The 72089-nt window shown below is 43.3% G+C and overlaps 1 protein-coding gene and 1 pseudogene across 1 annotated transcript; one reads left to right on the top strand and one right to left on the bottom strand.

Moving 5' to 3' along the window:
- LOC110260030 lies at nt 21677-22923 on the top strand (annotated as a pseudogene).
- ALDH8A1 (aldehyde dehydrogenase 8 family member A1) lies at nt 46831-69964 on the bottom strand. Its single transcript, XM_021087621.1, has 7 exons — nt 69758-69964; nt 65722-65869; nt 64100-64255; nt 62361-62510; nt 60722-60978; nt 58196-58357; nt 46831-51774 (listed from the first exon to the last, which is right to left on the bottom strand). The coding sequence occupies exons 1-7, from the start codon at nt 69893-69895 to the stop codon at nt 51322-51324; spliced, it is 1464 nt and encodes a 487-aa protein (XP_020943280.1). The 5' UTR covers nt 69896-69964; the 3' UTR covers nt 46831-51321.

Raw genomic sequence — 72089 nt, 5'->3', positions numbered from 1 at the left:
GGCCTGTTGTTCCAGCCCCCTTCTTCCCTGGTTTGTCTACAAAGATGAGCAGAGTACCCCCTTGATGACAGGTCTCACTACCAACCAATTATCTCCCCTGGCAAGAGACCAACTCCTCCAGACCCCACCTACAGGAAAAGAGGGACAATTAAGCTTCATAAAATGACAAACTCTTCCTTAAGCTCACAGAAGCCCCAGGCTAAGAAACTCCTTGGGTTGAAATCACAGCAGTGTCTCCTGCTTTAAAATATGCTGAGGTCATCCTTGGCCTGAGGGATGTTACTTAATTGTTGATGAGGAAGAAAGCCAACATTGCTCTGGAGAGAAACAAATAATGCAGAATAAAACCTGTCTCATACTCACTCCCAGTGTGAGAAGAAAGTATAAAGTTACATTGATTAGTTTCTCAAATCCCTGAGATCCCATGTCATACACTGCAGGCAAAGAACCACAGGACAGAGGGGAGGAAGTGGATCTTTATGCCCAGCTCCGAGTTTAAGGAAGGCAGCATCCGCTTCTGGATTTTCTTGGTAGCCAGTGAACCATGAAGAGCCACGAGGAGCAGCAACCAATCCAGGCCTACAATGAGGGGTCTAGTTTGAGGAAGGCCCACCAAAGATACATCCTCATGGAAACCATGCTAAACTAAATTTACATTTTGTAGCTGAGACTTTTGGACACCTGGGTATAACTTACTGGTTTTTTGATTTGTTTTGTTTTGATTTTGTCTTTGTAGGGCTGCACCCACAGCATTTATAAGTTCCCACGTTCGGGGTTGCATCAGAGCTATAGCTACTGGCCTGTGCCACAGCCACAGCAACACAGGATCTATCGAGCCTCGTCTGCAACCTACACCCCAGCTCCCGGACATGCCGGATCCTTAACCCACCGAGCAAGTCCAAGGATTAAACCCACATCCTCATGGATACTTGTTGGGTTGGTTTCCACTGAACCACAATGGGAACTCCTCAGGCTTTCTTTTTAATTGTGGTTCTTTAAATTATTCTAACATCTCTTTAGGAAAACCAACATCCTTCTGAAAACATTAAGCTCCAAGCTAACAGTCAAGCTGCCGGAAAGAGCTTGGATCATCTGCTGGGGAACTAGCCCTTGGGTAACTGAGAGCTAATTATTTAATGAGCCCAGTGTGGGGCCTCATTGCTATGGGTCACTCATTGCCTTTCCCTATTGGATGACCTGGGAAAGGCTGCTTTGTTACCCAAACGGACTCTGCCTTCTGTGCCAGTGTCTTAGAGTTCCAGTGCCCATGTGGTTTCTCTGATTACGTGATTTCTCCGGCTGGCTGGCATTTCTTTCTCCTAGATCAGCTCTTTTTATCAAAGCACCCAGTGATGATCTCTGGACATTCATTCCTTTAAGGTACCAAGGCTATCAATGATGGTGAGGTCACATTACATTCTGCCCAGTCTGAAAAGCGATAAGAGGTCTACTGTACACACTGTACCTACTGCTACGGCTGGGAGTTGCCTTGTTTTATAACTTCCCTAGAGCTGAGACTCAAAAGCGCACTGTAAGGGAGCAGATCTGTAAGTCACACACCTGCTAAAACCACCTTTTGGAATTAAATGCAGCTTGCATTTCTAGTGTTTACGTAGTGACCCATATCAAGAGAATTCACAGATTAAAAGCAAATCTTAATCCATTTAGGTTTCTTTTCTCACCCCAAGATTTTCGCATCGTTGTGTTTCCTAATCCATTTGAGTCAAACAGGATAGATCAGCTTTCACTGTAGTCAAAACATTTTGTAGGGGGCCGACAACAAAAAAATTCTCATCATGAGGCAGATAAAGCGAGCCCACATGATGTCAAAATAAGGTCGAGCAACTTTGAGTTAAGCACATATTCCTCCAGTTTTGAACATCCCTTCTCGCTAAGTTTAAGAAACACTGTTTTTAATTTTCTAAGCAGTCTCTCACTGCCAAAGCTCAAAACTGAACGTCTCGTTTTCTTTGCTTATGTTCTTAAGTTTCTCACTATTGGAGCAGCCCAGATGGACTAGGAGAAAACGTTGATCACGGTCAGAATGAGAAATAGAAAGTCAGGGAAGAAATTCATCCCAGACCTGAAGGTGGTCCCACAACAATATTTGTAGAGCCCCTACTAAGTGACACCCTATTTGCCACCTGCAGAGAGGCTGCTGGAAAAATACAACACAAAAGTTCTCCTTGAACCCCCGAAGGACGTGGCTTGTGTGTGGGTATTATCATTTACACTGGAGCAGGTGGTGGAATTTTATGTAAACTGGTCTCTGCTTTTCAAAGAATCAAGGTGATCATTTTTTATTGAGTATCAGATGAGAACCATCAACAATCCCATAGTAAAGGTCAAGAGAGGAAAGTAAGACGCTCCAAGTTGCCTTGTATTACGGTATTCATGACTCTGCTATTCTCGGGACTTAGAAATTCCTTAATCAGGTTTTTTTTTCCCCCCTCTTGGGAAATGTTACTTACAAGTACTGGAATGATTTGATTTCATGGTGTTAAGGGTGCATTTGCATTTATAATTCGAAACTAGGCTAAATATTTGCATGCATGTTTCTCTGTTGAGATCATGACACTGCTTTTCCTTTTTTGTAGAGAATGAATTGAAAGATCATCAGCCCAACAAACACTAAATACAAAATGAGACTGGAGAGATCTATTTAGACCAGGGTTTCTCAATCTCAAACTATTGCCATTTGGGGCCAGACCCCAGCGTACTGTGGGTTATTTAGCACCATTCCTGCCTCTCCACTAGATGCCAGTAGCTCTCCCCCAGTTGTAACAAACAGAACCATCTCCAGACATTGCTCAATATCCTCCGGGGGGCAAAATCATTCCGGGTGGACAACCACTGACTAATTTTGACAAAAAAGATTTGGGGTTTTCTTGGCTATTTTTTTTAAGGGGTGGGAGAAGGATGGTATGGTGATTAACTCTGCTAAAGGATCTAAAATGGATTTCTAGCAATCAAAATAACGTTTTAAATTAAGCAAACAAAAAGGGTTCCCTGGTGGCATAGCCGCTTAAGGATCTGGCATTTTGTCACTGCTATGGCTCAGTGGTAGCCAAGGTGCTGGTCCCCTGGCCCAGGAACTTCTGCATGCTGCGGATGGTAGGAAGAAAAAGAGAGAGAGAGAAGAGGGGGGAGGACGGAAGGAAGGGAGGAAGAAAGGAGGAAGGAAGGAAAGGAGGATGCAAGGGAGGGAGGAAGGAAGAGAGAAAGAAAGAAAGAAAAAGAAAAACAAAAAAATTATACAAACAAAAGGATAGTGAGCTTTGTATAGAAAGCTAGGAGTTTCCAACCTAGAGTCTCCATTAACACATCATAGTCTTGTTTTGCAGGCTCCTGAGGAAGCAACTGACTTATCTGAAAGAGTAAAATATATTATACTTACTCTTTGTAGGATACAGTATTTTCTAGACAAAATAATCAACTAAATAATAATTAAAACTAACTTCTAGATAAAATAATCAATCTGGTCCAATTCTTTTTTTTTTTTTTTGGCCATGCCCATGGCACGTAGAAGTTCCCAGGCCCAGGATCAACCTGCACACAACAGTGAACCAAGCCACTGCAGAACAACACTGGATCCTTAACTTGCTGTGCCACAAGGGAACTCCCAGTTTTTGCTTTTGATATTCTAGAACACATTGCTGATAGAAATGAGAAAAACTGAACATGAATTTCTTAGGTTTCTGCTGTAAGCCCACAAAGCTGATGGCTAGTTTGTGACTTTCTGGGGCTCAATACAGCACATACAACTGTGTTTCATTTTGTGTGTTATATATACAGTGGATAAGATTATTTCAGCAATCAAATGATCTTTTTATATCACCTCTCTCTCACCCCTGAAATACATGCATGAACACAAACACATTCTGATCTTTATTAATCTAGTTTTGATTTTCTCTGTAACTATTCATTTTAACCTATGGCAGTGACTTTCTTTACTTAAAAAAAAATCAGGGAACCTCCTTTTGCCAACAAATTTTAGACCAAAAAAAACCACTTGTGAAACAAGACACCTCCCTTCCTCTCTCCCTGGAGCTATTCTTGAAGCAGAGTTTAAACCACTGACCTCGGGAAGGAAATTAAACTTGTAAATTCTTAGTTATTATAGATAACATGAGACATAATGATATAGGTAAGATTCATAATAAGCATTTTAAGGTCAAAATGGCTACCTTTATATGTGGCAAATTCTCAATTAGCCTCAGAAAAAAATTCACAGTATCCAAAGACAGACATAGGCTCACATTATAAAGGAAGAACAATTTAAGTTCTTTAAAGAGCAAAATACACTGCAATGAAAACTCTGTTTATTGTACAAAGTTCTTATTCCACGCATTTGGTTAGAAGTCTCATTAAATATCGGCTCTCTGCTATAAGTCACCCTCAGTTCAAAACCTCAGAGGAACTGCAAATTCATGACCCACCGACCTGGTTTTCAGTAGCTTCTCAGGCCTCAACACAGCCCTACCTTTCCAAACCAACAAACCATCATACCGTGTTTTGGTCATCCTTACAGATGCTTCTGTCTAACAGGAATTCTCACTTCCTGGTCCCCATCAAGTCAACAGTTTCGTTGTTTTATTTTGGTTTTTGATTAGCTTCAAAATCACCTGCAGTCTTTCCTTGGTATTTCTTTCCGGAAAGAGCTCTGCCTCCCCCGTAAGACCTGCTTGGAATCTCTGGCATTGAGGCCTTTGCATTTTCCTGGTGTTGTTTCAACAGTACATTAAACACAGGGTTTTACCTAAAGGACAAACTCTTCAAGACAAGACCCTATTTTTTCCTTTTATTCTCTACCTTTGTCCATAGGACATGCCATAATTTTTGAAAACATGTGCCAAAATGAAACTGCCTATGTAGTTTAAAAAAAAATGAATTAATAAGAACCAGGTATAAAGAGGCCACTCATGGGAGTTCCCTGTGTGGCACAGTAGGTTAAGGATCCAAAAAAAAAAAAAGGTCACTCATGGAAATAATAGCTCATTCAATCAACAAAATGAGATTAATTTTATGGGTCATTTTGACTAAGCCACTGGGTGCCCAGATATTTGACCATACATTATTCTGGGTATTTCTGGGAGGATGTTTCGGGCTGAGACTAACATTTAAATCAATAGACTGGGTAAACTGATGGCCCTTCAGAGTGTAGGTGGACCTCATCCAATCAGTTGAAGGCCTGAATGGAACCAAAGTCGGACCCTCCTCCAAGGAAGAAAGAATTCTCCAGCCTGCAGGTCTTTAAACAGGGCATCAGCTCTGCAGATTTTGGACTTGCTGGCCTCCACAATGAACTGAGCCAATTCCTTATAATCAATCAATCAATTGATTGATTTCCTATTGGGCTGTTACTCTGGAGAACCCTGAGTGATACACAGAGGAAACTAAAGACTGTTCATAACGATTAGAAGACCCTACCTGAACGTGAAAGGTCGGTTAACCTAATCCAGCTCCTGAGGAAGGGGCAACAGAAACAGAACGTAAGACCAGGCTCGGCCTTCTTGGTCAGGAGAGGCTGCCAGTGTTACAAGATGAAAAATGACACACTGGTCTAGGGTCACCCACACAGCCACAGTGGCAGAAACAGCACGGCTTTTGTGGGGCTTGAAACTTAGACCACTGGGTATGATGGGGAGAAGAGTGGGAAGGATGCTCTTAAAGAAAAGAAATTTTGGAGTTCCCACTGTGGCTCAGCCAGTTAAGGAGCTGACATTGGCTCTGTGAGGATGCCAGTTCAATCCCTGGTCTCACTCAGTGGGTTAAGGATCTGGCATTGCTGCAAGCAGTAGTGTAGGGTGCAGATGCAGCTTGGATCCAGTGTTGCTGTGGCTGAGGTGTAGGCCAGCAGCTGCAGCTCTGATTTGACTTCTAGCACGGGAACTTCCATATGCTGCAAGTGCAACTGTAAAAAGAAAAACAAGGAGTTTCCATCACGGCTCAGAGGAAAAGAATCTGACTAGCATCCATGAGGACGTAAGTTCGATCCCTGGCCTGACTCAGTGTGTTAAGGATCTCACATTGCCATGAGCTGTGATGTAGTTCGCAGACATGGCTCAGATCTGGCATTGCTATCTATGGCTGTGGCATAGGACAGTGGCTATAGCTCTGATTCAGCCCCTAGCCTGGGAACCTCCATATGCTGTAGGTGTAGCCCCAAAAAGACAAAAGAAAAGAAAGAATATGAAATGAGAACATTTTCAGAAATATATAAATTCAGGTGAACATGAGTGTCTAAAAACGGACTCTGAAGTTAAGCTTCATTCACTTCATCATAAAGCACATGTGCACAAGAAAATTTAGCCGAATGACCCAGAATCATATTCCATCCAGAAGATTCTGGTTCAATGCTTACCCAGCTTCAAAAGTGTTGAGAAGGAAAGAAAAACAGAAGGGAGAATGATGGCTGCTGACAAATTTGACAGCTAACTTTTGAAATTATTGCCAGACTTAAACAAAGTAGCAGATGCCCTCCTAAAATAAAAACGAGTCACAGGTACAAAAGATAAACACATTTTTACAAAGGAAAAAAAATCTCTCAGTAAATAAAATATGGTTAGTAATACAAATGAGACAGTAGCTGCTTACAATCCTGGCACAGGGTAAACTTCCAGTCAAATGAATGTTGAGGGTACACAGAGCGAGTGCATCTCAAATCTGAGACAAGGGCATTAAAATTGGCTCACTTCAAAGTTGTTCAAGCAAGCAAAACCATCCGTGCTCGCTGAATGGTGATAAATGCAAACTGCAGGGGTAAAGGATGCTAGCTTTTTGTTTTTAATGCTTGCAATTAAGAGAATGAGTTGGTGGAGTTCCCATTGTGGCTCAGCAGTAATGAACCCGACTAGTATCCATGAGGACTCAGGTTCGATCCCTGGCCTCACTCAGTGGGTTAGGGATCCTCATTGCTGTGGCTGTGGCATAGGCTGGCAGCTGTAGCTCCAATTCGACCCCTAGCCTAGGAACTTCCATATGCTGCAGGTGCAGCCCTAAAAAGCCAAAAAAAAAAAAAGAGAGAGAGAATTGGTTGGGTTTCTAGAAGGTCTTCAGGGCTAATAAAGTTCATGTGCTGCCATGAGTGCAGCTCTAAAAAGCAAGCAAGCAAGTGACAGAGAGAGAGAGAGAGGTGAGGAAGGAAGGAGGGAGGGAGGAAGGGAGGAAGGAAGGAAGGAAAGAAGGAAAGAAAAGAAGGAAGGAAGGAAGGAAGAGGAAGAAAGAAGGAAAAAGAAAATTCATGTTTATAAAAATGAAAGAGTTTCAAAATTTGGTTTATCTGAGACTGGGAGTTAATTTCATTGAAAATTGACCAAACCTTTTCAATAAGCAGCAAGCTTCCATCCAGATTTCTTTTTTTTTTTTTTTTTTTTTTCGTTTTGCCTTTTCTAGGGCTGCTTCCATGGCATATAGAGGTTCCCAGGCTAGGGGTTGGATCGGAGCCATAGCCACCGGCCTACGCCAGAGCCACAGCAACGCGGGATCCGAGCTGCATCTACAACCTACACCACAGCTCGGGGCAATGCTAGATCTCCAACCCACCGAGCGAGGCCAGGGGTAGAACCCTCACCCTCATGGTTCCTGGTCGGATTTGTTAACCACTGTGCCACGACGGGAACTCCCGGATTTCTTTTTAACTTAACACAGGTAACTTAGTGTGATGGGAAAACAGCTATTTTGTTCTCTGCTATAGTCATATAGATTATATGGTTATAGATCCATTTCTTCATTTTAATCTTCAGAGTCTTAATTCATGAATGAATGATTCACAACTGCCAAGGCCACTCGCTGCTCTTGATTTTATTTTTTTCAAAGACAAGGAGCGGAAATTCCCACTGTGGTGCAGTGGGTTAAGGATCCAGCATTGCCTCAGCTGTGACATAGGTTGCAGCTGCAGCTCAGATTCACTCCCTGGCCCAGGAACTTTCAACCTGGCTTATTTCAAGTGACCTGGTTCCCCTGTTCTGGCTGCTGAGCTAGCACAGAACTGAAGACTGCCAGCTCCTCGGCTCATCTGCTCTCAACCAACGCATCCAAAATTACTGAAAGAAGAACAGGCACGTCCTACCTGCTTCCCAAGCCATGTAAAAATGGCAGCACTCACTCCACTGGGAAAGAAGATCTCATTGAGGAGTGATGTACTGAGCTTCCTTAGAAATCTCACTGGGATCAACCTACACTATGGAAGGCTGACCATACTCCTTCGTTTAGTAAGGGCTATCAAGTGTACTGTCAACTTGTTCGGTATCAGAGAGCCTAAGGGAAAAGCACTGTTGTACAGAGTTAGAGCCCCAGGAACAGGAAGAAAAGAAGGAAGATAAACATGAAATTTAAAGCGGTGATCACAAGGCCAGTAGAAAAGGGGACATATTTCCATGAGAATCCCCCCTCAATTCAGCATCATTATGAATCATCTACTAAAATGAGTCCTCCCCCTGCTTTAGAAGAGTGTGCCTGGTGGACTTGCAAAGTGAACTTGCTTCGTACACCTCACAGATGTTGTATAAACACATACACAGATTTTATGTACACACACATATGTGCAGGCATATGCCATCGATTCTTATTATTCTTGGTAGTTATATTCTATAAAGTCTTAGTGAACACTGAATTACCAACTAGGGAAGCATTGCGCCTAAGGAGAAATCGGGGTATTCAGGGTCAGGTTCCTGCAAGCTTCAAGTCACATTTTCATTAACTAACCATTATATAACCTTGTTTTATGCATGTGTCTGTTTAAAAGTGGCTTATTTAATATATACTGTTGACTCATTAGCATTGAACTCACAGCCAACAGCATTGTAACTCATGACTGAATGAAATGTATCTAATGTGATTTTTTCTGTAAGGCACATCAGCATTCTTGCCCTTTAAAACACTAAGCTCTTGAGCACTAAGCTTGGCAGCTGTTTTACACAGTGAAATCACCAGTGAAAACCACCAAAATTGGAAAACGGGTACTAAATAGACCAGAGGACACTTGAATATAATGTGAGAGCTGAGTTTAGCCTTTTCTCTCAATGTGCATTACAGGCAACTCAAATTTATCTCCATTCTTTGCATGTCTATAAATGACAGTGAAACTACTGTGAGGGTTATAAATTTTAGCAAGTGGGTAAATTAGCCAATACAGAATCTGGGAATAATGAGGATTAAATATGTGTGAGCATGTGCGGCCATGTGTTTATTTTAAAATTTATGTCATTACTTTATGGTTAGATTACGATTCAATCAATATTTATTGATTCCCAGCTTTGGCCACACGTACAAGTACACATACTGTGGTAGATGCTTAAGAGTGCAAAAAATATAATTCACAATAGCTCCCCTCAAGGAATGCATAGATTATTGGGGAGTCAGAGCATTTGTACCTAAAATGATAACCAAGAGTTCCCTAATGGCTCAGTGGGTTAGATCTGACATTGTCACTGCTGTGGCTCTGGTTACAGCTGTGTCTTAGGTTCAGTCCCTGGACTGGGAACTTGCATATGCCATGGGTACAGCCAAAAAACATTTAAAAATAAAATAAGTGTAACCAGTAAAGCCAAGAGAAAGCCAAGGTTGACTGAGTGATGGAGATAGTACATGTTACATAAAAGTTATGCAGATTTATTCCAGTTATGGGTATTTCATGAATTATTTTCTACATAGACTATGGAAGGAAAATAAATTAAGAGCTTAGATCTGCACTGTCCAACTATGGTAGATGCTATTAAAATTAGATTAAATTAAATTAAAAATCCAGTTCTTCAGACCCACTAGCCAGCCACATTTCAAGTGCTTAACAGTGACATGTGGCTAAAGGTTACTAAATCAAACAGTGTTGATACAGACAATTCCATCAAAGCAGAAAGCTCTATTGGACAGAAAGCTCTATTGGACAGTGCTGATTTAGATTCTCTTATGTATGGAAAGCAATGAGGAAAAAAAACACAAAAGGCAAAAACATTTACCATTTGGAATTATAAGTGCTATAAATTACATAGAATATTTTAGGTTTTATTCTTACACAACCTGAAAAGGCGAGTTTTAAGCCTCTCATTTGTTATACCCTCCCCAGCATTGTATGGTAACAGCCAGAAACACCATGAACTTTCCACAAGGTCTTGGATAACAATGACATATCTATGATAAATAGACAGCAATCTCCTAATACTGCGTGCTCAATGAGAATTTATTACACCAAAAATAATCATATGCTATTCTTCTATTTCTCCACCATTTGTGCTAGTTAATTCTCTCAGAGAGCCCCTAAAGGTTCACCTGTACTAATGAGTCCTAGAGAATAAAGCGGAAGACAGAAGTGTGGCCTCAAAGGATGTTTGCAAATGCTTCTTTTTCTCTTAGCTTCCTCCTGTGTGGCATTGCGTTTACAGTCTTCCAGGGACATTCAGCCTCTGAGCCTGTGGTGGTCCCTATATGAGGGAGCAATGTGCTCCAGGATCCTCTTCCACAGACTCCTGGGGGCAGACATCCTCTCTGGGTGTCACTGGAGTCAGAGATGCCTGGCACCCTTTCGAGTAGGTCGCAATGCATACTGCAGATGGTGTTCATCAAAAGACTGTATAAAACATTACGGTAAGAAGGTAAGCATAACAAAGGGCGGTTATATAAATTACACAACGCTCATATTTGCCTACTGTACATACCTACTGTCTTTAACACCCAGAACAGAGCGTTTTTCACGCTCCCCCTCTAAAGGACAAAAATACGTTTGGTACAAATATGAAATGAAATAAATAATAATAATGGACAGAAAGCAAATGCAGAAGGTTAAAATTTTCCCTTATTGAAGTTTGTACATCATGCCAAGAAAAATTAATAAGGAGTGATTTTAATAAAGCTGAAATATCCACAAAAGTTAAAATTTAGTTGACTTCTAAATCATACCATTAATACAGTGTTTTATTTTTAGTTGTTTTTTTCTCTAGTTTAAAGGAAATAATTAACAATTCCAACAAATGAAATTCTATTTTAAAGATGCTAGCCAAATTCAGAAAACATATCCTGCAAGAATTAAATTTGCACTAACTCGATGAAAATATTACACCCTGTAGCTGGCACTGTTCCACTATTTCTAATTTGTTTATTTATTTTTAATTAAAAAATTTTAGTCGTTAATTTTTTTGGCCACACCTAAGGCCTGTGGAAGTTCCCAGCAAGGCGTCAAACCCAAGCCACAGCAGTGACAACGCCAATCCTTAACCACTGGGCCACCAGGGAACTCTGTCACTGTTTCCAATTTAAACACAAATTTAAAAAAAAAATGAGAAAGAGTAAAGAATTGAAATAACTCAAGTACTGAGTCTTCCTCTTTATAATCTCTGTACTACCATTGTTATAGCAAATCTAGGATTTGGGGACATGGACTTTGCCAGAAGCAAGCCAGAATAACGCCAAACCATTATGAACCTACTCTGAAAACAAGTATTTGTAGCTAAATCCACATGTGCTGGAGCCAACAAGATAGCACAGGAATTCTCCACATTGACTTGTATGCAGACCACAATGTGTAGTAAAGGATGAATAATACCACATAAAATTTGGAGCTAATAGGAATATATTATTAAAACAGTAACTATAAAAATTGGAATTTAAACCAACAACAATTTTTTTTTGAGTCATCACACGTTTAGAATTACTAGAACGTGGTAATGATTAAAAGCAGACAAACTTGTAACCACTTTAATTATTGGTTCTAAATTCTCTACGGACAATACACTTCCATCCTGCTGCACAGAGGGCTGACTGTTCTAGTGCCCCATCCTCAGAACACCATCAACTTCTAATAAAAGATGTAATACAGCATGTAATTGCAGAAACTCAATCTGCACACAAGTTTTAAAATATCGGAATAAATGCCCAGTGTTCTCTCCAGTCCATCATTGGATTTTTAATAGTTTCATTTGATGAAATGCAGGGGATCATGGCCAGTACTTCTCTCACTTCAAGTGATTGGGTCATAACTTGAAATGTAACTCGTTTTCCATAATAACTTTTGTTACTCCTTTCACCACAGAATTTTTCTGAATATTTTTGGAATGTATTTATATTCTTATCATAGTACCGTAATCATCTTAATACCTGCTATTTATTACTTCTTTTTATTCTTCTTTCTAAAATTTGTTCTTTTTTTTTTTTTTTTGTCTTTTTGCCTTTTCTGGGGCCACTTCCCGCAGCATTTGGAGGTTCCCAGACTAGGGGTCTAATCAGAGCTGTAGTCACCAGCCTATGCCAGAGCCACAGTAACATGGGATCCGAGCCGCGTCTGTGACCTACACCACAGCTCATGGCAACACCGGATCCTTAACCCACTGAGCAAGGCCAGGAATCAAACCTGCAACCTCATGGTTCCTAGGCGGATTCATTAACCACTGCGCCATGACAGGAACTTCTAAAATTTGTTCTTTTAAGCTTTAAGGGCTGTCTCCTGGGTTCTGGGCTCCAAGATTTGATTACATAATTTTCATATTTCCAGCATATATTCAGAGAACTTCAAATGAAACCGTGCTGGTTGTTCTATCATTTTCAGATAATTTTTCACCCACCCACCTCATGTAGTTAACTAAACATAAAAGTGATTTGAGGAGTTCCTGTCACGGCTCAGAAGATGCCACAGGGGCATCTCCAAAAAAGGCAAAAAGACCAAAAAAAAAAAAAAATTTATCTGAGAAGGAGAAAAGTAAACCCTCCAACAATAACTGAAGCTGGACTCTCAATGATAAGCAGCAGCACTCTCAGTAGTTTAGCAACCATGACAATGTACCAGGATCCTGGAATCTGAAGGCTGCCTTCAATTTGCATTTGAAACCAGGAATGACTGAACCACAGTCAAACCCTCCACTGATAACACAAACACATCTGTGCTTCCTATTTATGTTCAACAGCTAACTGATCAGTAAGCCCCCTTTCGACTCACAGTGACTTTCCCAACAAACTACTTTACTGTAATGTTTTAACCTATTAAATTCCCGCTGTAATATAAATGCATTCATCCTAATCTGCCTACAGCTAAATATAAACAGTGGAATGCTGGAGCCAGCTTGTACCAGCCTGCAAGTGCTCATACAGGTTAGGCAGCATCTCCTGCCAATTTATGTTCTATGATATACTGGTAGTTTGAATCGGCTATGGTGGAAAGAGATACACCACAGAAAATGGCAAATTCCACAAATTAGGGCTCCCTCCACCAAAGAGAGCTGGTTTTTAAGCATTTTCCAGCATACCACTGGGTATATATACATTTGTTATTTTTTCGAATAAGGAACTTCATCCCATTCCTTCCCAGCCTGGTATGTGTGCACCTGGAGAAAACCACAAGAATGCATATTCATGAATGATTAAAAAGGGCAAGCAATCACTTAGAGATCAGGAAGGGGGGACCTATATTATATTCCTTCTCAGTAAAGTCTGAGAAAGGAAAAGGATATCAAATTTTGCCAAAATACGTAATAGTGCTTTAAATATCTAATATAAGAAAGCAAATGTCTTCTGATCCATGGTCTATCAGAGTCCTAGCACGGGCATACCAAAAAGTTTAACTGAGACCAATATAATGAAAAGACTATTTGCCCACGAGTGGGTAGAATCAAAGAAAATAATAAGGAATGGTGAAATAATCAGAGATTATCAATTGAAGAGATGGGAGACATTACTACTCTTAGGTTGGAAGGGGAAATGGAGGAAATGCTCTTTCTGGGGCTAACTACAGGAGGAGCTGTAGTTATAGACAGGAAAAAATTCAGAACTATAAGAAGGCATGCAGAGGTGTTGGGAGGGTTGGGAGGCAAATATCCAGACCTCTCCCTCCATTCCCTCCCTCTCTCCTAGTGCCTCCCATCGGCCAGACCAACCAGAAAGTAGAGGGCAAGAGCTTAGGTAATGAAGTCAGCTCTCAGAGAACAAGGCACAACAGGACAAGCAGGGTCAGAGGATGAAGCTGGGGAACAGAGGCAAAGGCAAACCACCCACCCAGGCTCCTAGATTCTGCTTTCCCTCATTCTGCATTCCTTCTACCTCTTTGCACCCCCAAGCACAAGAAGGGAACTGAATCACTTAGCTATGCAGTCACATGTTTTGAAAAAATTAAAAGACTTTTTTTTAAGCCTATGAAAAGGAGGATTTTGATAGAGAAAGAAGGGCTTGAGGTTAGCCTGCTGCAGCTATAATTTCCAACAGAACTCAAATTGCAATGCAGTTTTCATATTTTACTTAGAAAAACCATAGAGACTTAAAAGTGCAGAATAGAAGAATGGCATAAATGTACTCTGGAATCAACTTTAACCGTGCAATGAAGCTAAGACATCCCCTTCTTTTGACACAGAACAGCAGGGTCATTCCAGCAATTTTGCAGAGCCTGACAAATGGACAAATAAGCTGGGCGACTCTGGATCACTCAGCATGAACGTGCAGGATACTTTCCTGAGTCCAGCACTCCATAGCACTTACCGAACAGACCCTCCAGCTTGCCTGCTCCTCCTATAGGCATGGAGATAAAGAAAATGCATTTTAAAGTAAGAAAGGTTGTTACAGTGTCCTAGCCCTAATAACACTCAATAAAATTCTAGCAGCATCCAACAGCTAGACCAAAGAATCTCCACATGGCAAGCCACACCTGCCCTCACACCTTCAGTTAGCGTATGTGTTTGTCAGGACCACCGTAACAAAATGCAACACACTGGATGGCTTAAACCATAGATATTTTTGTCTTCACAGTTCTGGAGGCTAGAAGTCCAAGATCAAAGGGCCAGCAGACTTGGTCTCCCCTGGGGCCTCTCTCCTTGGCTTGTAGAAAGTTATTCCTGTGTCTTCACAAGGTCTTCCTGGTATTATGTTCTAATCTTCTCTTCCTAGAAAGACACCAGTCACACAGGATTAGGACCCACCCTAACGGACTAAGTTTAACTTAATGACCTCTTCAAAGACCCTGTCTCTGGAGTTCCCTGGTGGTTCAGTGGGTTGAGGATTCAGCATTGTCATTGCTGTGGCTTGGGTTGGATCCCTGACCTGGGAACTTCTGTACACTGTGAGCACAGCCTAATACATAAATAGATAAGGACCCTATTCCCAAGTACAGTCTCATCCCGAGGGGGTCAAGACGTCAGCATGGGAATCCGGGAGAGGCGGGGCCACAATTAGAGTTAATTTTTTTTTTTTTTTTTTTGCCTGGGTACCACCCACGTCATAGTTTCCTCCAGGAAGGACATTTTGCTCTAGTCTTCCTTACTTCACTCACTCAAAATGCATCAAGCTGCAGGTGGTTTCTCCCAGTCCATATTTCCCACCTCCAAAGAGTGGAGGCAAATTAGCAGACAAATTAAAAATTACGAGCAATTTGATTCTTTCACTCTTCGGGTATATCAATATTCCAGGTAATAGGCACTTTCTAGGGACAATGTCCTTAACTAACCAGAGGACTGGAATGGCAAGAATTTCAGGGATCTTTAGAGCTGGCAACAGGAATGTTTCGGGGAAGGTGGAGATTTGCACTTGGCTTCAAATAAAGACAAGATTGTTGAAGGCCCCAGCTCAGGGCCTGGTACACAGTGGCATCTGAAGTCTCTTTAGTTCAGTTATGCATCAATGCAGATGTCTGGAGAGCTCACAGCCACCCTCGTCCAGCTCAACATCCTCCTGCTGGACCCCTGCCCCAGCCTCCTAGCACGCCACTCCTTGTGTATTCATGGCCCCCTACGCTCATCTCCATGCAGTCTCCAGAGTAATTCTGTAAAAGTATGAATGAAATGGGAGTTCCCTGGTGGTCTAGTGGTTAGGATTTGGTGGTTTCACCACTGAAGCCCAGGTTCAATCCCTCATCTGAGAACTGAGATCCACATCAAGCGGCTGCCTGCTATGGACAAAAAATACAAAATAAAATATGAAAGAAATGATATCACAGAGTTTCTCCACACCCTCTAAAAATTCTTCAAGAAATTTTTATTACTTAGAAAACAATTTTTGGAGATCCCATTGTGGCTCAGTGGGTTAAGGATCCGGCATTACTGCAAGATGTGGTATAGGTCACCGATGCAGCTCGAATCCAGTGTAGCTGCGGCTATGGCATAGGCCTGCAGCTGCAGGTCCATTTTAACCCCTGGCCCGGGAACTTCCACATACCAGAGGTGAGACCGTAAAAAGAAGAAAAAAAAAAAAAAAAAGAGTGGGTCTGAAGCAAAAGATAATCACTGTAATTGTTACACATAATTTCAACCATTACTTTTAAATATTAGTGACCTCAACTGGACTTGTGACAGTGTTAGGAAGTCAATGTACTATATGAGGCACCAGGAGGAGGCATTCCACAGTATACAAAACACTAATTTTCATTTTTTTGCCTTGAAAAAGTTTACAGAGATGTACATTGTTATCTCATTAGTAATAATTTTCATTTAGAAAAAAAAATTTGCAGAGTTCCCTGGAGGCTCAGTGGATTAAGTATCCAGCATTGGCATTGCTGTGATGCAGTTTCCCAGGATTTCCACATGCCATGGATAGAGGCCAAAAAAAAAAAAAAAAAATGTGTCCATATTTTCCAAGATAATTTGGTGGTTCTATAATCTTTTTTTAATTTAATTTATTTTTTTTATTTTTATTTCTTTATGTATATTTTTTCTACTGCACAGCATGGTGACCCAGTTACACATACATGTATACATTCTTTTTCTCACATCACGTGTTCCATCATAATTGACTAGACAGAGTTCCCAGTACTACGCAGCAGGATTCCATTGCTAATCCATCCCCAAGGCAACATTCTGCATCTATTTACCCCAAGCTCCCATTCTATAATCTTGAACTAGGAATCAGAAAGTAATACAGATGGAGTTGTAGAACTTAGCTGTAACATACTGTGGAAAGATTTGAAAGTGCATATGGACTTCCTTAGGGTGCAGGTGCAACCACAAAAAGAAAAGAAAAAAATAAAGAAAAGAAAAAAATTTTCCCTTTCATTATGGTCTTAGAGCAGGAATCAACAGACTACAGCCCATGGGCCAGAGCTGGCCCACTGTGTTTTTGGCGGGGGGGGATTGGGGGGCTTCCCTTCTGCATATGGAGATCTCAGGCCAGGCCAGGAATCAGATCTGAGCTGCAGTTTTGACCTAAGCTGCAGCTGCAGCTATGCTGCATCCTAAATCCACTGTGCTGGGCTGGGATCCAGCCTACGTCCCAGTGGTCCCAGCAGGGCATGGCCCATCCCAGGAACTCCCCACTGGAGGTTTTGCACAGCCCATTGCACAAGAACAATTTTTGCATTTTTAAGTAGTTGAAGAGAATCATAAAAGGTTTCACAATACATAAAAACTACATGAAATTCAAATTACAGGGCCAAGAAATAAAGTTTATTGAAACATAAGTAGGCTCATTTATGTATTTATTGCCTGTGGCTGCTTCTCACTACAAAGGCAGAGTTGAATAGTGACCATGGGATTGCATGGCCCACAAAACCTAAAGTACTGACTATATATGACCCTTCACAGAAGAGGATCTCGATCGTTTGGTACCTTCTACATTCCATCCTTATCTCAGATGCTCTCTTATACGTCACCATGCTTTTCACCACAGGAACTGTTCCTCTCACGAGCTGGGCACATTTCCCCAATCTACTGAGCAAGGCCAGGGATCGAACCCGCAACCTCATGGCTCCTAGTCGGATTCATTAACCACTGCGCCACGACAGGAACTCCTTAAGATACTTTTTGTATTATATGTAACCCCAGAGCCTTTGAACATGTTGTTTCCTCTGTCTGGAGTGCTCTGGCTCAGCTCTTCATTGATGGGCTTTTTCTTCTTTAGGACTCAGCAAAAACTTCATTTCTTCCAAGAGGCTTTCACTGAAGATGCTATAAAGTAACTTCCCAGATGCCTTTCATGTTCTATTTTAAATTAAATAATTTACCTCTATTTACACCAAGGCTTTAAAGAAAGTTTTAACAAGTTGTTGAAAAGTAATATATTGTCTCTATTTTTTAAGCAAAAATGTAAGCAAAATTAGAGTCATTACATTTTAATAATTCATTATCTTCTGAGAGTGATATGTGTCTATCAAGGTGATTTTGCAAACTATTGAAAAGTGCAAAGTAAATAAAAAAGCATTCCAAAATGCCCCCACCCTTAGATTATAATTCTTAATATTTGATGTATATCCTTCCTTGATTTTCTATATAGCTTTGTTATTTAAACTAAAGCAACAAAGCTGACCTGTGATTAGATTGGTGTAACTCTAAAATATGCATGTTTGCTATTAATACATATTGAAGGATATCAATGTACTAATTCATGAATTAAGATCTTTTTTTTTTTTTTTTTGGTCTTTTTGCCATTTCTTGGGCTGCTCCTGTGGTATATGGAGGTTCCCAAGTTAGGGGTCGAATCGGAGCTGTAGCCACCTGCCTACGCCAGAGCCATAGCAACGTGGGATCCGAGCCGCATCTGCAACCTACACAACAGCTCACGGCAACGCCAGATCCCCAATCCACTGAGCAAGGCCAGGGATCGAACCCGCAACGTCATGGTTCCTAGTCAGATTCATTAACCACTGCGCCATGATGGGAACTCCTTAAGATACTTTTTGTATTATATGTAAGGGATCACGGCTGCATACACAGTAGTACCGAAACTTGATTCTGTATTATGAAAAGTAGATGTTACTGCTACATGCTTGGGGAAGTAAAAGAAAGTAAAAGAAAAGTGGGAAGGAGGGAATGAAAGAATAAAAAGAAAAGAGGGACGAGAGAGGGAGGAAGGAATTATTTTTCCTGAGTTTAATAACATCTTTATATAAAATTGCATGCCCATCTCTCTTTCTGTGTATTCTCTTTAAAGTTTCACACTAATTAGCCTTTGAACAAACATACTGGAAACCACTGCACACAAATTGCAAAGTGCCCCTGATCTGGCCTTTTCATAGACCTTCAGTTTTATTTCTCACCAGCATCAGTTCCGTTACTATTCCCCTCTGCTTGACGTGGCCACCATCAAGCACACCTGCAAACTCTTTTGCACTCCTATTTTTTTTTATTAAAGTATAGTTGATTTACAGTGTTGTGTCCATTTCTGCTGTAGAGCATAGTCACCCAGTCACATATATGCACATTCTTTTTCTCATACTAACTTCCATTATGCTCTATCCCAAGAGATTAGATATAGTTCCCTGTGCTGTACAGTAGGACCTCATTGCTTTTCCATCCTGAATGTAATAGTTTGCACTCCTTCTATTGGGAGGTGTGGTCCACAGCTTGAAACTGCTTCCACCAAGAAAGTATGACAGAGATGATGCTGTGTGATTTCTGAGGCAAGGCCAGAACAGGCCATGAAGCTTCTTCCTAGTTCTCAGGATGTCTGCTGAGGGAGGGGTAGGGGGAGGATGTTAGCAACCACACAGGAAGTTCAATGACTCTTAGACCACCACACTTAGATGCTCTGGTCGACAGCCTGGCTGAGCTCCTAGCTGACAACCAGCCTCAACCACCAGCCAAGGGAGTAAGCCACCTGAGACATTCAGCCCTAACTCTCTATTATGGGTTGAATAGTGTCCCCCAGAAAGCATGTCAAGACCTAACATCTGGAACTTCTGAATGTGACCTTATTTGGAAATATGGTCTTTGCAGAGACAACCAAGTTATGATGAAGTCACACTAGACTAGAGTGGTCTCTAATATAATGGGACCGGTGTCCTTGCTAATAAAAGGAACTTTGGACATAGTGACACACACAAGGAGAAGATGACCCTGGGAAGAGGAAGACAGGGAGAATGCCACATGACAATGAAGGCAGAGATTGATGGGATCCGTCTATAAGGCAAGAGAAACAGCCAACCAAGACCCTCCCAACGTCCTGACCCTCCCAGCTGTGAGCAAAATGAAATGGTTGTTTTTTGAGGTAATTTGTTATATAGCAATGATAACTGGCACCCATTCGCCCTCCAGGTTTCAATGTAGCCTTCACATCTAGGAAGCTTTCCTGATCTCCTCAAGCCTTCCATGCACGTTCCTCCTCCAAACTCCCACAGCACCTTTCTTTACCCCACTGTACGCTCTGCAGTGTCCATGGAACCCATACGTCAGCTGACCCCCAAAGCCAGCCTTTCCTTTTGCCTTACCCCCAGCAACTCCTCATATTCACCCAAAACTCACCCTCTTCATCTCAAAGTCTCACTAAAAGATTTTTTTTTTTCCTTTTAGGGCCATACCTGCAGCATATGGAAGTTCCTAGGATAGGGGTTGAATCAGAGCTGCAGCTGCCAGCTTACACCACAGCCACAGCAACACGGGATCCAAGCTGCATCTGTGACCTACACCACAGCTCACAGCAACACTGGATCCTTAATCCACTGAGCGAGGCCAGGGACCAAACCTGCATCCTCATGGATACTGTTTGGATTTGTGATCTGCTGAGCCACAAGAGGAACACCTTATTAAAGGTTTTATACAGGAAATAGAAGAGAAAGATTATAATGTGCACTCACAGAGCAGGTATGAAATATTCACTATTAGACTTTCGTTTCTCTGTTTAGCCTGAAGTCTTCCAGGGGTTTTCACTGCAGAAGTTCTCAGACCCTCCAATGTCAATCATATTCCGTAAGGAAGAGAAAGTATTGAGGGCTGGTTGCCCAACTTATGAAATCATTGAACTCTTCATGAGCAGCTTTAAAGGCCTGGGATATATGTCATTCAACTATAAATACACATTGTTATTATGAATTCCTTCCAAGTAATAAATTACACATTCTTGCCCCAAAGTTAGGGACTCTCTGAAAAACGAGTGGGACCTCGGGCATCTTACTTTTGTTTCTTTATCATCGTTAAGAAGTCTTAGAACGAATTTCTGGAGAGAACCTTGAAGAGTCTTATCACTCTGACTCACGTTTAATGTGCTTCATATCGACAGCACCACAGAAGAGCTAAAAAACTCCCACTTCCCCGCTGCCCAAGCCAAATAGAAAGCCATTTGAGGCACATCGAGTACTCAATTTTCCTGCTCATTACTTTTTTTAGATTGAGGTATAATGTGAGTAGACTATTAAGAAGCTTCCGGCTCCCACGGATGTGGCACAGAGAAGGTCGAATAGAGCCAGAAGGAAGTTTTGATGGTGCTGCTGACATCTTCAGGCAGTTCTATCACCCCCCCCTCCAAAAGACCTTAAGGATCTGCTAAAAAGTTTTGTTTGCAAATCTTTGTCGAGGACAATTTGTTTGCAAATGTTTGTAAAGGACAAAGCAAAGGACATGATTTTCTAGCCACTGAGAGGTGTGGGTGATTTATGTGAGCAGCCGGCCCAGTTCGTGAACTCCGGCCCAGCGTTGGCTGGTGCTACGCAAGGCTTCCCCCGGGACCTCTTGTGTTTCCTATTACTCGCGCTGTGCCTGGGCTCCGCGCGGGCTCGTTTGTCCTACGATTTTTATCTGTACGGTTTTCTTTAATCATAAGAGCTTGAAATGCAAGAACTGTGCATATTAGACCTCTTACAGAGTGAAGCGAAAACCAATCGTGGCCTTTTAGTACTTGCAATTCCAGGACAACAACAAACGCCGCTAAGTCTCCAGCAGTCGGCCGGCTCACTGCGCCTGTGCGGTGCAGCCGGGGGCGGGACCGGAGGCGGGGGCGGGGCCGCCGGCGCCGGGTGGGGGCGGGGCAGCGCGGTCCGGCCGGCCGGGTACCTCCGGCCCCGCCCGAACGCAGCGCTGGAAGGCGGGGCCCGCGGGGCTGCGGACGTTGGCCTCCGCCGCCCCGCAAAGGCCTCATGATTTCAAACTTTTGCTGAACTTGTAAAAGCGGCATTTGGATGATGGATTAATAAGAACACTGGAATTCCGTGAGAAGTTTCAAATTGGAGAATCTTGAACTTTTCATCCTCTCCAGAAGTTCTGCTGGTCACCTAATCACAGATGAATGAGGGCACCTGGCCAGCGGTCCAGAGCTGATGCAGGCCTATACTGGTGTGTCGGCAAGCATGATGAAGATGAAGAAAAAGTCGTCCCACAAAACACATCGGAGCAGTGTGGGCACCAGCACACCAGTTTCCCAGCCTCCGCGGAGCATCGTAGGCTGCAGGATTCAGCATGGGTGGAAAGAGGGAGAAGGCCCTGTCACCCAGTGGAAAGGAACCGTTCTGGACCAGGTGCCTGTAAATCCTTCTTTGTATCTTATAAAATACGATGGAGTTGACTGTGTTTATGGACTAGAACTTAATGAAGATGAAAGGGTTTCTGCGCTTGAAGTCCTCCCCGATAGAGTTGCAACATCTCAAATCAGCGATGCACACCTAGCGGACACGATGATTGGCAAAGCAGTGAAGCACGTGTTTGAGACCGAGGATGGCTCTAAGGCCGAGTGGAGGGGAATGGTCCTAGCCCGTGTCCCTGTAATGAGCACGTGGTTTTACATCACCTATGAGAAAGATCCTGTCTTGTATATGTACCAACTCTTGGATGATTATAAAGAAGGAGACCTTCACATTATGCCTGATTCTATTGATTCACCTCCAGCAGAAAGAGAACCAGAAGTTGTGGACAACCTGGTAGGCAAACAAGTGGAATATGCCAAAGAAGATGGCTCTAAAAGGACTGGCATGGTCATCCATCAAGTAGAGGCCAAACCGTCTGTCTGTTTCATCAAGTTTGATGATGATTTCCATATTTACGTCTACGATTTGGTGAAAACAACCTAGGTGTCATCACGAACTTTGCCAAATTTGTGGAACTATTAAATGTATAATTTGTAGATGTAAAGATTTGATTGCTTTCCATTTTAATGACAACTTAAATGTCCCTGCGATCTCACAATCTGCCAGCAGAACTGGTTTTGTTCTGAATAGCATAGATTTCTGTGAATACAAAGTATATTGTGTAAGGAACTCCTTCCTCTTAAAAGAAGTCTGTCTGTTTGGAGAGGAGGTACAGGCAATTTCAGTTTAAAAAAAAAGGTTGAGTTAGTATCATAGTCATTTAAAACTGTAATAGACTTTATCAGTTTTCCCCTTCACTCTAACATTCTCTTAATCTACCACAATTCAAGCATGGTTTGGTATTTTTGTTGTTCCCTTTGTTTAGATAAATATGTATCATTACCTATTTATCTCTCTGTGGATATGCATGTATTTTATATGTATGTGTACACAGATACATATACACATGTAATCTGTTTATATGTATATATACACAGATAAATGTGTGTATATATATACATATGTGTGTGTATACACACACACATACATCTGTATACACACGCCACTCTTCGTTGGCAGTTCTTTCTTTGTGGATTGGGACAGGGGTAAATAATTTTCTCCAATTCAACAGGAATGCTTGACCATGTCAGTCATATTTAGTATATTACAGCTATTTATCTACAATTAAATTTGGGCACAGAAAGCACATGGGAGTGTTCGTCTTGTTTTGAAGGAAGTGCAGAGTAACTTTTCGGTCTGAAAGTCCAGACATGAATCACTTGTGAACCAAAAATGACCCCCATTAGAATTGTAGCAAGCATATAGAAATCTAGGTAAAATGCTGCCTTTGATTCTAAGCTTTAAACTTCTTTTGTTGACATTTTCTATGATAAATACTTCTTTTTTTAAGTGAAACCCAGGAACTTGGTCCACACAGTGTAATGCAGTGTTTTGGGCAGCACATGTGGTCTATTATTTGTGCAAAGCGGTAATCTGAATTTTAGTACATGATTTAAAAGGCAACAGTGGATCAGTGGTTTGGGTAATTGGGTAAGTTCCCCAGAGAATATAGTGCTTTTATATTAGTAATGTAATTTAAAGAATGGTGCTGTTGCTTTCTTACAAGTTGTCTGGGACACTTTTATATTTATTCCTATTGTTGCTGATAGTATGATTAGGTCAGAAGGCTTTCTTCCCCCGGCTTTACCACAAAGAATATCTGGACAAATAACAGCTGGAATCCCTGATACCTTTGGGTGCTGCATCTTCTTGCTGCAGGTGTGCTGTTGACGTGGACTCGTGTCATTGAGCGGACTCTGCCACATCAAGGTCGGTCACCTACGCTAGCTTGTGGAGATGACGACAGCAGCCTTTGGCTGCAGAATCCTTTTGTGACTTATTCCTGGAAGGTTGCTTTAAACCAAAATAGAACTGCGGTTGGTTTAGCAGTGAAATGCCATCTGTCAGTTTGTTTTGGATGAGCCCTGGCATTTTGAAAGCTAGGAGAAAGGCAGTAAGTGGAAAGGCAGTATTGTGGCCATTGGAAGCCCTGAGATTTGGTTGGAAGGTTAACTGCCCATGCTGTCAATCAAACACCATCGGTCCTGCAGCCTCCCTGATGGCTGTTCTTGATGTTAAGAGATTCGATAGTTTCAGGGCGTGGCTGTGAGTGGCTCCTGATGCCCATTTCCGCCCTCAAGAAAGCCGTCCTTGAGCTCCTGGCTGGTAACCACCTGCATCCTGTAAAGACAGCACCCCTTTCTCTGCAGTGTGCCCCATACCTTCTGGGGGCAGCCAGGGGCGAGCTTCTCCAGGTAGCGAGTTCCCAGTTCTGAGATAGCCCTCCTGTGCTTGAACAAGTGCTGCCCTCTGTCACCTGTTTTCCTGATGGCTTATCTTGTAAGAATCCCCACATGTGAATCTCAAGGCCCAGCCTGGCTCCCAGCGCCCAAGCAGACACGTGTGGCCCAGAGAAGGAACATGTCCCTCATGCACTGAGCAAACACGATACAGTGACTTGGGGCTGAAAAAGAGAGGCCTCTGGAAGCAACCCCACAGCTGGGTCAGTTGCAACTCTCTAGCATTGCTTAGGGACTTGCACTGTTGTTTCTCTGCAGGTCACTTAGCACCTTTAATGCCACACAAGCTGCCACAGTCTAGATGAATGTGACATGTGATTATTATTATCATTATTTTAATCATTGTTTCCTTTATTGCTTTTCGGGTAAAGGAAGGGGAGGGGGTTTGTTGTTTTTTCATTTTCTTCCCCGTTCTTTATTCTCTCTGTGGATTAAACCACACTTCCTGACGCTGTGACAAACTCTGCCCCTCAGCCAAGTGTTTCGGTCTTCCTTTAGGCTCATATTTCAGAACCCTGTGTATAGCTTGTGTTTTCCTGGCATCCGAATATTGATTCCTTCTTCAGAGAATCCAGTGTTAATTTCCAACATTATCATCGTGGGACCTAAGACAAGATATGACTCTCTGTATAAAATGTATTGGCATTTTTCACTGACCTGTTAAGTATGATTGTGTTGTGTGTCTGTGTGTGCACACGAGGGCGCGCATGCATGCGTGCCTGCCTGTGTGTGATGTCTGGGTGCTTGTAAAGCGTCAAAGGAAAACCTTAAAAGCAGGCCATCCTTTTTTGCATGTTAGTCTAAGTAGAATGTTCAACGTAACTCACTAAAATTGCTGTTAAAGACATTTAGATTTTCTTATGGTCTTTGTTTTATTTTCAGTTTTCTGTGTATTGGTTTACTGTGCTGTTTAGTGGTTATAGATAAAAATGCACTGATGAGACAAATGTAATGCCAGCAGAAGGTGGTTTTTCAGTTGTAAATGTCATACAGTATTTGAAGGGACTGCACATTCTGAAAACAATCAGTAGCTTCTAAACCAGATTTCATTTCTGTTACTCTTTGATGCGCCAAACCCCGAAGTGCCTTGAGCTTGAATCTCTGAACACTGTGGACTCCGCTAGAAAATTATTTTGATTGTCACAAATTGTAGTGACTATAAACATTCTTAAACTGATTGTCTTTAAAAAAAAAAAAAAGTTCTCCAAAGACAGGAACGATTATTATAATGGAAAATAATTATGGCCGATATGCCTGTGTTTTTGGGGGGAATGCTGCGCTTTTTGTATTTTCCATCATGAGTGCAGTTTGAACAAATGTGTATGGTTTAAGAGGTCTTCATGTTTGTGTTTTAAAATTAGGTAAATGACCTCATCTTTCAAGCTTGAATTTTTAATTTTAATTTTAGACAACATGTAGACAGTTCCCTGTTCTCTGCATTTAGAAGTATAAATAAGTCTTAATTCTGTAAGTAATTTTTATAATTATGCTGTAACTCTATCCTTAAAATATTTAAAATAAACCCTACATGTGCCAAAAAAAAAAATCATAATGTGTATTGCATTCCTTGGTAACTGTGAGGTCACCTGGGACTTGCTGGTTTTTAGACTCAAAGTCTTTTATCCCCTAAATTGAAAATATACTACCCATCACCCTCAACATGAGTGTGATTTTTTCATGCACTCACTCACACACACACACACACCGTTTTGTGTAACTGTGGTTCCCCCTATGACTACACTCTTTAGTACTCTTCATTTTACCTGCAGGTTTCTAAAATAAACTAGAATCACTCGATGCTTTCCTTGTCCATCTGCACTGGGCAACTACCCAGTGCTGCAATCTATCTTTTCTGATACAACCTCTTCATGCACTGGCGTGATCATACGGCTGCCTGAATACCATCCGCTTCTCCCCTGATCTCCTGATGCTCTCCCCCATCAGTCCTTGCCAAAGCCCCTGACTATCTCTTCCCCAAGGGCACAGACCCTCCTTTCCATGGTGGGTACCTTTGAGCCGGAGGCCCTGACAACATAGCGCCTGGCACCTAGCAGTTCCTCAGTCATGTTTGCTAAGTGAATGACTTTCTGATACAACCTCTTCATGCACTGGCGTGATCATACGGCTGCCCAGGTGGTGTGTCTGGCAGGCCTCCAAGTGGAGTAAGAAGGGATTCGACCCCACTTCCCTCACGACCTGATATAATGTCAGAAATCTCCACAGGCAGCATAGATTTAACTCCTGAGATAAAGCATTTTGGGTCCAGGTCCGTGTGAAAAATCAAGTATGTCCCACAAATCAAAACAACATTGAGGCATCACTTGCACCAATGAGAATGGCCATTTTCAAAAAGTCTACAAATAATAAATGCTGGAGGGAGGTCTCTGGTGCCTCAGCAGATGAAGGATCCAGCATTGTCACTGCTGTGGCTTGGGGCACTGTTGTGGTGCAGGTTTGATCCCTGGCCCAAGAACTTCTGCAGGACATGGGTGTGGCCATAACAAATGAATAAATAAATAAATAAATGCTGGAGAGGGTGTGGAGGAAAAGGGACCCTCCTACACTGTTGGTAGGAATATAAATTGGTGCAGCCACTATGGAGAATGGTTAGGAGCTTCCTTAGGAAAACTAAAAATAGAGTTACCACATGATCCCACAATCCCACTCCTGAGCATATATCCTGAGAAAACTATAATTCAAAAAGATATATGCATCCCAGTGTTCACTGCAGCACCATTTACAGTTGCCAAGACATTGAAGCTACCTAAATGTCCATCTTATAGATGAATGGTTAAAGAAGATGTGGTACATATGTACAGTGGAATACTACTCAGACATAAAAAATAATTTTTGTAGCAACATAGATGGACTTAGAGATTGTCATACTAAGTGAAGTAAGACAGAGAAAGACAAATATCATACAATATCACTTCTAATGTAATCTAAAAAAATGATACAAATGAACTTATTTACAAAACAGAAATAGACTCACAGATATAGAAAACAATCTTATGGTTACCAAAGGCAAAAGAGGGGTTGGAATAAATGAGAAGTGTGGGATAAACACATATACAGAACTATATATAAAACATAAATAAAGACCTACTGTATAGCACAGGGAACTATAGTCAATATCTTGTAATAATCTATAACAGAAAATATGAAAAAAATATATGTGTGTGTGCATGTATAACTGAATCACTTTACTGTATACCTAAAATTAACACAACATTGTAAATAACTATCTTTCAACAAAAATTTTTAAAAATTAAATATGTCTCTAAGATAGGAATTATCACTTCAGATTATTTAGTCAATTAGCAAGGGAAAGAATGGGACATAGGGAGTTGCCTGATGGCTCAGCAGGTTAAGGATCTGGCATTGTCATTGCCAGGGTTCCATCCCTGGCCTGAGAACTTCCAGTAACAAGAGTGCAGCCAAAAAAACCCCAAAAGTAGTGGGACATAGGGTAGATGATTTTTGATGGCTGATTAGGTCAAGCGAGATCCATGGCATAAAACATAAAAATCCCCATGGAGGGACTGGATCTTAAGGAAAATCACAGAAATAAAATTCAGGGCATTTAGGCTTTGCCTCTAGAATTAGATAAATCACAAGACAGAAAAGCCAGTACTTCGCCTTTGAGTATTCAAAGGCGAGGCGGTGCTTCCTGTCTCGGGCGGTTGCCTCTCTGCTCTGCTTGCACTGAGACCGATAATTCTTATTCTAGACTTGAATCTAATAAAACCATGTGTTTGGATTTCCTGGAATTTTTCTGACTCTGAATATGGACTTCTTCCCAAAATCTTCCACGTCCCGTCTGCCCTATGAATGGGCAGTTTCCAGGATGTTAGCAGAGGGAACCCAGTGGGGGCGGGGGAGAGGCTGGGAGAAAGGGCGGGGGAGAGGCTGGGAGAGGGGGCGGATGTCCTCCCAGCGCCGCCAGACTCGACACCAGAGGCAGGTGGAGACTTAGCCTCCCCGAGACTTACAAGCCGCCAAATTCACCTTTTAATTTACTCTGAGTCAAAATAGGATGAAATAAGAGCTAATAAAATAACCCAGTTGGCCAGAAAGTGTTCTCCATCCTATTTCTCAGAGCGCTCTGACCCAGGGTGAATCATCCCAGCCCCTACCTTCTGGCTGTTGCTGGTGATAAGCGGTGCTCCAAGTCGCTGGGCTCCCTCCCTCTCCTCCACGCTTTCTGTTCTCTTTCCGATCCTTCTTTCCCCTCTTTTCTTCCTTTCCTCCCTTCCTTCCCTTTCCTCTCCTTCTCTCCTTCCTTCCTTTCTTCATTTCCTTCCATCCTTCATTTACTCAAAAAATACTTGTTGAGGGCTTACCCTGGGTCAGATGCTGCAAAAAAGAATGAGACAAATCATTGTACAGAACCCCTGTTCTACACACACACACACACACACACACACACACACACACACACACACTCCTATTTGAGGACTCCCCATAGCAGATCCTCAGAATGAGATGGATATTGGCTTTTGTCACCTTACACTTAGCAGCGAGGCATACCTGATGCTTAACTGATACATGCCAACTAACAGCAGGGATAGGATGGGATGGTGAAGGGATCTGAGTTTGACTCCTGGCTCTGCCTTTGACTTTATGGATGACCTGGTCAGGGATCTGGACTATATGATCCTCACCTAAAGAAAGGAAGGGTGGCCTAGATGCCTACTCAAGTCCTCTCAGTCCCCTCAACCCATTATATATCTGAAAGATCTGAAAGTGTTCAGGGATAATGAGGAACTTGGTCTCTCAATGTCAGAAATGCAAAAAAAATTGAAAGCCATTTTTAAAAAATCTAACTTTCTGAAACCTGCATTTATCGGGGAATATATAATAAATGTAAGCAATTCCTATTTCCGCTAATATAAAATATTCAGATTGCTTTCTGGCCAAGTCTTTGCAGCAGTAATGCAAATGAGGAGGCTGTTGAGCGGATCACGAAAAATTTCTGCAGAAAAGCAGCGCCACCTTCTGGAATACCATGGTGCTGCATGTAGTGAGTACAAATTCTGAGAAATCACCAGTCTGGGGTGTCACAAAACACGGAATCAAGAGCATTAGTCTTAATCAGAAGCTGCACCTTAAACTTTGACATGACCGTCAAACTGTGGAAATATTTCTCCATAGGTTAATTTTTGTGATGTTTTAGACTTACTTTTGCATCAAACTCTTCATCCATGCTATATATCTTTCTTTATAAATTAGCCTCAGTAATAGGTACTAATAAAAGCCACTTAGTCAAAATCGCTTATTTTGAGTATATGGCTAGGTTCAAAGATCTAAAGTGTTCTTTCATTCAGACTCCACTATATCCATCAACAAACTTGTCGGATCTCCAAATCTTGCTTCAGCTCTAGAATTTGGCCACATGAAGAAAATCCTGTTTCTGACAAGTCCTATTACACACAAGGCATTTTTTATATTGAGGGATATATACAGTGCAAGATGCATTCCTGATCTCTCATTGTGGAGAACTGGCATGAAAATATACAAACATAAATAGCAATTATAAAGAGTAAATAATCAGGCTAATCAACAAAGTATGTCCCAGACTGGAATGGACCTAACTGCTTTGAGAACCAGGGCTTCAGGCAGGAGGCCAGAGAGGGTTTAATAGAAGAAGAGTTTCTTGAGCTCTATCTGGCAAAATTATAGGATTTGGATAACATTTAGGAAGATGGAAAAATCAAACACACACACAAAAATGGAGGTAGAAAAACATGTTAAAAGTTTTTATTTGAAAAAAAAGAAAGAAAGAAATGCAGCGTATTTGATAAATACCAGGAAGATCAACTTAACCTGAGTAAGACTTTTTAGGAGAATAGTGTGAGATAAGGCAGGAAAGGGAAGTTGAAACATGATTAGATGATTTCATAAATGCAAAAATAAGGAGTTTGGGCTTGTTCCTGTAGGCAATCGAAAAGCACTGAGGATTTCTGGGAAGGAAAATAAAATGATAAGAATTGGGATTTAAGATGACTCACCTGGCAATCAGACACAGGATGAAATGATTCTAAGATGTGAAAATGTCCTGAATGCGTAAAAAACACAGAAGTAAAAAGAAGGGTTTTCAAGATCGCAACTGGGTACACAAAAGCAAAAGAGGAATCTGACTCTGAAATATTTTTCTGAATAAGAATATATAATAATTTGAAATAATTATGAATATTAACCAAGAGAGGCCCAATATACAGGAAGAAGGAAAAAAAGGAGACCCCCCCCCCAAAGAAGTTACTCTAAAGAGAAGTAAGTGATCCTGAGCCAAAGCCGGAGGGAGGCAATAACAATGTCAAGGCCCCAGAGGCGTGTAGATTCGTAAGAATTGAGAAAAGAAACTGTTAGACATGGTTCCCCATTGTAGACACTGCATAAATAATGAATGGATTCACTGATTGGTTTATTATTTAATATATTTCCATTATAGTAGTTTGGGTACATTATAGATGAAGGAAACATACATCCTCACCCTCTCACGCAGTGACAATTTGAGCAACATCCGCAGAACTAGCTGCCTAATTTCAGTGTCATGTCCAATGACATAAGCTCACTGCTGTCCCAGGTGGACCTTCGGAGGTCTGTGCAGGCATTGGATCTCCCTCCCAAGCTTCCCAACACCCATTCTTTCCCCTGAGGCTGGATCCCCACCATCCTGCCAGATTGTCTCTTGGCCAATGACCTTCTGAAAATGCAAGACAGCACTGTCAGCACATTGCACAAGAAGTGCCCTAAAATCAGAGCGCTGACCAGGAGATGATGCCTCCCTGTTTTGGTTCATGCAGAAGAGCCTGTGGATGAACTCAGCTTGGGTCTGGGCTGAACTCATGGCTGAGACCATTAGATGCTCAAGAGAACAAAGTTACTTTAGTCCTGTCTTGTGCACTTGATTGTGCTGAACCTAAGTGTAGCATATTTCTTTAAGTTACTCCCTCTAGAGTTTCTTTTTTTTTTTTTTTTTTTTTGGCTGTACCCGCAGCATATGGAAGTTCCTGGGCCAGGGATTGAATCCAACCCACAGTTACGACCTACACCACAGCTGTTGCAATGCCAGATCCTTAAACCATTGGTAAGGCTGGGGATTGAACCCACACCACCACAGTGGGAACTCCTAAAACTTTTTTGACAGCATTTCAGCCCACTGCATAACACTGGATCTGGTACCTGGTAAACATTTCACAAATACTTAGTGGATGAATAAATAAACGAATTTACTTTTAAAATTTTAATTGTCAACAAATAAATTTACCATTCCTTTCAATTTCCAAACATCCAAGAATCTGACAAGCTTACTATACCAGCTAGGAATGCTTTTGGCAGCAAGTGAAAAACAGAAAAAAATTCATGCACATAAATTTTTATTTATGCACATAAGTTTTATTTTTCTTGTGTAATGACCAGTCTGGAAGTGGGCAGCCTACTTAGTGACATCATACAATAGAATACGATTTAGCAGTTTAAAAAAATAGAATAATCCTGCTGTATAGCACAGGGAACTATGTCTAGTCACTTGTGATGGAACATGATGGAGGATGATGTAAGAAAAAGAACATATATGTATGACTGGGGCACTTTGCAGTGCAGCAGAAATGGACAGAACATTGTAAATCAACGATAATATAAAAAATAAAAATCTTTTTAAAGTAAAATCAAAAATAGAATAAACTACACATACATACTGTGATGCGGATGAATGGCAAAAACATTATGCTCAATAAAAACACCAAGGATTTCCCCTCGTGGATCAGGGGTAATGAACCCAACTAGTATCCTTAAGGACCCAGGTTCAATCCCTGGCCTCACTCAGTGGGTTAAGGATGTGGCATTACCGAGAGCTGTGGGGTAGGTTGCAGATGCAGCTTGGATTCCATATTGCTGTGGCCATGGCTTAGGCTGACATCTGCAGCTCCAATTTGACCCCTAGCCTGGGAACTTCCATATGCCACAGGTGCAGCCCTAAAAAGACAAAAAATAAAAAACACCAAGGATAAGACCACATGTTATATAATTCCATTTACATGAAACATCCAGAAAGGCAAAGCTATAAAGACAAAAAGCAGATTCCTGGTGGGGAAGCAAGTGGGGTTAATGAAGATTAGCACCAAATGTACAAGTTAGGATGATGAAAATGTTCTAAAATAGATTTATGCGATGAATGCACAACTGGTAAAGTGTATATTATGCAAAGGGGTAAAAAATTCAAAGGGGTAAATTATATACTATGCAAAATAAGCCTGGATCATGTATTTTAAGTCAATTTAGGTCTCCAGAAGTTTTTCAGCATCCAGGAGCAGCATCTATCTGCATAAAGTTCCAAGAAGACATGAACTTCTGCCATCAGCAGGGCAGGTTTTGAATGCAGAGAGAACAGTCACATTTAAGGAACACCATGCGCCCCAGATAAATCTTTAGTGGACCCTTCATTATACCCTGTTTGAAATTTCCAGCACCAGCCTCAGCAAAACTATAAAGGTGTTGACTCCACTAGACCACATAAAATGCTCTCTGGGTCTTTGGGCATCTCCCCCACCACAGACCTTCTCTTGAGCACCCAACTGGATTCTGTGGCAGATTTGCTAGTTAATGTTGTGGGTCCCAAGGAAGTGAGAGGCTTAACGTTGTGACTAATTTTGACTGAAGCTAAGTGCAGCAGACACACAAAAAAACAAAAAGACAATAAAAACAGATCTTCTACTCAGTCCCATGTGATTACTTCTTAGCATAACTTTGACTTGCTATTTGTTAGTGTGCTTGAACACCCCTCTTTCTCTCATGTCCTCTCTTTTCTTACTTTAAGTTCTGTTAGTTTGCTAAGGGAGGAGCGTGCAAGGCCAAGTTGGTAAAGCAAGAGAGATTTCCTAAGGCATCAGAGGGGGATGGGCTGAGCTCAAGATGGCGCCTGCCCTGACTGCGAGAAGATGCTGGGCTTATAAAGGATCTGTGGCTGGAGTTCATAGTGGGAACTTGCAGCAGGAACATGAAGAAGGAGGAGGGAAAGGTCAAGAAAGGGGCAGGGGAGGTCAAGACCCAAGACAGAAGGCAGTTAATCCTTGTAGGTGGTTATCTATGTAGGCAGTTGTTTTCCTCAGGGGAAAAAAATGCTTCAGTTTTGGGAAGGAAAACCCAAAACTGTCAGACCACCAAAAGTGTAGACCTACGGTGGTGTTAAAAATGACATTCTACCAACCAAATTTGAAAATGGAATTGGCTTTATTCAGCAGTTCATGAATGGGGCAGTATTCCATTGAGCAAGCAGACGTGCTCTCTGAGGGTTTGTACAAAATGGGCCATTTTTTGTAAGAAAAAGGGGAGAGGGGTGCGGGAGCTATTCACAAAATCAGGGATTATTTTTAGGCCAGGATTTATATTGGGAGGAGGCATGAGAGAAGCCATTTGAGGCCTAAGCTATTTTGTGATCTAAGCCGGTCATAGGGCTTGTCCTTGAAGAAATCTCAGTAATTAACAATCTTAAGGGAAGAAAAGAACACAGGCACAAATGACTGTTCTCAGGCAAGGGAAGTTACTACAGCAAGGATGATACATCGGTTGTAAAGATTCCCAGCTCTGTTTCAATGGTAAAGACAAGCCGGACGAGCTCAAACACCAGGTCAACTGGAACCTAAGGGAGGATGATGTGGAGCTTTTTTTTTTTTTTTTTTTTTTTTTTGGCTTTTTAGGGCTGCACCCACAGCATATGAAAGTTCCCAGGCTAGGGGTTGAATCAGAGCTGCAGATGCCATCCACAGCCACAGCCGCAGCCACAGCAACGCAGGATCCTTAACCCACTGAACGAAGCCGGGGATCAAACCCACATTCTCATGGATCCTGGTCAGTTTCATCAACTGCTGAGCCACAAAGGGAACTCCCAATGTGCACCTCTTCTAACGCTCTTGACGTCAATCAACTAAAGCTTGGATTCTGTCAAGCTTTGCCCTAGTTCTATGTTGAATTCTGCTCTGCCCAAGGTCCGTCATGAACATGCATACACTGCCCAAGCCTCTTCATGAATATTCACATGCCCTTAGCTTAAAACTTCTGCAATTTTGCTCTCCAGGGAGACACTGCTTTGGGAAAGAAGCCATTATTCTCCTTACTTGCTGCACGTAATAAAGCCTTCCTTCTCCCGATCTTTGGCTTGGCTGTGTCTTTTGGATCAACACCCACCAAGAGGTGAAGCCAGTTTTCTGGTCACAGTGCCATGCGCTGTAATAATGGATGTAGAAAATACATAAGGAGGAGCAGTCGTTTGGGGGCAGGATGCGAGTAATGAGTTCATTGTCTGCCAGGGTAAGTCACAGCCCTGCGATCCACTTTAGGGGATGTGTCCAGAAGGAGAAGCTAAGCAGATCAAAAAAAAAAAAAAAAAAAAAACCTGGAGGTGCAGGTGATGTCTTGGAGATGTCAAATGCATTTAAAAAGTGTCCCTGTTCAGAGTTCTCCTGTGGCACAAGAGGTTAAGGATCTGGTGTTGTCACTGTAATGGCTTGGGTTCGATCTCTGGCCCAGGAATTTTATACGCCACAGAGTGCCTGCCCCCACCAAAAAAAAAAAAAAAAAAAGAGAGAGCGAGAGAAAAAAAGAAAAGTGTCTGTGTTCAGACTGGAAAGTCTGCATCCTCTCTAAAGTGAGAGGACTCTGCTCAGTGGCAAAGACATTAATTTCTCTGCAGAGTGGAACACCCCGCAGGAAGAGCAGCAGACGGGGCACTGGGTGGCCTGTCCCTAACAGGGGGGGCAGCCCTCACCAGGACACGTAGTGCTCAGAGAGCCTCCATTTCGCAGTGAGAAACAACAGCAGGGTGATGCATAAAGGAGTGGGAGAACGAAGCAACCTCACTGAAGCTTGTTTCACAGAGGAGGGAAATCAGACACAGAGAAGTTCAGTGGTTTATTCAAGGTCACAAACAATTGGATTTCAGAGCTGAAGCTGGAAAGTGCTCTTTTCATTACAGCATTTCTAAGGTCTCTTTCAGCCTTTAAAGCCCATGCTTTATAAAAGCAATTTATAAATAGAATGAGGGTGCTAGAAGTTTCTAGATAGCACCACACACCAAACACTGCTATTTAAAGAGAGACCTAATTGAAATTCATCAATCTCGCAATTCAGATGTCTCACATTAATTTTGTGCATTGGAGTAAAACTTGGATGGCAGATCATTGAAATGCAGGTCAGACAGATAGTGTGTCTTCAGAGCATCAAGAGCATTCAAGAGTGCTGTGAACAGAGTTCCCGCTGTGGTGAAGTGGGTTAAGAATCCAACTACAGCGGCTCAGGTGTCTGCAGAGGTGTGGGTTAGATCCCTGGCCCGGCACAGTGGGTTAAAGGATCTGGTATTGCTGCAGCTGTAGTGGAGGTAGCAACTCGGATTCAATCCCTGGCCTGGGAACATCCATATGCCACGGGTGCAGCCATTTAAAAAAAAAAAAAAAAAAAAGAAAAAAAGCGTGCTGTCAAAATCCTTTCATTACAAAGTTTGCGTGTGGGATTTCCACTATTGTCCCCATGGCACAGCAAGTGGGTTGGTTAAAAAGTTTCTTCAACATGCCCCGCTCCAGCTCAAAAAGGAAAACAAATGTGGTGACAGCAGCCTTGCCCTCATGTCAATACCTGAAAACCATGAAAAATAGCACCTGCTGGTTCTCCTGGGTGATGTGTTCAATGAAAAAAGCTTCCGTGAGGCCAAGGCAGGCTTCCGGGTCTGAACTGGATTTGGAGTGTGTCTGACAAATGGAGGGTGGGGTCTAGAGAGGACGCAGCTGAGGGGACATTCACCTACCAGCTGCCATCGCAGGTGGAATCACAGACCAAGACCCGGCCGCTGCTGGCAGTTGCTAGCTGTAGGGCAGACAGTGAATCTTCTAGAGAGACAAAGAGAGAAGGCCCTTCTCCCTGTCCCCATCCTCTTCCTCTCTTATTTTTACTCTGTCTTGGGCCATCCAATTTCCCCTCCTTCCCTTTTCTGTCTTCATCCTTTTTTTTCCATTTTTCGTCTTTTTCAGGGTGCACCCACGGCATATGGAAGTTCCCAGGCTAGGGTTCGAATCAGAGCTGTAACCACCGGCCTACAGCACAGCCACAGCAACATGGGATCCGACATGGGATCAAAGCGCAGTCTGCAACCTACACCACAGCTCACAGCAACACCAGATCCTTAACCCACTGAGCAAGGCCAGGGATCGAACCCACATCCTCAATGGATACTCGTGGGGTTTGTTACTGCTGAGCCACATTGGAACTCCCTGTCTTCATTCTCATTCTTCTTTCTCTGTTCCTCTTTCTCTTTCTTTTCATATTTTCTCCTTTTACCATGTCTCTTCCGGTTAATCCTCAACTCCAACCCTGGTATCTCTCTTAACTGGATATATGGAAATGAAGTCATTCTCAATCAATCTACGTCAGTGATTTCAATGCCTTAAAAGACTAGTTCCATGGGAATAAGTGGGATCTGTCCTTCCCTCCTAAAATTTTCAGTGAGTCCAAATGGTCATGGGCTGGCCACCTTGGGATCCGGAATCACCAGCACGAGGAGGACACACCAAGCTCCACAAAGTCAGCACCACCTTGGTTCCTTGGTTGCCTGGGTGGCCAAGTATCAAAGTCTTTAGAATTTAATAACATGGAGGAGTTCCCTTGCAGCACAGTGGGTTAAGGATCCAGTGTTTTCACTGTAGCAGCTCAGATGGCTGCTATGGTGTGGGTTCAGTTCCTGGCTCTGGAACTTGCACATGCTGTGAGTGCAGCCAAAAAAAGAATTTAATAATACAGATTCCAAGCTCTATTCTTGATTGAGACAGTAAATTGGACATATATGGGAAATACTCCTTTTACTCCCAACATGTAGAATAGGTTGGTATACTGGGGAAATACACACACACACACACACACACACACACACACACGCACACACACACACACACACTGTATAATACAGCCAAATTCAAAAGAAAGGAAATCTTGACAATAAGACCTCCAAGGTCATAGCAGTGAAAAGGTATTTGGGCCAGGTAGCCCCCAAGTGTTTTGGGTGAAGCTATGTGTCTCTCAACTCTAGAGTTAAAGTTCCAAGCCCCTACTCAGCAAGTGGTTAGAGCTAAGCTCCCTGCATAAAGCCAAGAGTGAAAAATCCAAGCCCTATCCCTGATGAGTGACCAGAAAATTCTACAGCAAAATTCTAGCATTTCTTCCATAACTCTAATAACGGGTCCTCCCTGCAGGTATTAATCTATGTGGCTGACAGAACCAGAGGAATCTTGCAAGGAAGCCTGCTTTAATTCCGTATTTTGCATCTCATGTTAGCAAATAAGTAGTTAGCACAGACATAGGCCATTGGTGTCTAAAGCCAGATCTTTGGAATTTTGTGGGGAATCAATCATCCTTTTATTTGCCCAACCCTCTACTAGATAGGTCAGATATCCAACAGCACCCCTGATTGGTTTTTATGGATGTTAATTAACAGCTTCATTGTTAGCAGGTCATTTAGAGACACTCAGCTGCAAAGACAGGCTGCTTCACTGAAGTGGTGGATGGGTCTGAGCTTCCCACTAAGGCTGTGAGTCTTAGTGGAATAGTAGCTCTATAGGACGACTATTTCCTATCCTGTTCTAACTTTTCTTCTTGCTTTTCCACCTGCCTGGGAAAGCCGCCTCCAGAACACCACCCTAAGGAATCGGTGTTGTCCACTTACCATCCAACACGGCGTTTCCATCGCCTCAGGTAGTGATGCCTCCACGTATGTAGAATTTGATGAGTGTAAAAATACTTTCACAAGATAACCCAGTTCCTAGGAGATAGGACGGGGGTGGGGGGTGGGGTTTCATGGTTTCTAACTGCAAATGAAAAAAAAAAAAAGGCCAAGGAGGATTGGTGACTTGCTCACTGAAGAGCTGGGCTTGGGTCCTGGTTTCTGGTCCACTATACCAGGCATCCAGGTGGCTTCTCCTTCTGATGACATGACTTTCTATGATCCCTCTCTTGACACACTGACTTTGGCTAACCTGCACTCTCTCTTTTTTTAATCGTGGTAAAATATACATAACAAAATTTACCATTTCAACCCTTTTAAAGTGTACAGCGCCATAATACTAAGTACCTTTTCGTTGTTGTCCAACCTTCCGTACCAACCACCTCCAGAAATTTTTTCTCACCCCAAACTGAAACTCTGTACCCATTAAACAATTATTTCCCCACTTATTTCTCCCCCAGTCCCTGGTGACTACTGTTCTACTTCCTGTCTCAAGAAATTTGGTTATTCCAGGTACCTCACATACGTGGAATCAAACGCTATTTGCCCTTTTGCCTCTGGCTTCTGTCACTTTGCAAAGGTTTTCAAGATTCATTCATATTGTAACAATGACCAGAATTTCAAGCATTTTTAAGGCTGGGTAATATTCCATTGTACGTATGCACCACATCTTTAAAAACTTCATTCATCTGTTGAATATCCCTGAAAATCTTCCCCTTAAAAGAAAACACAGTTATAACCAGGAGAGACTGAAACCAAAGCACTCTAACATACATCAAATGTTAAACTTCTACAGCCACTTCCATAGCCTCTATTCTAGTTACAAGCATGACTTTTGGTCTCCTTAAAGCATGTATTCAATGTTCATTTTATATTATTTATCTACTTAGATACATGTGGACAGGATACAGAATGCAGGGAGTAGGGAGAAAGAAAAATAGAAGTTTGTGGTCACCTATTGGCCCTATAAGTGAACTTGAATTTCTTTAAAGAACCTACTTATCTTCACGTTTGTTTACTTTTATGTCAAACTTGGGCTTAATGGATAAGAATTTAATTATCAGTATTCAGTGGCTTTATAACTCCCTCCATCCTGGTCTCCTTCAATTAGTTGGCAGTCTTTGAAATGCATTTACAGAATGACCTATTTTCATAAGCATTCCATGGTGCCTATTGTACCAAACAGCCACAGCAATGCTCCTGTTTTCACCTACCAAAAAAAGTGCTATTCCTTTCCAAATATTCATTCATTCAACATATAATGATTACACACCTGAAATATACCAGGAACTAGTCTAGGTTCTAGGGACACAGCAGCCAAAAGGACAGACATGCTCTCTGTCTTCATGAGGCTTATTTTCTAGTGGGAGAGACCCAAAGTAATTAAATAATGAGGTAAACTCCGTAAAATTCTAACTCAACTTTGAAGAAGGATGTCACCCAGCCAGGGATGCAGAAAAGGCTTCCACTAGAAAGGGTGAGTGATGTGAGTTTTAAAAGCTAAGTAGACTAGGTAGGAGTTACTTAAGTGGATAGTGGGAGACTGACGGAGGAAGGGGTTTAGCAGAAGACTGGACAGCACAGACGGCAGTTCTGTACTTGAAGAGAGTCTGGCATCTCTGTCTCATGACAGAATAAATAAGTTCTCCCACTCCTTTTTTTTTTTTTTTTTTTTTTTTTTTTTTTTTTTTGTCTTTTTAGGGCTGCACCGGGAGCATATGAAGGTTTTCCCAGGCTAGGGATTGAATCAGAGCTGCTGCTGTTGGCCTAACCACAGCCACAGCAATATAGGATCTTAACCCACTGAGCAAGGCCAGGGATTGAACCTGCATCCTAATGCATCCCAGTCAGATTTTTTACCACTGAGCCACAACAGCAACTCCTCCCATTCATATTTTACCTAATAGTTTTCACATGTAAGTGCTATAATATACTGTATCTAATGCCGAACTAACAACAGCTCTGTTAGACCATTTCAGGTTTGGGCGTGATCCCAGGATCTGCAGCTCTCTTACTCTACCACCTTCCCATCTTACACACACACACACACACACACACACACACACACACCATCCATTTGAACTGCATACACGAGCTCAGCCCCACCAGGCTGAGCATCCCCCAGGCTGGGAAAGAAGGGATCAAAGGAGCTCCAGGCTCAAGTCAGTATGGAGGCTGATCTAACCCTGACCTTATGCCTTAGTTCTCATAGCCAGGTCTCTAAGATAAGATGATTTTACTCATAGGGCTAGTGACAGCTTCCCCTCTGGGTAACCTTTCTGGTGTTGGCATCACTGTCTGACACTGGGGTTCTTTCTTGCTCCTTCCTATTTCCCTTCTGGGAATCAGTGCCCCATCCCTGAATTCCAGCAGAGCTTTTCTGTCTACCAACACATTTCCTGAGGTCAGCTCTGCCTGCCAGAGTTTGGAAAGCTCTGCTGCTCTGTACTTCCCATTGTAATGTCTGCCCCTGGTAAGAACAGGCGCCCTCAGCTTCCAGCTGTTTGTCATGACTGCCCCCTCGTGGTCATCGCCACAATCATGCTCTCGCTTTTGACCTCAGCTCTGCTTCCTTCCCACTCCTTAAGCCCCTGCCCCACTCCTTAGCGAACACCCAGTGCAGGGTCCTTGCCCTTTCTAGTCTTCTACAGGTAGCCAGACCATTCCCTACCATACCAGACCTTGGGCTGGACTATACAGCAAAACTCTTCTTACCCCCTGGTCCAAGCACTTCTCAAGTCCTGTAACTAGTTAATAAAAGCAGCTAGGTTACCTGGGACTTGTGAACTTCGACTCAGGTATAAAAAATAATTCATGATTAGAGAAGATTTTCTTTTGTTCCTTAAGGAGCACAGCCATCCCCAGTAGGTATTTCCATGGCTGGTCAAGAAACGGGCCTCATGAAACCATCCTCGGCCTGATGAAACTCACACTGTCTACAGATTGACAGAGACCACAAGCCATAAACCAAGTGGCCAGGATCCATGATGATTAGATCAGGGCACACCGAGAGGTCTGAGCAGATCTCACACACTTCCATTCCCTGAGGTCTGCCAGGATTCCTGAGGGGACAGGCTACACATGTCCGCAGTACCCACCTGGCTCTCTCACCTCACGGCTCTCCCACCCCAGGGCACACAAGGCTGTAGAGCAATGAAAAGCATCAATTCTGCCGAGGAGCCTTTGTGCGGGGAACCAGCCAGCCCTTAAGAAAACCATAGTTCCCCAGCCACCTTCCTTCTCTGTACCCAGAGGGCACTTCAGCGTACATCAGCACACAGGCCAGGTCAATGCCAAGGACAACTACCCAGGCTGAAGGTTTCCTTTTTTTTTTCTGTCCCCACTCTTTGGCACACTTTGAAGATAAGAAGAGTGTCTCCTCATCTGTCCCAACTCCTTGCCATCAGCCAGAACAAAACCACTCAGCCGTTTCCTTGAAAACTGCACAGGTTGCAGAAAGGCCAAGTTCAGCAAAGGCGCCAGGGGACATTAGTTGTCACGCCACCTCACATGATGTCTCAGGAATCTGTAACCTAATACAAACCCCCATAATCTCAACATTTCATCTTACTTAGCAATGTTCAGTGTCAGAAATGCGTGTACAGATCACAGGGGAGCCCTGAGTACAAGCTGTTCCGACCGTATCAGAGAAATACCTCGGGGGGTAGGGGTGAGAATGTCTGATGATTCAGATATATTTTCAAAAAAAAATCCAGAGACCAGCACACAAATGAAATTACTCTGCACACCACACAAAAAATAAAAATGAAAAAGAATGAGGTATTTCACATTCCCACTCCCGGATAAGGTGCCCATACTGGCATCAAGCACACCAAGGCACTTTCCACTGCAGGCCTTCTGTTTGGTTCTAGAGAGAGGGTTTAATGACATTTGTAAGAAGAGCAACCACTAAACTCTTCAGCTTTGGTGAGCAGGTGTCACCAGGATAGGAAAATAAACAATTATGTCCCAACGCAGTGAAGCTCTGAAAACAAATGAAGATGAAAACTGTGGCCACAGTCCCTTCCCACCCCCGACTCCCACCACAGCTGGGAAGTGCAATTATTAATGTCATTCCTATGGGGCATCAGGGCCATAGAACTCAAAACCTCTGGCCAAGAAAGAGTTACCAGACCCTTTTCATCGCCCCACCTGTCTCCTTGTAATGCCCCCCCACCTTGAGCAACCTGGCCTACTCCTTCTTGCCCCCTACTAGTGGCCCACTCCTCACCCTGCCCCTATATGAGCCTTATATGCCCCAACCAACTAGCGGGCATATCAGAAAACCTGTATCAGAAAACCCTCTTTCCCCAACCAATCAACAGGTCAGCAGGTGTATCATGAGACCTCTCCTCTCTCCCTGGGCTATAAAAACAGATATGACTGAGCTCAGAGTCAGCTCTCCCTGATCAGTAGGAAATTGTCCTGCTGTGCTAGCAGCACCTCTTCTCTCATCTCAATAAACTCTTCTTTCTCTTCCCCTGCTATGAGACCAGAAATTCTTCTTCCAACTTGCATGCATGGACCATGCCAATTCCCAGTGAGGAGGGTCTGAGGTTGGGGATAACTAGTCCAGCTCAGGATTCTATTTTCCCATTGGACTTGCCCTTCACTTTGGCACAGCCCAAAACTTGTAAGTGAACCCCGTCTGAGCCAGCCACATGTCCCAGGCAGCCGCTCAGTATTCGCATTCTCCATCCATTGTAAGACTCAATGACTAAATAAGGTCAAATAGGATTTAGATATGATGTGCCCTTCAATCTGGCCTGTTCCAATATGAACTTCATTCCACAGCTCCAACAGTGAGTGGTAGGTATAGAACTATTTGAGTTTTAAAATCCCATGCTAACCTTTTTTAAGGTCAACCCCACTAGAGAAATGTAAGAGTTTGCAAACTGAAGCTATTAAGAACTTGAGAAATTGTGAAAAGAATGCTCACCCCAAGCTTGGGAAACATGCTCGTGCCCATATTGCCAAGGGTCTCAGGCTGTGCCGCCCAAAGTCCCAGGCCAAGGCTCAGACCAAGGCAAGGCCACAGGTGAAGCTGCAGCTCCACCTCCAGCTCTGGTTCCCAGAGGTGCCCAGGTCCCTGCAAAGACTCCACAATAGGAGTTCCCATCATGGCTCAGTGGTTAACGAATCCGACTAGGAACCATGAGGTTGCAGGTTCAATCCCTGGCCTTGCTCAGTGGGTTAAGGATCTGGCATTGCCGTGAGCTGTGGTGTAGGTCAAAGACGCAGCTGGGATCCCACGTTGCTGTGGCTGTGGCGTAGGCCGGTGACTACAGCTCTGATTCGACCCCTAGCCTGGGAACCTCCATATGCCATGGGAGCGGCCCTAGAAAAGGCAAAGACAAAAAAATGTGTGTGTGTGTGTGTGTGTGTGTGTGTGTGTGTGTGTGTGTGTGTGTATAAATGATGAAAAGAGAAAAAAGGGAAAACAGGATGAGGCCACCTTAAGATCCTTCAGAGCTTGAAAATGAAATGTTGCTTTCTGTATGGTTAACCTCTAAAGCAATCAAGACAGGAGATATGAAGCTATCTATTGTTGCCAAGGTTTGAATTTTTCCGAAATGGCTTGGTGAAGACAGAAGGAGGTATTTTCTGTAATGAAGGAGAAACGAATGACAGGGAGAGTGTGTTGAACAATCTGGAGGAATCACAGCATTTATTTAGGTTTCTGGAGCTATCTGGGTTCTTGAGATGGACAGCAAAGCACAAAGAACTGTCCAAAGGCAGAAATAGCAACGCGCACCTTATCATGCCAGAAATGTCATATTCTTTCTATAAACAATATGGAGCAAAGGTTCACGGAGAGTGAGAAGGCTGACCTGGAACAATGTTTTCACTACTCATCATTGTTGACAGTTACAAGAAATCAAGGGAAGGGATTTTCTTGTCTAATTATTTCTAACCTTAAAGTTCAGGGAGTTAGTCTTTCGCAAGATTAGAATGCACTAAGTACATCCTGAGGAAAGGGTGCAGTGCATTCCCTGGACCACTGTCCAGGAGATGTGAACTCTCTCCTTTTATTCAGGCTATCAGAGGAAGGGCCCGGAGGGGAGGGGAGCGCAGTCACTGCTCTCAGTAAGTGCTTCCTAAGCGCTTTGTATAGCTTCCACTACTGGGAACAGGGCAGCAGACACCCAGGTGATGGAACTCAGTCTGACCCTAGATCATTCAGCCCAGGCCCCAGCCAAGGGCCATGGGCTCCCAGGGAGTTATAAATAACCCCTCACAACTGCTTTCTGGTGATTTATTACTATTAAGGGGGAGAGGGCACTTCCTCAAAGATACCTGAAGTGAACGCAGAAAGGACTCTAGAAGCGCATCCTTTGACCACCTTTTTTTTTTTTTTTTTTTTTTTTTTTTTTTTTTTTTTGCCTCGCAGTGTATGGAGTTCCTGGCCCAGGGATCAGATCCCCGCGGCACCTGCAATCTATACCACAGCTGCAGCACCAGATCCTCTACCCACTGTGCCTAGCCGGGGATCAAACCTAGGTCCCAGTGTTCCAGAAACGCCAACGATCCCCTTGCACCATAGCAGGAATTCTCTTTGCTCAACTTTAAACGTCAGGGAAATAGCTCAAAATTCTCTTGAAGAGATAAATAGGCTGATCTTCAAGTTTTTAACTATCTTGATGATTCTTCCATGCTTTGTTCCCAGGGATGTCTCAGGAAAATCGGATTTCTACTATTTAGAAATTCGTGCGCCTTTGCTGCCTGTTTCCCAGGGGCGGATCTTGTGATCTGATACGTGGACCCCTTGATGAGATACTGCGGGGAGAGCATTTGATGCCCGAAGGAATCCGCTCCCACGCAGGCAGCCGGCACCTGGTGCAGCGGCCAGGCAGCTCTCGTCATCACAGAAATTATACAATATCACGGAGTGCTCCCCACCCCCACCCCTGAGCATGATGATCGCCCCTGATAGGGGCACCTCCTGTGCTTGGAGTCTTCCAGAAAGGCGTTCCCACTCTCCCCCACCATTCACTGCTTCTGAGATTGAAACATTTGCATGGAGTACTCCTTTTACATAAAAACTCAAACTGTAATTAACAACTCCCCCCACTCCCATATCTTATCCTCAGTGAAGACAAGGGCCAGCTGCTTACTATCTGTGGGAGGGAATTCCAAAATACTTACCAGAATTTGCAATTATTTCCATTGTCCTGAGAATACCCTACCTCTTTGATACTTGTATATTTCTGTTGGTCCAGATCTGCCTCTACTTTTTGCTATGAGATCTTGGCAAGACAGTTAATCCCTGTGTGCTTCATTTGTCCACCTGGGAGTGGGAGAAAACTGTACAGGGCGACCTCAAGATCCCTGGCAACTCTACCTTGTTATGATTCAATGATTCCAACAGTTCTTACTCTTCCAAGGAGTATTTGGAGTATTCACTGTTTTGTTGGAAATCGTTGAGTCACACTGGAATGACAATTATATGAGATTGGAGTACAATGCTATCTCCTGAAATAAGACTGGACTGAGGAATGTGGATGAGGAACGCAATGAGGTGTGGGAGGGAAAGCTTAATCAGAGCACGGAGATGGCATATCCTGGGCCAACAGATGAGATTAGGCAAATGCCAGACCCTTGATAAATGGCCAGCTGCAATCAGAAACATGACTCTTCCCAGAAGAGCTACCTAGCATTCATTTGGCAGAAGTCTCAGCGTAGTGACGCCGATGCTTTGCACGGGCTGGATGAGTCAGCCGCTGGGGCGCTGACAAGCGGGGCGTAGAGATTGACAACGTGGATGCCTGGGGCTGTTAGACTAATAAAAAACAGGACACATTCCAGAAGTCTTACTTTAGACACCCATGAACAAAATGTCTTCCTTAAAGTACAGCCTGAAACCTTCATCTGCAGCGTCTGAAGTGAGGGACTCACCCCTGGGACATCTTAGAGGTAGATCCACCCACCATTAATGGGGGGGTCATAGGAAACTGTAGGCAACGCCAAGCAAAGATCCCAGGAGTGGCCAGGAGAGAAGGAATCCAAAGCAAAGGACCACAGGCTCTGGAGATCTCTTTAAAAAGTCTAGGCTCAGGCTTAGGGGGACATCCCATGAGGATGGCAAGCCTCTCACCCTCCCCACGTGGGAAGAAGGGAAAGAAGAGGTGAAGTAGGGGAAGGTTTTCTCCTGGGTCAACCTCTCCAGAAACTACTGAGCAAACTAGCAGGACCCAGGGCCCTGGAGGACATCTTCCATGGGTAATTTAGTAAAGTGTCCAAAACACTTTGACTTTACAAACTGAAAGCCAGTAGCAGATATTCAAATATTCAACGCATATAAATATTAATTGCAGCATCAAGTAGTACGTAAGGCCCATTACGATAAAAATGTGAGAGTTCCCTGGTGGCGCAGCGGGTTAAAGATCTAATGTTTCTGCTGTGGGGAGGGTTCAATCCCTGGTCCAGGAACTTTCACACGCTGAGCCTTCAACCAAAAAGGGAAAATAAAAAATTTTAAAAGATAGTAATTTAATTTTATGCTGCCAAAAATAGCCCTCCAAAAAAAATGATGGAAAAAATGATTCTTTTTACTTATACCCCTTTATTTTCCCAAGTCATGTTACATTTCAATTCGCTTCATCTTATCGTGACTTCTGAATAGTGTTTTGTTTCCTTTACTCTAAAATACATTTTTACATATCTAAGATCGTCCAGATTATAAAACATCTTTTTTTTGGCAGTGCCCAAGGCATGCAGAAGTTTTCCAGGCACCAGTGATCAAACCAGTACCACAGCAACAACCCAAGCCACTGCAGTGACAACACCCGGAACCTTAACCCACTGAGCCACACAGGAACTCTTAAACATATTTTTTAATCAGCATTCTTCAATCACTACCTATTGTCCACTGTGCTCTAAATTGGGCCAGTTCCTTTCTAGGCCTGATTTACAGCTAACAGTTTAAGACCCTTTTTCATCTTATTTCCGAGGCAGTTCATTGGATTCAGTTTTCCTTTTCCTGCACGCCACTCCCAAGTTATTCCAGGAAGAGTAAATAGGAGAAATTTTCTGAGTCATTGGGTATCTTATTTTGTCTTAATTCTTGAATAACAGTTAGCTTGCTATAAAATTTAGGTTCAATATAATTTGGCCTTAGAACTTTGAAGTTTTGCTCCACTGTCTTCTAGCACCCGTGTAATTTGTACAAAGTGTGATGACAATCTTTAGGGGTTTTTTTTTTTTTTTTTTGGTTTATTTACTTATTTGGTAGGTGTTCTGGTGATTCCTTCTGCAAGCTTTATACCAGGAATTTCAAATTTTCGACAGAATGGTTCTTGGCACACGGAGACTATTTTTCATCTGAAAGTCTTTTTCTAGCTCAGTGAAATGATCTTTTCTAATTTATTTGATTATTCACTTTTGTTCTCTGATCTTGGATTAGTTACATACGAATGGCTTTCTAGAGCTCTCTGCCATCTCAGCTTTCAGATATTTTCTTTCCTGTCATTTTCTACATTCTGAGATATTTTCTCAACTTTATCTTCCAGATTACTAATTTAGTTTTCACTCATACCAATGATTAAATTCTACTGATTTTTAAAATATATTTGTGGAACTAATGCTTGATTTGTCGTGGCCTCTTTCATGTTCCCTTTTGCTCTCTGCTGCTTGCTCTCTTTTCGCAGCAGTCTGTTCTTTTGTGTGGACCCCCAGCCTCTCTCACCTCCCCAAGGATACTAATTTTCTTGCCTTCTTTCTTTCCTTTATCTGTTTCTCCTGTAGTCAGTTCCTCTCTCACGCATCTTGAAATTTCTCTTTTACTAAATATTTGATGGTCTTTGGTTGATCAGTAATATATTTTAATAAAAAAGCATATTGTTGATTGTTATAGGTAGTTGGCAAAGTTATTGTTTGCATTTTGGAAGAAGAGTTTCCCCATAAGACCCATCACTGCATGGGGGACTAACTCTACATTTCTATGTGTGAAAGGGTCCGAGACAGGCTATTTTTAGGGTATGTGGGCAGTTCAGCTTGTACTGCTATAACTATCAAAGTGAGGACTTTACCTCCAGTGGGGAAATCTTCCATGGATTTCACTCCTAGGTGGAGCGAAGCTGCCTTTCCTTCTGCCTCCCATGCGTTGCACACGAAGGACTGTTATCTCAGGCTTGTGCCAACAGCCGCAGTGGAGACCTTCTCCAGAAAGGCCTTCCACTCTGGTGTTTGAGCGCTTCCTTTGTCTCTGAGAAGGGCAGGTGCTGCAGCCAACCGCCCCTGGGACCTCCTGGGATGTGGAGGAGAAATTTGGGCCTTTGGTGTCACAGTGTCACAATTCTAAGTCCTTCGACTTAGAAGGTGTAGTCAGGGCCCACCCCAGACCCACTAACTCTGAATCTACTTTTTTTTTCTTTTTTTGGCTGCTTCCAGAATGCGGAAGTTGCTGGGCCAGGGATCCAATCAGCACCCCAGCAATGACAATGCCAGATCCTTAACCTGCTGAGCCACCAGGGAACTCCTGAATCTGCATTTTTAACGATTGTTCTGAGTGATTCAGAAACACATCAAAGTCTGAGAATTGCTGCGCCAAGACCTCTTTGCTCCTGTCCCTTCAGCTCCTGCTTGTCTGCCTGGGGATGTGTCGCCTGAGCCTGGAAGCTGAAGTGGCTCCACCCCCTCTCGGCATCCTCCTGCGCATGCTCCAGGCTGTCCTGCGCTGCAGCCGCTTCTCCCCTTTCCTACTTATGAACTAGTAAACACTCAAGTGCCCATGCTCCCGCTTAGAAATAATACTTTACAGACATAACATTGTGACCCTGGCTTCTGATTTTCTTCATTTCAGTTCTGAGCCCCACAGCCACAGAGCCACCACGGGGGTGGAACTGTGTGTGGAGGTACAGACTCACATGGCACCCTTAGCTGAAACATGAGACAGTATGAGGTGGCCAGGAAGAGGTGAGGTCTTGGAACTAAACTCACCCACTTGGTTGGGAGTAAAAAGGAAGAGAAGTGTAACTGGGGAGCTAAGACATTGTAGCCAATGGTTTGAACAACTGAGAAATGGGATAGTGCACGGTGAAGGAGAACAGCGTTTGGTCAAATCTGCAGCCGTGAGACTGGCATGTGAGCCCAGGGGAAGCTTCTAGAGACCCAAAGAGACACCGATGCAGGGAAACAGCATCCAAAATGTCTGTCAGCAGGAAGCAGGTCCCTCCACAAGGTAGGATCCAGAATCTGGATAAGAAGTGGCAACAGCAGGACCAGCTTCAGATTCTTGTGAGAACACCCTCCTGGGCAGAAAATCAGCGTGGTGGGAGATGGGTATTCAGGCACCAGAGCTAAGAGGTTCAGCTGCCAGACTTTTGAATCACAATAGAACTTAGGTCTTAGAAAAAACGATGAGTTTGGGTCAGACCAGTTACAAGCATGAAGATGCCGATTCCCTTAGACACTGGAGCTGCTGAATTTCTTCCAGCTGACACTCTGAAATGGTCCTAGACTTAACTGATCGAGGTCAAGGGACCTTACTGGGGAAGAGGGAAAAGCGGGGGTGGGGAGGAGGAGATAGAAACTAAGAATCAGGTACGATCTGACACCATCATTTGGCCTCAGAGAAGGAACTTATATTTTTCCATATTTGTAAACAAGCCAACATGCCAAATCCTACACAAAATTACAGGGAGTGTTCTGCATCCCTTGATCCAAACTCCCCCCAAATACCATGCAACAGATACCCTAGAGGCCCAGAGAGACTTCATGCCATCCTGAAACTCATTCTGAACACCTTCTGTGTGCCAGACACCTTGCTGTGAAGCGAGACTTAGAGAGAGATAGCACCTCCCTTGACCTTCAGCAAGTCCTGTTGCACCAGGAAATGAGACATGCAAACAAATCATGTCAATCCCGTGTGGAAAGAGCTGTACCAGAGGAGTTCCTGGCTGTACAGACTGGGTTGCATGGCTGAGTGGAGGGAGGCAGGAGAGAGCAGGTGAGACAGAGGCAAAATGGAGAGAGACACAGAAGGGAGACCCCACACAATGTGTTCCACAAATCATAAGGACTTTGTTGCTTCTGAAACACAAGCCAAGTTAAGCATGAAATGGTCAGAGATTGTAGGGTATGGAATCTGAGAGCCCTGGGTTCAAATCCTTCCTCTGCCCCACACCATTTGTGTGAGCTTGAACATGCTCCTTAATCTCTGTAAACCCCAGATCTCTCCTCTGATCCGGGAATTCAAGAAAAAAGCACTAGAAATACCACTATTACTTAGTAAAAAGTTCATGCTCCTAAGACAATAAAGATAAATAAGAATAAGAGACAATTCATGAAGAAGGTATATGCCATATTGCTTACTAAAACTGCTTAACATTTATTGCTTCCTTTAGGATTATAAAGTTTAAAAGTCTCCTGAGATATATACACTAAGAATCTGAATTGATGAGAGTCTCTAGTAGGAATGAATCAGACTCTCCTTATTCTAAGTTTCCTCCAAAAGGAGTAGTTATTTTATATTTCTTTATCCCTACACAGATATATAAAGTGGGACCTACCATCTATGCCTTCTCTGACAAACCCCATATAATGTTCATTATCAACCCTCACAGCTCCTTTGAGTAATGAGGTACAGTCAATTAGTCTGTTACCAATTAGCCATGACAATGGTTAATGGATGTGGACACCATCTCGACAAGCTCCCCAAAGGCAGGAAATTGTGGTGATTTGTTTCTCTTTGGCTTTATAGTTTGTTTGTTTGTTTTTTACCATATACTTGAAAATGAAAAAAAAAAATCTGTGAATTTCCAACAACTGAATCAAAGTGATGAAAAAAATCCTATGACGACACAACCTGAGAGGAGGCTGATATTTGCTTGGCTTCCTTTATGTGCTTTCTTCTCTCCTTTGACGCCTCACTGAAAAGATATAGCATCTCTACACCAGCAAGTAAAAATACTAATTGAGGAGGATAAGCTAGACTCTGGTGGCTGGAGTTTGTGCCAGTGTGTCTGTTCACGGCATTAGATGACTGATTCTCTGCAGCCAGGCATCAACCATAACAACTTCTCCACTGGCCAAGGTCAATGTTTAACGGTGACGGTTTTGACTTCAGTGAAGAATTCGTAAGAATCCTTGGCTCCTTCTCTACCCACCCCAGAACTTTTCATCCCCCCAAAAGGAAGGTTCAGCTCTCTGATGAGCCAGCAGTTGGTCCAGACCAAGCCTGACTGTAACTTCTTCGCCACCCGGTGGACACGCCCCACATTGCCTGACCACACGGTCGCAGCCAGCCCGTATTTCACACTGTTGGCTCTTTGAATCACTTCCTCTTCACTATCAAAGGGGACCACACACGTCACTGGACCAAATATCTCTTCCTTCATGCAGCAGGACTCATCCTTAATGTCCGTTATCACCGTGGGAAGCATGAAGTACCCTCCTTGATTCCTGGGAGGGAGGTTCAACTTATCCACTCCCTCACCGCACAGAATTTGGGCCCCTTCCAGGCGAGCTTTCTTGATGTAACTTCTGACCTGGGCAGGTAAACATCATCGTTAGTAACATCTTATCATTTGTCTTCACGGAAAGTAGAAAAAATTCAATATTTTTGAAGCATCTAGGAAAAATGTATGAGGTCAATGCCCAACCCCCACAAAAATCTAAGGTTGACTATGTTTTCACTCAGCTTCTAAGCCTGAGGGCAGAAGTTCTCTAACCATCATCTGGGCATTGAACCCTCATAAGGGGAGAGGAGTCATTTATTTAATATCTAAGTGCCAGGCATTCAGATAAGTGTTTTTCACACATTCTGGCTTAATTCTCTCAAAAATATATTAGCTATGTATTATTATCTTCTATTTGCTGATGATATAGTTGAGCCTCAGAAAGAGTAGATGGTTCCTATCAGTAAAGGTAGAATTCACACTCAGGTATATTCAGTAGTTAAATACACAAAGTAATATTTTCTCACTTTGGGAGGAGGCTATGTCTATTTCAGAAAATGATAACTTGAGTGGTGCATGAGACTTAAGTAAAGGCCAGGATGCCTTTCAATAGCTGAGCTTCTAGACAAACAATTTCTAATTTCTGTCTTATTACTGATGTTATGTGAAAATAATCTAGGTAATAAAGTAAAGCTCACAATAATGGGAAATAAACTATGTAATAAGTTGACCCAGTGACTTGGAGATAACGACAGATGTCTATTAATGATGGCTACAGAAACAACTCATTATAATAAAGGTATATACGTTTATATTTGGAAATGTTGTTGAAATCACAACGATGCATTATTCTGCTCCTAAGGGGTATTATAAGCATAGGATAAATAGCAAAGTAATCCCAAAATTAAAAATTTAAAACAATAGTCAAGTAGTACCTCGAAAGCAGGGTAAAGTTGGAAAGGATATTTTGGAATTCTATTATCTACCAGTATTAGATGAGTACTCCATTGTAGATCTATATTCAATGTAGAGCTATGTGTTTGCCATGTAAAAATAAGAAGGTAATGCTGTTTTATTAATTTTGCTTCAGGAGTTCCTGTTGTGGCTTAGCAAAAAAGAACCCAGCTAGTATCCATAAGGTTGAGGGTTCAATCCTTGGCCTCGCTTAGTGGGTTAAGGATCTGGTGTTGCCATGAGCTGTGGTGTAGGTTGCAGATGTGGCTCAGATCCGGTGTTGCTGTGGCTGTGGTGTAGGCTGATTCAACCCCTAGGCTGGGAAACTCCATATGCCACCGATGCAGCCCTTAAAAGCAAAACAACAACAACAAAAAATTGCTTCAGTTTGTAGAACACTTAATAAGCCACAAGGTCAAAGACATTTGAAAAATAGAGCATTTTCTATTCCCCTCTACTATTCCTCCCCCTAAATGCACAGGGATCTCATAGCTTTCCCAGAAAAGTCCTAGTCTAGTTTATGGGCAGAGTCTATAACAGACCTGGACTTCTCTTCCCCCTACTGTCTTGTCCTTTTGAAGCAACCTCCCTCCCGCCACCCTCCCCACCCCACCCCCACACACATGGTAATTAAAAGATGAGTGAGGCGGCATCCTGGGTGAACAGGGTGAGTGCAGGTGAGTCTCCAGAAGCCCCTGCTGGATGCAGAGACAGGACCATTTTTTTCCTTTTTATGGCCACACTTGCGGCATATGAAAGTTCCTAGGCTAGAGGCCAAACTGGAGCTGCATCTGCGACCTACACCACAGCTCATGGCAATGCTGGATCCTTAACCCACTAATTGAGGCCAGGGATCACACCTGCATCTTCACAGAGACAACCCGTTCTTAACCCGCTGAGCCACAACGGAAACTCCAGAGAGCCGGGACTTTTGTCAGTGATTCAAATAGAGCATGGAGCACTCTAGCTTTAGTCAATCATCACATCTAAGCAATATTACAAGATTCTCTCTTCAAAGCCTTAGGATAATAAAATATGAAGGGTGTTGGTTTTCAAGTTGAAAACTTATCAAATTATTTAATGTTTAAGGTGACTCCTACTAAACTGAATTTACTTTCTAGAGAAATTACCACTGGGTGGCACAGTATCTACACTTAAAGCTACCTTGTGACTGGTAACATGCTATAAAATGCACTGAAATAGGAATTACTGCTGTGGCAGAGTGGGTTAAGAATATGGCATTGTCTTTGCAGTGGTGCAGGTTCGATCTCTAGCCCAGGAGCTTCTGCGTGCCACAGGTGCAGCCAAAAAAAAAAAAAAAAAAAAAAAAAAAAAAAAAATCAATGCAATGAAATAGTCTTATAAAACAGTTTCTTGAGAAGGGAGACTAGAGGGTAGTTAATACTCATCATTTTTTTTTTTGTCTTTTTTAGGGCTGCACCCTCAGCATATGGAGGTTCCCAGGCTAGGAGTCGAATCGGAGCTGTAGCCACCGGCCTACACCACAGCCACAGCAATGCAGGATCCGAGGCACATCTTCAACCTACACCACAGCTCAAGTCAATGCTGGATCCTTAACCCACTGAGCGAGGCCAGAGATCGAACCCGCAACCTCACGGTTCCTAGTCAGATGCGTTAACCACTGAGGCCACGGGGGAACTCCAATACTCATCATTTTGGACATAAAATCAAAGCGTAGATGTTGGAAGAGTGGGCTCAGGAGCCTGGCTGTGCTCAAATCCCAGGTCCTCCACTTATCAGCTGAGAGATTTTTAAATGCTCTGTGCCTCAGTTTCCTAAATGCAAAAAAATGGGATTGACTACACCACCTATTCATAGGGTTCTCGAGAGGATTACAAAGAATAATATATGTAAAATACTTAGTGCAATATCTGATACACAATAAGCTGTTCTTGCTTTTGTTGATGGTGACAGTGATGATGGTGAAGGTGACAGTGACATAATGCAGACCTGCCACTCACGAGCTAAGCGACCTCAGGGATGCCCTCCCCTCTGGTGTCAGTTCTTTTAACCAGCAAAGGAGGACAGGAAGCTGCAAGTGTGGACCTTAGTTAAGCCTGAAGCCCAGCCTTATTAGGGGGTATGCTCGTGAACTTCTGGGTTTCCTCTAGCCTCGCTGTCCATGCTCAAGAATTTCTCTCTCTCTAGTTCCTTGCCTCCGTGGGAAGGCTGGCCCAGGGTCAGATTCTCCTGACAGGCAAGTAGAGAAGGAAGGATTCCAGAGAGTGAAAAGAAAAACAAAAAGCAACCCTGTGAAACAGGCCAGGGAGACTTTTCAGCATTCCCCGAGGACAGAATCACCTGCCATCCCCTGTGCCTCTCCTGCCATCCTGGGAAGTCACCCCTGCCCTTAGGAGCCCTTTGCCATGACAGAACCGCTTTCACATGCTGGGAATGGATTCGCCAGTCGCTGCATCACCATGGATGGACACAAAGACCTTGTGGCCAGTTTGGTTTGGAGGAGATCAGGACCTCCTGCCGAAGAAGAGATCTGGAATGCAAAGCTGGCAGCCAGCCTTTCTTTGGCTCACAGCCCCCAGAGCTCTGGTGAAAGGCGAGGAAAGACGACCGCCAGTGGAGCATGGCCACTGCCTCCTTGAGCCCAGACCGAGGTGTGGCACACTGAACAGAAGAGTCTTAGCCTGAAAAGAACACATGCACATTTGGGGGCTGCTTCCACTGGCTCCCTCTCAAAGGGCAGAGACACACAGGATTTCCTTCCACCCAGGCCCTGAGCTGAAAGACCCCCATCTAGTTCCACCTGATGAGAGACCCCAGGCCGAGGGCATACATGTCCTGGGCATTGTAGTGAGAATGGCAAATGTCCAGGGGCCCTCTCAGCCTCAGCTCGATGGTGCTGAGGCTTTATAGAAGGGAGGAAATGTGAGCAGCGCTGAGAGAAGCGGGGGCGGGGTCTACCTACAGAACCGAAAAGCAAGGGAAGCCCCATGGGACCCGCAGTTTTATGTGTGGTGGGATAATGATATACCATCTTTATTGTTCTTCCCTAAAAAATAAAAATAAACAGCCAATGAGAAGCACTATTTCTAAGTTTTTAACTGTGAAAAACTGGCTGGAACACTGCACAAAATCTTTCTCCTAGAAGCAGTAGAACTTTGGAACTTTCTGAGATGAGGTAGCATCTTTCTGAGATGGACTCATTAAAGGGCAGCGCATGAGCTCAGCACAACCAGGCTTTGCATCACCTCCCCTTGGATGTCACGTCGTCGTGGGGCATCATCTAAGGGACACCACAGGGTCAGATGCTGGCCTTGACGACTCCTCCACTGAAAGGAACCAGAGCTGAGCAGAGACAGGTCCTGTTGGCTATGTGGGGCAGGGCAACTTGGACAGCCCGAGACGCCAGCGGGCGCCTGTGCTAGAGCTCAGAAGGGCGTGGCAAGCAGGCTAAAGAGGGGGCCCCATGGGCCAGCAGGGACATGCTAACCATCACATATGTTACACTAAAGCCCATGGGAATTACAAGACATTGAATCTGTGAGTCTGTATTTGGTTCAAGTTCACTTATGTGAGGCAGAAGGAACAGATACTCAGAGTATGACAGAGCCTTGAACTACCAACAGGAGTTACGTAGGGTAGGATAACGAAATATCATCTTTATTGTTCTTCCTTAAAAAATAAAAATAAATGGCCAATGATAACACCATTTGAATGGCGTCAATTTCTCTTACACACGAAAGGCTGTGTGTGCATGTGTCTCTGTGTGTGTATGTGTGTGCGCGTGTGTATGTGTATGTGTACATGCATATGGGGGTGCTACAAATCATTCAATTGCTACAGGAAAGTCAAACCCTTTGATTTGCCTCACTGAGACATCTCCCCTTATTGGAGAACTTGAACAGTTACTGTGACAGTGCCTAGTTTCCCTGCTGAGTTGATGAAGGGAACTTCAAGTCTCAGGTGAGTGGTGAATTGCAAGGTGAGCTTAGATATCACCACGGCCTGAGCCGACTGGGTGGTACTTCTGGGAAGTTCATTTTGCTTCACAGGAAGCAGTCGGCAACAGGCGGAAGTTATTTTTCACCACTTATTTGCATGTGTGGGTGGGTAGACGGGGAGCCCTGGTGTGGAGAACAGCCAGAGCAGAGAGGACAAGGGAGCCTCTTGCACCTGGCGACATCTGGGTGGGGACATCCAGAGCCATGGGTCCCCCTCTGCTGCCTTTGCACCTGCGGTCTTTTGGGTGAATTTGATGAGAGGGAAACACAGCCATGCTGGCTGGCCTCACTTTCAATAAATGACCCAATATTTATCTAATGTGACCATTAGTGATCACAGCTCCAGGCGAGCCCCGGAGCTGCCCCTCTAACACACGGTCACTTCAAAGTCCATTCTCACCTGCCATCTCCCGTAAGACAATCTCACACTTTCTCCTCCTTGAAACCCGCAACACCTTCTCCCCTCCTCACCCTGCTTCCCATGTCACTGAGAAAACAGAAGAGATAAGAAGACACCCGTAAGCTATACACCTCCCCTCCTACAAGTATCCAGGCTTCACGATATAGTGAAGGTCAGAGTGAAAATGTAGTAAATCTGCCAAATCTGTGCAGTATCAGAGAGTTCTTCAAACCCAAGTCAAGCCTCTGCCCCTCATTGGTTCACTGATGGAGACATATTTGCCTTGATGGGCCTTAGTTACTACAGCTGAAAATGAGGTCCTTCTAGTTCCAAAATTATGAGTTATTTTGGGAGTCACACCAGGTAATGAATTTACATGACCTTAAGGACTCAAATTCCCTAAGCCACCCAGAGAACATCAATGGCGTTTCCCACGGAGGCCCCCACCAGTCACCTCAGCAACTAAGGACCACATCGTTTGAATCACGTATGCTCACACTTCTGGAATCCCATCAGCTGTAAGCCAGGGGTGGCCCCTTATAGCCTGGGAACTGACTGGGAACATCTACCTATAGAAATCCCACCACACTCAGTCTGCATCATTCTCATCGGCTGGCCCTTATGTTTTGAAATTTGCCTTCCTCACTCTACTCATTGTATCTCTATACTGACTTCTCAAGTTTATTTATTTCACGTAGATGCTACTTTAACCTGGACTACATTTTTATATCTGTCTCAAACATTTTCAGATTCTATATCCAGAGACAATTTTCCATAGGTCATACTTTTTTTTGAAAACAGGGTAGGAATTAACAATATTTCAAAGCATGGATGGTATGTATATCCCCGATGCTGAACCTCTCTCTCCAAATAAGAACTCTTTTTGTGGAGTTCCCATTGTGGGTCAGCAGGTTAAGAACCCAACACAGTGTCCGTGAGGATGTGGGTTCAATCCCTGCCCTCTCTCAGTGGGTTGAAGATCCAGTGTTGCAGCAAGCTGTGGCACAGGTTGCAGATACAGCTTGAATCCATCGTTGCGGTGGCTGTGGCTGTGACGTGGGCCAACAGGTGTAGCTACGTTTCAACCCCTAGCCTGGGAACCTCCATATGCCACAGGTGTGGCCAGAAAAGAAAATAAATAACTCTTTCTGTAACTTACACACAGGGATTTACTTACTTTCTCCAAATGAGCTTTACTGATCAGAGCTCCCATGCTGGCCGATGGGTCAGAGGGAATGCCAACTTTCCACATTCTGGTGGCGTCTACAAACCTCTTTAGAAATTCACTGTAGATACTCCTCTGGACAAAGATCCTGCTGGTGCAGAGGCATATTTCACCCTGCCAAGAATGACACATGAGGACAATGACAAGACAGGAAGACCCACTCCTTCATGGCTAGAGCACCCTGCACTTCTGAGTGCCTGTGGCGTGTACTGGGCACTGGTCTAAGCAAGGGGGACAGTGGTAAATAAGACAAAGTGAGGCAATACCACGCAAAGTCTCATGTGGAATGGACCGCCTTGTGGGGAAGATAGGCAATAACACAAGAAAAGCTCAAGAAAAATATAACTTCAGGTTGTGACCAAAACAATATAAGAAAACTAAGCAGAGGATGAGAAGAGACGCTATGGAGGGGACAGCTTTTACTCTCTTTTATGAAAGGGAGTCCTGGAAGGCATTTCTCAACAGTGGATATTCAAATTGGCTTCTGATTGAGATGAAGGAGCTGGATGGATGAAGATCTGGGAGGAAAGGAATTCTCGGCAGTAAGTGTAGAAGACCTGCTGCAGGCATGAACTTGGAGTGTGTGAGGAAAGGCAAGAAGGTGAGTGGGGCTGAGGGTGGGGGTGGAGGTAGGGACAGGGGTCAGAACCATGTAGCAGGTGAAGGCAGGAGGTGAGGCAATACCACGCAAAGTCTCATAGGCGCATAAGCTCACAAGGAGCTTGCATTTTATCCTCAGTATCATGAAAAGACCACAGAAAGCTTTAAGCAGCAGAAGGATGTGATAAAATTTACACTGTTAAATGATCATTCTGGCAGCTGCATGGAGAACACAACTGGAGAGAATGAGAATGGGAATAGGGTATTGTTAAGAGAGCTTTCCAGATGTCCAGTAAGCAGAAGTAGCTTGGACCCGGGCAGAATCAAAGGAGATGAGACTAGTGGTAGGAGTCCACTAAGGTCAACAGATTCTTAAAGGAGCATGGGACCCCAAAGTATGAGGACACTGGCATAGATGCTCCGGAGAAGTCATAGGATTCAGGAGATAGAGACATATGGGTATCTGTAATACAGCCATAGATATCTATAATATATCTATATCTAATATCTATAATATACAATAGATACCCATAATATCTATATCTAATATATATATACACCAGGCCAGGGACTGAACCTGCAGCACAGCAGTAACCAGAGCCACAGCAGTGACAGCATCATATCCTTAACCCACTGAGCCAGCAGGGAGCTCCCAGGATATATTTTAAAGATAGAACCAACAGGACCTGTTGATGGATTAGTGAAGTATAAGGAAAAGAGAAGGTAAGAAGAAGGATGAGTCCCAGATGTGGGGTCTGAGCCACAGAGCAGTGGGAGTCTCTACCCTGGAGGGACAAATGCAAGGCAGGCAGAGCAACCATGCTGCAGGGAAGGAGAGAGAGGGAAATCAAGAGTCCTGCTTTGCACAGGTTAGGTTTCAGGTGATAAGGGACATCCAAATAGGGATGCTGAGTGGTCTAAGAGATGTGCTAACAGGTTTCTGAGGGAAAAAAAATCATCCTTATTATCATTCCAACATAACATGTAATAGTCCACAAACCACATTCTGGACTTGTCCAAGAATCATGTGTGTACAGTAGTACATGTAAGCATAAATAAATCCTTTTATTACATTGATATTTGATCTTCACCACAATCCTTCCAACAACCAGGAGATGGACAGTTGCCCTGAGGCCCCTGCATGACTACGAGGTAAGAAACCTGCTTGAGGAGTTAGCGTCGTGGCTCAGTGGTTAACAAATCTGACTAGGAACCATGAGGTTGTAGGTTCCATCCCTGACCTTGCTCAGTGGGTTAAGAATCCGGTGTTGCTGTGAGCTGTGGTGTGGGTCACAGATGCGGCTCAGATCCTGCTTTGCTGTGGCTCTGGCATGGGCCAGTGGCTACAGCTCCGATTCCACCCCTAGCCTGGGAACCTCCATATGCCACAGGTGTGGCCCTAGAAGAGACAAAAAAAAAAAAGAAACCTTGAGACTGATTGACTGGCTTGAGACTGGTTCAGGTCTTTATTTCTAAGTGTGTGAATGCATTTGGAATGCTTTGGCAGTGGAGAATAAGGTTTCCTGGAGCTAGGACTCTTGGACAGCAAGAAAAGACTAGGAAAGCTATAAATAATGGAATGAAGATGCTTGGAGAAGCAAAATGGCACTCATCTGGCCATGGCTGGTACCTGATAAAAGTTGTGTTACTCGAGAAGAGAAGCAGGAGCTGTGATGCCACAAGGCCTCTGATTGACAGTAAGACTGAGCAGAGAGTCAGTGGAGTAACATAATGTAACCATTAGCCTTTCTCTGAAATAGCCCTGGATTGACCCACTCACCCCTGGTTTTGCACTGTGATGTGCCAGATCCAGCTTGACGAGGCTACGGAGTTAAATAAATAAACAAAGGAAAAAAGGAACCAACCCGGAGGACATACCTGGTTGGCAAAGCTGGACCTGACCGTTGTGGGAACACACTCCTCGAGGTTGGCGTCCTCAAAGATGATGGCAGGATTCTTGCCCCCCAGCTCCAGCGAGAGCTTCTTGCAGTGGGGAGCACTCAGCTGTGTGATCCGCTCGGCCGTGGGCTGGCTCCCGGTGAAGGAGATGAGGGGCACCTCTGGATGGGACACCAGGGCCTCGCCTGCCCTGGGCCCCGTTCCAAACACAATATTTACCACGCCTGGTGGAACCCCTGGATGAGAAGGAAGGCCAGTTACAGGGATTCTTCTCAGAATGTCAAGCCTCAGGTCACATGGAGATGATTCTTCTTCAAAGTCCAAGAACTTGAATGGGGCTGGGAGGGAACATTCACGGCCATCTCTAGTTTAATAGCAAAGCAAAGACTACAGCATCACCTCTGCCTGTAGTTCCCCCCAAGCGGGATTTCTCCATGTGCTTTGCCCTAGAAAAATGCAGGGCTGAACGTTCTACATAACTCATTCCGTGATATTGACAAGGCCTCTGGGGCTGAGGATGCAGAGACACCCTCAGGCAGGTTAGGCTCTGTGAGCAAGGGGAGCCCTGCTCCAAGCTGGAGTCCAGGAGTCACAGCTCAGTGTGCAAATGTTAAGGAGAAGGAAGAGTTGACGCTGCATAAGCCAGAGAAGCAACTGACCAGCTTGACCTTCCAACCCTGGGGGAGCATCCGCAGAACACTCCAGAACAAAACCAGGAACACAGCCATTAAGCCGAAGAGAGCATGGAGCTGGAGTGTATAGTGGTTACCAGTGCAGGGAAAACTGAGGAGGTATATTCAGTTCTCTGCAGAACGGGCTGCTTCATCAGGTGGTCTACCACTCTGCCAACCAGAGAGCTACCTAGCAATATTATCCTTTTCATCAAGATTCACTTGTGGTTCAACCATAGAGTTTTGAAAAAATATATTTATTGAAATATAGTTGATTTATAATATCCTGTAAGGTTTAGGTATACAGCAAGCAATTAATTATATATATATATATATATACACATCTATATTTTATAAATACATGACTATGTATATACATATATTTATATCTATAATTCAATTATATATTTTAATATATATTTTATATATTGTGTATATATATTCTTTTTCAGATTCTTTTCCCTTATGGGTTATTACATCATATTATTACATAATATTGAGTAGAGCTCCCTGTGCTCTACAGTAGGTCCTTGTTGGTCATCTATTTTATACACAGTAGGGTGTATATGTCAGTATCAGCTTCCAAACATACGTAGAAGCTACACTGACTCTTGGAGACGTCTGATTTGACGAGGCTCTGGAGGCCAGCCAGTGCTGGGGCGCTGCCCATGGAACCCCTGGAGCGAGGAGCTGTTCTGCAGTGGCCCCATTCTGGGGATGAATAAGGGAAGCAGTGGGAGCCACCCCCTGGGTGAAGGGGATTTCTCAGAAAAGGACCTCAGAGACAAAAATTAAAGCTGTCCCTGGAATCTGTTTTGATGCTGAGCAGATTTCTAATCAAAACAACTGTCAAATGTCAGTGACCCTAAGGTGGCTGAAGCCTACAAAACATAAAGCTCCAAAACTAACCCTGTGACTCCCACAGACCTTAACGGCTAATTAATTACCTGCTTTCTCCAGGAGTTTGCACATCATCCACGCAGTCACGGAAGTCAGCTCGCTGGGCTTGGCTATCACAGTGTTGCCAGCAGCGATCGCGGGAGCGATCTTCCAGGTGAGCAAGTAAAGTGGCAGATTCCAGGGACTGATCAGACCCGCTAACAGAGCAGAAGAGAAGCATCGCCAGTAAAGACAAGCCCCCCACAGCAGACAGGGCCAGACGGGGTTTATTAACGCAACTCCTTCATGCCACACGAAACATCGATTAACTCCTCCAAAACCCCAAACGATTGTAGCCAACTTCAGGGAACTAATTCTAAAATGTATTTATAAGCAGCTGTACCATTTAAAACTATAATCAATACAGTTTACTCTTTTCTTGAGGACGGTATTTACGAATGACAATAATTTAAGTTCTAAGGCTAAAGGGCTGTCACCTGTCCCTAAAGAGTTCCAGATCAGTTTTGAGATTTATAGACTGGTCTTTGCATTGTTTAAACTTCTCCTTCCTCATCACGAAGGGGCCCGACTGCTATTTTTTCCAAGTCTTCCATCTCTGTGTCTAATCTCATGGATTGAGACATAAAATCTCAAGCTGTTGAGAATTATTTGTAAAATAAGAGCAAATAGGTTCTGAAACTGTGAAATCTATTTTAGCTAGCCCAGAGTAATTTTTAGTAAAAAAAAAAAAAAAAATCACCTCTATATTCTCACCTGTATCCTGACCAGATAGGTTTGCTAGGAAGTAACAGACCTAAAATCTGCAGTATATCTCCATGAAATATTTTGAAACCATCCAGGCTACTGACCATAAAACATACAAAAATAAAATCTACATTAGGAATAAGTAAATGGATTCACCGTATTTTATACTCTGCCTTTAAGGCTGAGCTATGAAAGTAAACATATTTTATATTATTAAATTTCCCACTGAAAAATCTGTTATTTAGGGGATAACAAAATTTTTGCAGGGTAATGTATTCGCATACTTCTTAGCAGGAGGTTTGAGGTTTTCATAAAGCCTTGAAAGTACCATTTCTGAAGCGCTCAAGTAATCAGAGTGGTAAAATGTCCCATTTTCTATCCTTTTAACTTATCTTCTTTTATCCTGCAATAAAATGGAACTAGTAAAAGATGGACGGTTGTTTTTTTCTCAGAGGTAACAGTGGCATCTAGTGGCCATTTTAAGTCATTGCAGTTATCTATATATTAAAGGGCAAGAAGCACAGAAATGAGTGAGGGAAGTAGATAATCCAGTCAAAGCCTTTTTACCCTGTACCTGGAACTCTTCTAAATGCTCTACACTTATTTATTTGTTCAATTCATATATATAAGTATATAATGATAAAACTGAACTATTCCCCCAGTTTCCAGATAAGAATACTGAAGCACACAAAAGTTGTATCACTTGCCCCACACATACCTAAAATTTTTGCTCTTAACTACAAGACTCTAGAAATAAACCTCTTTTTTCATTACAAAGGACAAAAAGTCCTGGTTTGTGAATTGACTCTCAGTTTTATGCTTTCCCCTGTGATTCCTCAAGAACAATGCTCCAAGAATAAGTAGGGAATTTGATACAAGAAAATAAAGAGAATTGGATTTTTAAGGCCAATGAAATTTCAGATAAATACAAGAAATTTCCACTTCCCTTTTCTTCAGTCTCTTCCTTTAGATCAGTTCTATGGGGCTCACCCAGCATCTCCACATGCAGCTGGGGCCCTGGTGTTCACTTCACAGCACCTACCGATACCCACGGGGGTCCGCACAGTGTAGTGCAGACAGCCCAGGTGGTCCATCTGCGTGCACTCCGACGTGTGATGCAGGATGGAGGAGGCAAAGAACCGGAAGTTCTGCACAGACCGGGGGATGTCCATGGTTCTGGCCAGTGTTATGGTTTTCCCTGTAAGAAGCCAACGACAGAAGACACTGCCAGTGTACTTCACCTTGGGCTTGATGGAGACACTACCATGTGTGTGTACACCAGCTCCCACTGAAGTAACCTCCACCCTGTGCAGCCTGGGATGGGCATTCCTTGACTACAGGGAGCATTCATTGATGGTGGTTTGATAAAACTGTGAAATAATTAGGTCTGAGGTTATAAGATGAGGTAGAGGGGATTCAAGTTGAGTCAAATGATCTTTGCTTTGTGGACTGGGCAATTCATAGTAAAATAATGAATTCGCCAGGTGCTACCACTTCACCCATGCCAGCTCTTCCAGTTCAAAATCACCAAACTTTGTACCTGCTACAGAGGGGTTGGAATAATAGGTATTACGACAGATGTATTAATTGTGCCCCAAAGCATGGTGGCGTCATGAAGATGGACACGGATGCTGTGTGGCCCTTCCTCACCTATCATGTGCCTGTGCACATCCCAGATACACGCTTACCTGGATTGTTCCTTAGTTATTGTCCGGATACTGCAGTCAGGAAGCATTTTCTTCTTAAGGGCGGGTAGAGTCAGGCAGCTTCCTAACTTTAGGCTGGTTTAGAGCATGCATGCAAATTTGAAGGATCTTGGCCTTTCCTCACACATATCATTATAAGGATTTACAGGCATTTACTCCATTACCTGACTTCTGGGAAGGAGTTGTTTTGTTTTGTGTTTTGTTTTTTGGGTTTTTTTTTTTGTTTGTTTTTGTCTTTTCTAGGGCTGCACCCATGGCATATGGAGGTTCCCAGGCTAGGGGTCTAATAGGAACTGCAGCCGCTGGCCTACACATCACAGCCACAGCAACACAAGATCTGAGGAGTTTTAAAAAACTGGGAAATTGTGCTGGGAGTGGAATAGTGACCGACGTATTAGAAATCTTTCTAAATAACTTGACTGTGTGACTGCTCTTCAAATTATCTCTGCTTTGAAACTCTCTCCTGAGAGCTGGTGGAGGACTGCACTATCCCCTGACCTCCTCTCTCCCCTCATCCAGGCCCTTTGCGCACATCCTAGCAGCTCCTTCCACCAGTGTATTTATTTCCCCGCCTCTTGAACTCGGGTTTGGCTTTGACCTGCCTTGGCCATCAGAAAGAGGCAGGAGTGGGCCAGCTGTAAGCCTCCGCCTTCAGAGGCCTTGGCTGGTTTGCTTTCCATCCTCCACGGCTGCCATGAGAAGCAACATGTTGGCGGTGGGGGGCGGGTGCTGGCCCACTGGGCCCTCGAGGGGCCCCACGAAGCAAGTGTGCTCAGTTCCATCCATAAGGTGAAGAGGCAAGAGATCAGCCTACAACCTGGAAAGAGGGTGCGAACGGCCAGCATCTGAGTAAGATGATGCGCTCCCCATAAAGGAGGGCCAGCGGCGTTAAAGGCTGTCTCTGCAGATGAGCGCGTGCATGGGGAAGAGGAAAAAGGCCGGCGGGGATGGCTCTCACCTTGGTCCTTCGATTCAGCCTGGGCCAGCTCCTCCAGGGACTCTTCCAGCAAGTCCGCCAGCCGGTGCAGCACCTGCGAGCGCTCCTGGGGGCTCCGGGAGGACCAGCCCGGAAAAGCGGCCCTGGCGGCCTCCACCGCGGCTTCGATCTCGGAGGGGCAAATGCAAGAGGGTCGCTTTAGACTGCCGCTCCAGAGGGGGTGGACGAATCCAGAATCAACAGGTCTGTATACACCTAACTTTGTTTCCCCCAAATTTTAATTATTCAACAGTTCCCAGAGCGAAGTTGCTCACAAAGCAGTATTTATGTGACCAGCAAAGCAGCAGCAAGCAAGCGGGAGGGAGAGAGGGAGGAAAGAAGGAAGGACGGAAGGGAGGACCGACAGACAGAAGGAAGGACAGACAGACGGAAGGAAGGAAAGAACTCTGTTTTAACCAGGTATCCAGAAAAAAAGCTATTTGAAAAGCTGGTAGACATTTTCAATAATTTCAAAATATGGACCTTTTTTTGAGTATCATAGGAAAAAGAACACTTAGAATATAGAATCTCTAAACTCTTAATTCAGTTCAAACATACTTGGTCAAGTTCAAAATTTCTTGGAAATCACATCTCAGACTATTGTTCCCACTTGGAACGACTAATCATGCTAGTTATTTATAGACTAATTTCTATATATAAGGGAAGATGCCAAATGTTTGACACAATTTATTTTATTAAACCCCTTTTAAAATTCTGGAACATGAGTATTGCTAGACCCATTTTACAGATGAGGAAACTGAAGCACAGAGAGCTCAAGTGACCTGTGGAGGTCACACAGTTAATAAGGGGCAGAATCAGGATGCAAACCCAGATCTTCATGGCTCCCAAGACCACGGCTGACCTCCTATGACACAACCACAGGCCCTGCCCCTTGACCTGCTCTGCCCAAAGGAAGAGTGCTCTGTTGGAGAGGCAGGCTTCTGTGGTTGAACAGTAGCTTGGGGACCTAGTTTCTGAGCTAAAATGGAAAGAAAACAACCTATGGGAAGGGATTGGCAGAGCCAACTCGTGCAGGCAGAATGAATTTTTGGAGGGTCTGCAGCCTGTCTCTTCTCTTAGGCAAGGTCTACGCGGTGCCTTCTCCAGAGATAGCAAGTCCAAAGCCTGTGTCTCACCCCTCTCCTCCCACGTGCATGACAAACATCTACAGTCACTCACAGCTTTCTCCCACCACTGGGTCCAGGCTCAGTCTAGGAATCTTTTCCCATAGACTTCCAGCAGCCACAGCACCTTTGCTATATCACGTGATCTGACAGTTCAGATGCCTTCTCACCCCAAATCTGTCCTACACCCCTCTGTTTTCTTTATGTGAACAGAGTGACTTTCAGCTGAGCTGAAGTAAGGAAGAAAATGATTCTCAGGGTTCCCTGGTGGTTCAGCAGATTAAGGATCTGGTGTTGTCACTGCAGTGGCTCTGGTTGCTGCTGTGGCATGGGTTCGATCCCTGGCCTGGGAACTTCTGCCTGCTGCTGGCAAGGCCAAAAAAATAATAATAAAATAAAATGATTCTCATCTTAAATTATGCATTTCTGGAAAGTTGGTGGGTTTACCTCAAAAACTGGATCTCTCATGCGGATCTACAGGCAGGAAGGAAACAGAGGCGTGGGCTCTGGTTTCTGCCAGCAAGAGGAAGATTCCTTCCTACAAATATCAAAGCTTCCCATCGTGGTTCAGCGGGTTACAAACCCGGCTAGTATCCATGAGGATGCAGGTTTGACCCCTGGCCTCACTCAGTGGGTTAAGGATCTGGTGTTGCCATGACCTGTGGTATAGGTCGCAGATGCGGCTTGGATCCCACTTTGCTGTGGCTATTATGGTGTAGGCAGGCAGCTACAGCTCCAATTTGACCCCTAGCCTGGGAACCTCCATATGCTGCAGGTGCACCCTTAAAAAAGCAAATAAACAAACAAACAAAAAACAAATGTCAAAGCTAATCTTCCTTCAGTTGTCAATGTAAAACTCTGATCTTTATGAAAAGTAGAAAACACAAGTCCAGTCATATTTTCTAAGTTTGTCTTATGTCATATGTCCTATGACCATTTAATATAGAAGACATAGTAATCTACTATATACAATAATATTAGCAAAAGTTAATACTTAGAAAGCGTTTACTATATGCCAGGCACGAGGGACTCTACGCATGTCAGTCAGAACACTACAAAGTAGGTATTATTATTATCCCCATTTTATGGATATGGAGACTGAGGCCCAGGAAGATTCAGCTCTGAGTCAGGACTATAGGTGGTAAATGATGTCACTGATCTTTGAAGCCAGGCAGTGTGGCCCCAGTCCCTGCTTATGACTGCAACACTCCAGGGCAAATGCTACCATAAGTAGCGTGTGTGTGTGTGACCACTGATCTAAGCGTCAGAGATGAGAGTGTTAGCATACCATGACTTCTACAATAAGGCTGATGAGAGTGTTTTTTTTTTGCTTTTTGCTTTTTCTAGGGCCACTCCTACAGCATATGGAGGTTCCCAGGCTAGGGGTCTAATCAGAGTTGTAGCTGCCAGCCTACGCCACAGCCACAGCAAAGCTGGATCCCAAGCCACATCTGCAACCTACACCACAGCTAACGACAATGCTGGATCCTTAATGCACTGAGCAAGGCCAGGGATCAAACCCACAACCTCATGGTTCCTAGTCAGATTTGTTAACCACTGAGCCACGATGGGAACTCCGAGAGTCTTATTTATAGATTGTTATGACTTAGATTTGGGACAATTTGTGTGAATGGGATTTATGAGATCAGGTGGGATATTTGCATGCTGGGTTGCTGGGAAATCCAAAATATCTCTTCCTCTACCAGCAGGTGAATCCATCCCTCATTCTCTCCTCTGAAAGGGCTGAGCCGTTGCTGCTGAGGATGTTTCACCAGAATTTAGCATACTTGTCATTTTTCACTTTGGACAGGACTCTGAGACAAGGGGGACTGGAAAACACAAAGCTCCGTGTCCCACATCTATCCCAGGTCACTTGAAGCAAACAAAATTGTGGGTTACAGTTTAACCAACAAATTAGCCAATATTTGCAAACTTTAATCCACAAGTCTAAAGGTTTTTTTAATGCAAGACAGATTTAAAATATTATTAACAATAGATAAATAATGCTTAGTTCTTTAAAAATTGCATATAGTACTTATTTATATATACAAAGGCTACAATTACCTTTATCTCTTAAAATCAGTTCAAATCCTTTAGGCTTTAGATGAGTGTACCTATATCAGCCACATTTTTACCCAGATATATTTACATTCTCAATAGTTATATAGTTATGTAGTTTTGATAGTTATATATTTGATAACTCTCAATAGTTACATATTTAGTTGAGTTTTGATAGTTAGATATTTGATAATTATCTAATATATCTCAAATATTTTACAAAATTCCTCAACAACATTCATTCTACATTATTGACAAAAAGTTTAATAGGTGTGCCGTTAAGTTCTTTGAGTAAGAAAAATAGTGGCAGTGTTAAATTTAACTCCAAAAATATATGGGAATTTGATTCTGCATGTCATCATTCAAATGATTGATTTTCCCTACTAGAAAATTTTGAAGACATGAAGAATTATTAGAGGATAATCTAAAATAAATCCCTGAGTTTTAAAGTTCTGTCTATTTTCATGAAATAACACGATGTTTTTGAAACCCATGAATAGAATGGCAAGTTTAGGCAACACTTAGTAGAGAAAAGAGAGAGCTTGATAATACTGATGACTCTTACAAATAATACATTTTACTAGCCCACCTTTAAGGCGTGTCTGAGAAATGTGGCTGCATGTTAGGCTACCCAGATTAGGATCTGCTTCTGCATATAGGAACCTGAGGTTTGTTCCGTGTATTATACATACTCAGTTACGAATAAGCCTTCTCAGAACTAAAATCTCCAGCTCATTTTTACCACTCCTACCTCTTTTCTCAATCCCCTCTGCTCCTGGAAAATTCAGTCACCAACTGGCTAAGCGCATTCATCTTCTCTGCGCTGATATACTCACCTCCTCTTTCCCACTGTTTGGTACCCGGCAGTACACGTCCCCTGTGGAGGGGTCATAGGAATCCAGATAGGAGTTACAAGGTAAAAATTTCCCATCTATGAAGTTTTCCAGCATCCAGGGTGCCCTCGTTCCAGCCATAGTTAAAGGACCCGCCTGCCTCTCCCCTCGGCGTTGTCCCTGCCACCTTTCCCACCCCCGGCTTAGTCTCCTCCTCGCTCCCAGCCCCCGTGCCCCTCATTTGCCAACCAGTGAAAGTGGGAGGAGACCTGACATTCTCCGAGAGCATTTCAGTCTTGTTTGTTTGTTTGTTTTTGTTTTTTGTCTTTTTGCTTTTTGGGCCGGAACCCCCTGGCATATGGAAGGCTAGGGGGTGAATGGGAGCTAGAGCTGCTGGCCTACACCACAGCCAGGGCAACGCAGGATCCGAGCCGCATCTGTGATCTACACCACAGCTCATGGCAACGCTGGATCCTTAACCCATTTCAGTCTTCAAGCTCTGAATGAAGAAAGTTCTCAAGTATTTCCCAGTCATTCAGTACATTATGAGAAATGGATAAAAACATGCTAAACTAGGAGTTTCCATTGTGGCTCAGCAGTAATGAACCCAACTAGTATCCATGAGGATGTGGGTTCAATCCCTGGCCCCACTCTGTGGGTTAAGTATCTGACACTGGTGTGAGCTGCAGTGTAGGTCACAGACGAGGCTCGGGTCTAACATTGCTGTGGCTGTGGTGTAGGCCAGCAGCTACAGCTCCAATTCAACCCCTATTCTGGGAATCTCCATATGCCACACATGCGGCCCTAAAAAGAAAAAGAGAGAGAGACAGAGAGAAAAAGCATGTTAAACTAACATCAGCTTATGCGACCCTTTAAAATGGTCAAAAGGCAAGTTCCCTGGTGGCTTAGTGGATAGGATCCAGTGCTTTCACTGCTGTGGCCTGAGTTCAATCCCTGGTCTGAGAACTGAGACCCCACATCAAGCTGCTGCACGCCATGGCCAAAAAAATAAAAAATAAATAAAATGGTCAAAAGGCATCTGTGTATATCATTTTATTGAAACTATTCATTGTTCAAACACTGATTAAGTGCCAGGCCCTGAGGCAGGTCCTTTATATGAATTTACTCATTTATTCTGCACAACAATCCCATAGAAAGTAATGTCATTACTTCCCTTTTGTAGGAAAAAAAAAAAAAAAAAAAAAAAAAACTAGCCTCAGAGTGGTGAAATTTGTCCAAACATGCATAGTTGGTAAGGATGAACCTTAATCCTTTGGTCTCCAAATCATGTGCTTTTCCCTCAATGCATCACTGCCTTTAGCCCAGAGGTAGCTAAAGGCAGACTCTCACTCCACCGCTCACCAGCTGCTCTCTTCCTGGGCCTCCTTGCCCCTGAACCACCTCTCCATCTAGAAACCAGGGCTGCCGCCGCCACATCTTCCCAGATACGCCACGAAGATGAAGAAACCGGCCCAAACTATATATGACGCGTATAATACACCCAGGATTCATGGCCATGATGTAGGTAAGAATTTCTAAAAATTCAACAGGAAAGATAAGCAAAGGATATAAAAAAGTAATTCACAGCAAAGGGAACACAGTGACTAATGAGACTATGAAAGGGACCCCGCCTCGCTGTGAATCATGGAATGTGAGAGACAAAGAGGAGCCCGTGATGCCAAGCAGATTGGAAAACATTTTTTTACATCGAACTATAGTTAATTTACAATGTTGTGTTAGTTTTAGGTGTACGGCAAAGTGATTCAGTTATACATGCATATTTTTTCAGATTATTTTCCATTATAGGTTATTACAAGATGTTGAATATAGTTCCTTGTGCTCTGCAGCAGGTCCTTGTTGTTAATCTATTTTTTATATAGTACAGTGTTTCTGCTAATCCCAAACTCCTAATTTATTCCTCCTCTTCTTTCCCTTTTGGTAACCATAAGATTGTTTTCTATGTCTAAGTCTGTTTCTATGTGTAAATAGGTTCATTTGTATCATTTTTTTAGATTTTACATATAAGTGATATATGATATTTGTCTTCCTCTGTCTGACTTACTTCACTTAGTATAATAATCTTTAGGTCCATCCATGCAGCTGAAAATGGCATTATTTCATTCTTTTTTTCAGCTGAGTAATATTCCAGTGAGGGAGTGCATGTGTGTGTGTGTGGGGGGGTATCACATCTTTTTTAATCCATTCCTCTGTCAGTGGACATTTAGGTTGTTTCCATGTCTTGGCTATTGTAAATGGCGCTCCTGTATTTAAGGCACAATTTAATTGATTTGTTTCATTTATTTCACTATTAATTTACTTCTAGATATTTAAGTGG

The sequence above is a fragment of the Sus scrofa genome, chromosome 1, assembly GCF_000003025.6.
Source record: "Sus scrofa isolate TJ Tabasco breed Duroc chromosome 1, Sscrofa11.1, whole genome shotgun sequence".
Taxonomy (NCBI): Eukaryota; Metazoa; Chordata; class Mammalia; order Artiodactyla; family Suidae; genus Sus; species Sus scrofa.
The sequence above is the reverse complement of the archived record's forward strand: the minus strand, read 5'-3'. Positions and strand labels throughout refer to the sequence as shown.

What these genes read in the sequence shown, in the direction of transcription:
- ALDH8A1 (XM_021087621.1), bottom strand. Translation starts at nt 69,895, where the DNA reads ATGGCTGGAACGAGGGCACCCTGGATGCTGGAAAACTTCATAGATGGG. An exon ending in CAAACAGTGGGAAAGAGGAG is followed by an intron (nt 65,870 to 69,757) that starts GTGAGTATATCA and finishes TGCCCCTCCGAG; the next exon opens with ATCGAAGCCGCGGTGGAGGC. An exon ending in GGTCCAGCTTTGCCAACCAG is followed by an intron (nt 58,358 to 60,721) that starts GTATGTCCTCCG and finishes CATTCTTGGCAG; the next exon opens with GGTGAAATATGCCTCTGCAC.